The sequence below is a fragment of the Hakea prostrata genome, chromosome 2, assembly GCF_041222555.1.
Source record: "Hakea prostrata isolate BN-2017 chromosome 2, UWA_Hpros_2, whole genome shotgun sequence".
NCBI classification, from domain to species: domain Eukaryota; kingdom Viridiplantae; phylum Streptophyta; class Magnoliopsida; order Proteales; family Proteaceae; genus Hakea; species Hakea prostrata.
The window spans coordinates 16434283-16505976 of record NC_142601.1 but is presented as its reverse complement, the minus strand read 5'-3'; the positions used below and the strand labels follow the sequence as shown (position 1 = coordinate 16505976).

Below are 71694 nucleotides of genomic sequence, written 5' to 3'. Positions count from 1 at the left end.
AGAATATAAACAGTATGGTTAGGGGATCACTAATAATGAAAGAGGATGCTTTTAAACTTTCACAGTTGGGAGGGTTGAGTTTTAGATCTACTTGGGTACAAAACCAAGCACTGTTGCTAAAACAATCTTGGAGGTTAATAACTGAGTCCACCTCTTGTTGGGCAAGGGTGATAAAGGGGAAATACTTCCCTTCAATCTCCCCATTTGATCCTCGTGTATGGAAAAAAAAAGAGTCAAGGGTTTGGAATGGCATTGCCTCCTCTTTACTAATACTAAAAAGTATGGTAATTAAAAAAACTTGGCAACGGAAAAAAAACCCATTTTTGGGCAGATCCTTGGATTCTATCGGTCCCCTCACACTCATTGCCCAAAAAATGGGTTTCTAATCCTAGACTAACCTGGGTTAATCAAGCAATAGTTAATGGAAACTAGGATGTTAATTTTATCATCTTTGATTCCCTCTCACTTTGTTTATGAGATTATTGGAACCAAGATCACAATCGATGAGGACTATTGGAAATGTTTGTTATCTTGGACCAACAAATTCACTACGAGGAGTGCTTCTCTATGTCTTACTTCTAATCCTAATCATCAAGGAGTTAAGTTTATGAAGTGGTGGAATTTCTTTCAGAAACTCCGCCTGCACCCTAGGTATAAATGCTTCTTTTGGAGACTTGTTCATGGTGCACTAGCAGTAAAAACCAAGGTAGCTAAATGGAATCCTACTTAAATTTCAATTTGCTATAACTCGAATGAGACTATTTGGCATTTGTTTCTCTCATGTCCTGTGATGAAACATATCCATTTTTTTGGACCTTCGAGCTTAGGGACAGAATAATGCAACGCTTATCATTACTTGATTTATGTGTACAATGGTGCATACAGTCAAAAGGCTGACATATATTAGCTATTTTCTATGTTTTGCTGTCACTTGCTACTATGTGTGGGAAGGCACGAATTGTCACATGAAAAAAGGTGAACACTTTGATTCAGGTAAGGTATTGGGTAATATCTCTTTCTAGCTGTTCGAAATGAGCATCACGCCACCGATTAAACAAGGAAATTGAGGCTGTTGAATTCGCAAGATGTTACGACACCACAGCCCTTAATAGTCTTCATTGATTGGAATTGCTTCTAAAAAACACTTTGGTGGTTGCAAGAGTTCAAGATGCATCAATAAATGCTTGGAGATGGGGTTTCTTTTTGATAAGCCAAGGTTTTTGTGTAAATATGCATGTGGGAAAGCATGGACACGACATAAATAGAAGCCATTTTGGATGGGATGCATTAGCGCTAGCTGTGGAAGAAAAAAATGGAGTCAGAATTCAAGAGGTGTGGTCAAATTTTGTCAAAGTTAAAGACTTACTCCCATCACCTGGTGACACTGCTTGGCCATATTATTTATGACAGCTATTGCTTGAGCTATCTCAGAAGTTGAGTCATGTAATATTTGTAGGCATGTCTTGTTCTAGGATGCTAGAATCCCTAAAATCCTTTGTCCTCTGGGATATTCAACGGGTATCTCAGGATCCTGTTGTACACTAAGAGGGTGTGTAAATATGGTGTGCGACTAAGGAGATGGTAGGTATGACATAAAAAAAAAAGTCTGTAAGCATAATCCTGTAAACTTTGCTACTCTGAAATACAATATCTTTGTGCTGTTCCCACAAAAAAAAAATGTGAGATCCGAGGAGTACCTGAAAGAGAGAGTTCATGGAAACCAGTAGGATGAGCTTTGACTTCTGAAGTCCAGCAGATTTGGAATGCTTCCGATCGGAGAAGCTACATGAACCCGATCGCCTGAATCTTCATAATGTCGATCGCAGGAGCACTCAAATGCAACTCTGCTAAAGAACACATTATCTGTTGGAATCGAAAAAAAATGACAATAAGCATCAATAGCCATCACTATAGAAACTTGATCCAACCAATTGATTGATTGTTATTGTTCAAAAGCTTTCTCTCTCATGCTGCTCCATCATCTAGCATTTTAGGGCTTCAAATTCTGCAGTCTTATCTGGCTTGTTTCATAGGAATGCTCTGAAAATTGGAATTCAGGGCCTTTCAGAAGGTGAGAGCCCTCCAGGCCCTTTTCATAGTAATGACCTCAAAAAGTTCTAGAATTTACACAACAATACACTTTTAGAAAATTATGTTAAATCATGATTTCTTTACCCAAAAAAAAGATGTTAAATTATGATTAAATGAAAGCATAATTCTTCATGTAAGCTTAATTTTTGTGACTTTATAGTGTTGAAGTTAGTTAAATGGGATTCTAAATTCCATCTTCTTTCATCCTCCATTTGTTTCTTCTCCTTCTTCCTTTGTACGTCATTTTATAATACAAGACATAAGCTAATACAATTAAGGATATATTCATCCTCTATCAAAGTTTGATTCATATGGTGTGCCACAAGAACTTCCACCTTCAAACCAGCTTCTTTGACAATCATGATAAAGACTCCCCTTCTAAGACGGGTTGACCTGTTAAAACATATTTATCATTTTGTTAGAGATAAAAAAAATTCAGCGGAAGATTGCAAGCAGCAAAGAATGAACTTAACAAGAGTTGCAGTGTATCAAACAACCATTGCATCAAAGAAATTAGCAATGATTGCAGTATGTGATAAGTAATGACAGTATAACAACAATCCATGGATCCATGCATGGTTGACTTCATCTCACTTGATCAATTGTCATGTTAGATTCTTGCAGAGGGTAGTGGCAGTTGGGTGTGGTAGGAGGGGGTGGAGGAAGAATATAGTATGAATAAGGCTTACCTGAGTGAAGGGTGGATTCAGCTTCATTAACTTCAGTGGGCTTTGAGTTCTCATTATCCTCCACCCCATCCTGGCAAACTACTTGCTTGTTCATACTTGCTGTGATATTGGCTTTTTCGGTGGGGTTCACCAAAATTGTAGATTGGTCCTGTTTATATATATAAAGAAACCATTATTGGCAAATTCACAAATAAGGAAGTAGCAATGATTCTTAAACGTTTTTTTTTACTTTGAAACATACCAACCTGAGATTCTTCACCGATAATAGATGATTCCTCTATCAAGAAAGGTGTCTGAAGCTCTTCATGAACTCCTCTTGTGAGTGGCTCTTTGGTTGGCTCCATCATGAGGAGTGCTAGTTTCTCTCTTTCTTCATCAACGGGGATCGCTTTAGGTTTTTCAACATTTTGAGATGGTTCCCCAATCAAGAACTGCATTTGAGGTTCTTGATGAACTACTTTGTGGCATGGCTTCTCCATCAATGGTAGTAGTTTCTCATCCTCCTTGTCAGTAGGGATCTCCTGAGGTTCTTTGTCATTGAGAGATGATTCCTCCATCAATGATTGCATTTGAGCTTCTTTATAAACTCCTTTGTGTGGATGCTCCTCCATTGAGGGTTCTGGTTCCTCTTTCTCCTCATTCATAAGAATCTTCTGACGTTCTTCATTGTTAGCAGGTGGTTCCTCCATCAAAACCTGAGTTTGAGGTTCTTCATGAACTCCTTTGTAGGGTGGTACTTCCATCAAGGGCATCAATGCCTTATTCTCCTCATCAATATGGATCTCCTGAGGTTCTTCATCAGTAAAAGATGATTCCTCCATCAAAAATTGTATTTGGCATTCTTCATGAACTCCTTTGCAGGGTGGTTGTTTCATTGAAGCTATCAATTTCTCATTCTCATCAACAGCAATCTCCCAAGGTTCTTCATAATTAAGAGATGGTTCCTTCATCAAGAACTGTCTTTGAGGTTCTTCATCAACTCCTCTACATGGCAGCTCATCAATTGGCTTCTCCATTGAGGGTACTAGTTTTTCTTTCTCCTCATCAACAAGGATCTCTTGAGGTTCTTCACCATTGAGAGATGGCTCCTCCAAGGATTGCATATGAGGTTCTTCAAGTACCTCTTTTGAGGGTGATTGGACAATTGGCGCTTTTGTGAACGGTAACAATCTTTCTTTCTCCTCATCAACAAAGATCACCTGAGGCTTCTCTCCATCGACAGATGGTTCCTCCATCAAGAATTGCATCTGAGGTTCTTCATGAATTCCCTTTTGGAGTGGCTGATTTGTCGGTTCCTCATCAACAGCGATATCTTGAGGTCCTTCACCATTACTAGATGTTTCGTCCATGAAGAACTGTGTCTGAGGTTCTTCATAAGCTCCCCTGGGGTGTGGTGGTTGAACAATTGGCTTTTCAATCAAGATTACCGAGTTCTCTTTCTCCTCATTGACAGGGATCTGCTGGGGTTCTTCACCATTGAGAGATGGGTTCTCCAACAAGAAGTGTGGCTGGGGTTCTTCATGAACTCTTTTGGTGGGTAATTGAACAATCAGCTCCTCAATCAATGGTGCTGAATTCTCTTTCTCCTCTTCAATCAGGATCTCTGGGTCAGAAATATGTAAAAGAACTTGATCATTAGAAGGATGAGGAGATGGGAACATGTTCGCTGGAGTATTCTCAACAACTGTCAATTCTGGGAATGAGTGGCAGGAGATTTGCTCAACCACCATTGACTCTGACATTGGATGTGGTGTAACTAGATCGTCATTGTTCCTTGAAAGTCCAGTTTCTGTATTTACCTCATTGCTCCAAAGAATGTTGGTTCCACTTGATTCAATTTCATCACCACCATGATGGGAGCAGGCATCATATGGTACTTCGTTGCTATAACTCATCCCTTTATTGAAAGGGAGAGCCAAAGTTTCATGTGATAAAGCATCTGAATCACTACAAGCCACAATGTCTACTTTCTCTTTCTCATCAAGAAACAATTTTAGATTAGATGTTGCTGAAGGAACTTGAACCAGTGATGAGTCAGATGAGACTTGATCATCACTTGTTTCCGCAGTTTGATCATCATTGTCTACTAAATGTCTAGCTCCAGTAGTTTCGGTTCCTCGATTGTTGGTTAGTTTGGATCTTGATTCATTTCCTTCATCACTTGGATGACAGGAAGCATCACAGGGAACTTCACTGCCACAAATTAATTCCTCTTTAATGCTCTCTTCCTGCTCAGTATCCTCAGAACTGGAAATCACCACTTCATTGGAGGCTTGGCTTTCTTGTTCAATCTTCTCAAGAACAAAACCATTGTGAAAGATCACTGTGCCTTCTTGGGACAAATCCTGCTCAATGAACTTTTCTTGATCATCCAAACCTGTAGCAGTAGAGGTTGCTGCATAATCACCCTTCTCAACACAAGTTGCTTCAGGGGGAAAAGGATAGCCACCACCCATCACTTTGTTGGATGTAACCTGTTCAACTCCTATAAATGGAGTCAATTTGCTATTATAAACATCTTTCTTAGGATCTTCCATGAATGAAGGCCCCAAACAAAAGCTCTCATGCCTGCATAAGTGGGCATCCTTCTGTAAAACTGCAAAAAACTCCTCTTGGAAGCTACCTTCTATAAGATTTGGTTTTTCTTCTAGTGGGTCATAAGGAATATCAAAAGGGTTCCTTGATGTCAAGAGAACAGGAGCTGAACAAGGAATTGGTGGTAACTCACCTGCATCACTAGGATTGTAGGAGATCTCAAGAGAAGGTTCATTTCTCCTTGTTGTGATGGGTGGAATTTGAAGGAACCTATTGTCCAAATCCTTCTCTGCCACTAGTCTTGAGAATGTCCTTGCTCTCCTCTTTATGATTAGGTTCTCTAGTCTTCTGCTCCTCTCTACTTCGGAAGTCCCAAGATCCATGAGTTTCTTCTCATCTTCTGTCCATTCCGCAGGTTGAACTTCATCTTCAAGCCTCTCAGCCTCGTCCTCCATTTCACAACTACCATCATTGGATGCAATTGAGCAGTCAGAGACAGCACAAGAGTCATTCAGGCATTCAAGGGAACACTTGACGAACTCGTCTATAATGTCATCTCCCCTAATGCCCAGATGAGTTTTTGTAGAGAAGTCATCTTTTTTCTCATCTTTGTGGACATTGATGCCCAGATGAGTTTTTGTAGAGGTGTCATCTTTTTTCTCATCTTTGTGGACATTGTTGCCCAGATGAGTTTTTGTAGAGATGTCATCTTTTTTCTCATCTTTGTGGACATTGTTGCCCAGATGAGTTTTTGTAGAGATGTCATCTTTTTTCTCATCTTTGTGGAAATTGGGACGTCGGAACTTCAAAAATGCATAAACAAGAACACCAGTGCATATAATAATGGGAGATGATGAGAGTAGAAAACCAAAATAAGAAGGAAGAAATTTGTAAAAGAGGATGAAGAAAAAAGCCAGACCCAGCATCAAGAACAATCTGACAACCCATCTGTAAAAACTTCTAATGGATTCACTGGTCTTAATTAAATTAAAAGCCATATTATCACACTGCTATCTTTCTTGATCTAAGGGGAACCAAAAAAGAAAGAATTTTGTGAACAGAAGAATTGGAAAGTAAAACTAGAGTAAGTAAAAAAAAAAGAATCTCCCTAACATAAAACAAAAGAAATTCATAATCTCATGGTTTAACTATTCCCTAACGAACATAAACAGGAGATGCATCAAGACTAGCATATTGGATCAACAAGCCTCGAAAAACCAAAATCATTTAAAATTGTAGCAGAAACAAAATGACAAAAAGGTTCTTAATGATTAAAGTATTGTGAAGAGAATATTGTTGTGGGAGTTTTAAGAAAGAATTTTGTGAACAGAAAATCTAACACCTCTATTCTTTTAACGAAATATTTCATAATTGGGATTTTCTTTTCTCTAACTATAATTATCTGGGATGACTAGATCCCCTAATATAAAGACTGTCATTCCCAATTTTCCTCTCAACCATTGACTTCTATTCTAACAAGGAACAACCAACAAAATTTGCTAATAAGAGCAGACCAGATGTTGTAATTTTTTTCTCTGAGGTGCAAATCTGTTGAAGCCTTAATAGACATAGCAAACGGATTATTGGAACATGCCAGATTACCCAAAAAAAATAACAACATGCCAGATCAAACAATTAATCTAATAATTTCCAACTATCTATGAAATGAAGTCTATCAAAATGTTGCAATAACTTCCACACTACCATCAACATAACTTCGCATTGAATTTAATTATTATCTTTGCTCTCCTTCCTCTCCCACAAAAGCACTGTTTCTTTAAGTACACTTATTTGTTATTCGTTCGTTGTTTCTTACCCCTAGAAAAATATATAGATTGACTCTGTGTGTAATCTATAGCAACATACTGAGAATTCAATGTAGTCCTGTCACAAATCATAAGGGTCCTTTGCACTATTGAGCAACCCCGATGACGAAGGCTTATGCACTAGTAGAGTCCAGGGGAGGGCGCAATGTTTTTACACAGCCTTACCCCAACTATTTCGGTTGAGAGACTATTGTCATAGAGCCAATCACTAATATGAAGTTCTTCAAGAGTTGAAGATCACTCTAAAGATGGATAAAATGGGGGTGTGAGACAAGGATTGATGATGTGAAATTCAAAATTTGAGGACCTTTGGCTTTGGATCTCATTGGATTTCAATCTTCAGTTGTGATTTACTCTTGAAATAGCTAAGAGTGCATGGTGTTGTTGCAAAATTCCAACTTACGGAGGCAAATCATCCATTGAGTAATTGGAGTAACTTTGCATCTTTCCTAGGAAAGCAGGGCACGATTCATGGGTCCTAACTCTATTTTAGGTGGTGACTCACATTTCTCTTTTCTCTCTTTCTTCTTCTTCTCTCTCTTTTTTTTTTTTTTTTTTTTTTTGACCAAGTTGATTATGGGAGGGAAAAAGTGTGAAGGGAATGGAGGCTCGAACCAAAGACCGCCCAAGACTTTAGGCCTTTAACAAGAGGCTGCCTCCCAATGTGCTAGAAGCATACCCACAATGACACCCATTTTCAATTTCAAACATTTGGGGTCAATGTGCAATTTGTTCTCCATGACTTTCAGTCAAGGCAAGGGTAAGAATGGAAATTAAAAAAATGCCCCAGTCAAGGCAAGGGTAAGAGAGGAAACTAGAAAAATGCCCCCCACATGCCAAAAACATGTACCAAGACATGAAATCACATTTAAATTATGAAAAAAAGTTGAAAATCACTGAATAACACTATCAAGATGCATAAAGATGCATATTCATAACATTCATATTGATAAATAAAACATGATAGCGGAATTACCAGGATGCAAAAGATATACGGATAAAATGTTATATTCATCTAGTCAGAATCACATAGATTGATCAAAACACCCTAAGATAATAATAATACAAGATGACGAAACATACCTTATTTAGGACAATTGAAGATGGAATGCAGTGGAATCTTTTCATTAGTCTTCATGAAAAACAAACCTAAAGTTGATTCTATGATCAATTTGATACTAGATCTTCTCCTCTGGATTCATCCCTATTCACTAGCTCGATGGAACAACCTCTCTGAACTAATACTTCATGTGCAGAGGATAATGTAATGCATTAGGGTTTAAAGGAGGGACTAAGCATCTTTATATAGACAAACTCATTAGATCATCCATCAAGATCTAATGGTCCCTATTAGCCCGCACTAGTCAATCCATATAAGACTTTTAATAATGCCAATGGTGGGTTAGTTGAAAAGTTAAAAGCCCAAACTCCCATGGGGAGTTATTGGGTTTACACCCATCCGGCAGCACCTATATTAGTAATATTCTCCCCCCCCCCCTCCATAAACTTGCCGGCTACTAAAAATATAAAAAATAAATAAGACTTTTAATAACCATAGTTACCCATATCAGACCAATAAGAAAACCAAATCAAAGTGTAACACAATCAATGAAGTCCATTTTATGTGAAATATTTTATTAATATTCTAATAGTCTCTCACTTGGGCTATATTGATTGTGATAGAGTCAAGCAAAAAACAAAACATTTCTTTGGTTTTAAGAAAATATGTTGAAAACGTTTTGATCTTTATGTGCACAATTTTATATTGGTCTGAGGATAATCCTAAAACTCAATCCCTTCACATAAAGCCTTAAGTACCAAATCATGACAGTGACTACATCTTTCAATCAACATAAGACTATCCATGGTCACAATTGTTTCTAATATTATGTGCAAAGTCATAAGTATACCCAATTTGTTTAACATCAAAATTGAGCATTTAGATACCTCCACTTTAGGTTTTGCAATAAAAAAAATCTCACGTCAATGCACCGCTAACAAAAGCTTCAACATTATCTTACTAGTCGATTTTCCTACTCCTCTAAATATTCAAGAAAGACAACCTTCATGGAGAATAAATTACAGAGTGTTTTTGTCAGTCCAAATGAATTGACTTGGTCATATGGATGTTTCCTTCAACAACATTACTTCCCTTTTGCATCGAGAACCCCTTGTGCAACACCTTCATTCACTTCGAATTCTTCTTTGGTCACCCTGGTTTACGATGAATTCAAACTCCTTCGACCTGACATTGATCTTCTAACGTCAGTAGAGCAAGAATCACTTTCCGTTGACCCATTGGCTCCACGTCTGCCAAGACCGCGTCACTGTTGTAAATATGTACAGGGACATATCTGTCTTTTCTATAGTGTTAGGACAAGGTTGTCTTATTGATTTGTTCGAGGGGGCATTTAGGTCCATTCAAGGTTTTATGCATTTGTATTTTGGGGCTTAGGGTTTACACACGATTCACACTCTCTCATTCTCATTTTCTGTTTCTGGAGCGTGGTGGTGAGCTCTGGTTTTGGTGTGCCCTTGTTTCTCTTGCTTCTTCTTGGTTGGATCTTATATGGAGGCTTAGAAATCTTGGCTTGGATGCATTGAAGACACTACTGCTGTTGGTGTTCTTGGTCTGCGCATGAAGAGAGGAGCTGATATGGTTCTTGGTTACAGGTGTAGTTGTTCTACGCTATAGTTACTCTCTTGGTCCATGTATACAGTCTATTTCTTATGAAGCATTAGGGCTATAACTTGTTCTTGCTATTTGATTAGTGCATGACTTGATAAGTTCACTAACTCATCCTTGGATGTAGGTCCTAGTGACTGAACCAAGTAAATCCTTGTGTTCTTGTTTGTCTTTTAATTTATGTTATTATTTCGCTGTGTTATTATTTCGCTACGTTAGATGTAATATATATATATATATATATAATTGAAGTTGTTTGCATGTGAAATCCCCTGTTTATTGCTTGAAATTGAGACTCAATTTCTCTGTCTAAGTCAACATCTGCAACATTACCAGATGGATCAACATCAGCAGTATCATTGGCAGCAGTCTCTTTATCATCTTGAACAGGTGAGTTACTATCACCATTATTATCTGAATCACTGGCAGAATGGTCTTGGCCAGAATTGGAAGACTTACTGATATCATTGTCAGAATCATCTTCTGATGAGCAATCAGAGTTGGGGTATCTCAAGTTCCTAAGGTCAAAAAAGGTTTTAGATGGGAGAAATTCTGGAGATAACAATTTGAAATCTATATCAAGATGAATCTTGAGGATTTCTGAAAAGATTTGATCAGAGCAATCCTTCACCATATCCTTGCAAAATCCGAGGAATGTTGGATTATCTCCAACTTCCTTCACTGAGGAGGTGACCGAATTTAAGACAATCTGATTTTCACTTTGTATTATTTTCTTCTCTACTTCAAATTGTCTTCTCTCTGCTTCTAAATCTTCATGCAGTAAAGTTTTGAATTTTAAAGTTTCATCCAAAAGAACATGAAGACTTTCCTTTTCTTTAGAAACAAAACCAAGGGAAACCTCAAGATTATCTCTTTTTGCTGTCACCTCACTAAGTCTCAATCCCAAACCATCATTTTTATCCTCTAAAGCAGACTTTTCCTATAAAATTGAGCTGAAAGCTTTCCCATGATATTCTTGGGCCAACTCTAAAGTTGTGTTCAGCTTTTCAATCTCATTGAACTTTTCCTGAAGTTCATTCTTTTCTTTCTCAATACTTTGTGACCAGACCAAAGCTCTGGTTAGCTTTTCCTTAAAATCCTCTCTTTCATCTGTGGCAATTCTGGCCCTGTCAAGGGCATCATTCTTTAACATTTCGAGCTGGAGGAGCTCATTTCTATAATTCAAAATAGCATCTCTCAATATAGAAATCTCTTCCTGCAATTCAGCACAATGGTCAGAGCAAAGTTCATAATCAGTGTGCAAACTATCAAGATCATTCATCAAATCAATCTCTCTGAACTCATCATCTGTTAATTTTCTCTCTGAAGAGTCCAATTTTCTCCGAAGATCTTGTACCTCATTGACCAGCTCGAAATTCCTTTTGATCAGATCATCATTTTCCTGGGATAAAGTTTTTTTCCCTCTCCAACACTTCAGAAAATGCATTGAAGGCAGCTCCAAAACATCTGTAGATCAGTCAACATATATTAAACAATATAAATACTTAGATCAAAAGTAAACCAATTCTAAATAGAAGAATGAGAAAAAGGTCTATTTCTTACCCCCACCCGTGTGAGTAAAGTTCAGAGTCAGACATTCGAGCAGTTTGTCTCTTGTCACGAGGGATTTTGCCTTTTGTGCCCCACTGTGAAACCCAGCCCTGACTCTAATCCGGAAACTTTGTTTATTGTAGGTCCAGTGACCCGAAGTAAGGCAAGAAGTCATCTTTGGGCCATTTCTGTTGAAGACTTGATGGCTGGATTGGAATCCATGAGTGTTGATGCTAGTGTCCCAATGGTGGAAACTGCACCCGGATGAAGATTGGATTAGTTGATGGTCTTGGAGTGGTCTCTGTATTGATTCAAAGGCATTTCTAACTCCTAGGTATGTCACTCTAGAGGTGTGCAAAACCCCTTGATGTTTGGACTTGATCTGAGCCTTCAATTCCCTGTTTTGAAGTTGCTGTCTTGATTGGTCAACTCATTGGTCGATTGGACCAATCGACCAATCAATCGACCAATTGATTCTGTTTTTGAAATTTGAATCCTGTCTCTTCTATTTAAGTCTAATCTCGGGAATACTCCGCCTCCTCTGCCTCCTAAGCCTCTGGAACGAGTTAGAACCCCAATCTAACCCATTCCCTTGCATTATTTGGTGATCTCTTACAAAGACTTCAAGAATTCTTCATCTTTCTACGGCAAAGGTATGATCTCACTCACTCTCTCTTCTATCTCTGATTTTCTTTCTTTTATTCTGTTTTTCATTGAGATCAGAAAGATGATGAAGCATTCTTGTAATCATCAATTCTCTGATCTCACCATATTCTTTAAGACTCATGATCATCATCATGTTCTTAAACCCTACCTATTGAATTCTTGGAAACCTAACCCTAATCCTTTGAAAACCCTAACCTGTGTGATTGTCTGGAGAACTTTTGGTAACCTACCTTGTGAAAGGGAAATCCTTTTTGGGTGACCTTGTGTTAACCTAAAACTTAATCATCTATATTTTTCCTGTTTTGATTTGTCTTTGTTCATCCAGATCTCACAATTATTGTCCAGGGAGCCAAAAGGGTGAAACCCTAATTTTCTTGGATCAAACCCAGGAATCCCCTTGTTGATCATGTTAACCCAATTATTATGTTTTCTTTACTAGATCTAAATTCTTTCATATCCTAGTTCATTATCTTTAATCTTTCTATTTTTCCCTCCTAACCTATGTTCAACCCAATTAGGTTAACCTCATGATTTCTAGGTTGTAACTTGAGAACTTGTTTTGAGTTATGATTTGATATCCTCTATTAGGGCTGCAACTGGGCCGGGCTGGGCCGGGCTTTTGCAATCCCAAGCCCAGCCCTATATGGTATAATTTGAGCCCATTCCCGCCCTGGCCCTAGTTCAGGGCCAATGATTATTGTCCCTGGCCCTAAGCCCTACAAGGCCAAGCCAAGCCCATTCCCGCCCTAATTGGCCCTAATTGGGCCGGGTCGAGATGGGTTGGCCCTGATTGGCCCTAATTAGCCCTAATTGGCCCTGTCCCTGACCCTAATTGGCCCTAACCCTGATTGGCCCTGTCCCTGGCCCTGATTGGCCCTGTCCCTGGCCCTGATTGGCCCTGTCCCTGACCCTGATTGGCCCTGTCCTTGGCCCTAATTGGCCCTGTCCCTAGCCCTGATTGGCCCTGGCCCTGGCCCTGGCCCCAGTCCCTAATTGGCCCAGGCCCTAATTGGCCTTGTCCCTAGCTTTAATTGGCCATATCTTTGGTCGTAAATATCAAATGTAAGATAGTAGTAATTAAAATACATATTAAAGTAATTAAATTCTTAAATTCCAAACTCAGTTCTGGAAAATAAAATAGTAAAGATGTCAACAAATAATCCAAAACTTATATTCAATATGTATTTAACTATTTATACCCATTTAGATTTTAGAGAAATAGAGAAATCCAAATTTCTAGGGTTTTTTAATTTGCTATTCGATGAAAATTATGGTTATTATATTATGTAAGCTCGAAGGGAAAAAGAAAAAGATTTATCTCAATTCTCAATTAATTTCTAACTTCTAAGACAATGGTCAAACTTCATTCCAAATTTCCAATTTGTCTTTCACTCAAGTTTCTCTCTCTCTTTTATTCTGTTTTTTACTTTGGTTTTTCTCCAGCAGCAAAGAGTTAAAATTATTCGTGAAATAGAATAAGTAGAGAGAAGAATTGTAATTAAATTTAGGCATATTTGAAAGTCAAGTAAATTATAGAGAATGTCACACAAACTCTTTTTGTAAACTTAGAAACATCAGAGATTCAGAATTCAAAAGGAACCTGATAAATGAAAATTTTATCTTCAAAGTGAAGAACTTAAGCCGTAGGTAAGTATGTTTTCATTCACAACTGTTCAATAAATTGATATATTTATTCAATACAAAAAAATTCATATTCAAAACCTTGTTAACAAGTAAATCGACGATAATTTAGTATTAAAAAAAAGTATTTTTTTCATAGTTAAAGAAAATGATGTTTTAGTTACAAACATAGCTATATGTTTTTAATAAATTTTTTTGAAATATCACAGTAGATTTGTTAGATATTCATGATGAGAAGTTGGGTTATAGATTTGTTAGATATTAATTCCTTATTTAATAGTTTTTATTATTTATAATATATGATCTCGCCTTAGTCAAAAAGCAAAATCAATATTTTATTGAACTAAAAATGACTTTGTTGGAAAAATAAAAATTACCTTAAAATAATATAAAAAGTGAATTATTAGTCTAATATGATCAAAGTGACTAAATGTCAAAATCAAGATTCATATCAATGTTAGTATGAAGATCAGGGTAAAAATCTAGTACTGTAGTACATGATCATCGTCAAATTAATATTAAGATTAGAACCAAAATTAAGGTCAGGATCAGGGCCAAAATCAAATAGATGCTTATTACATTGGTAATGAGGTTATAATTTATTTTTATTAATTTTCTACAAAACATGATCATGTTTCTAAAATTTGACACGTGTCAAGTATCCACCCATATGTATTACAATTAATTCCTCTCCATGTGGGTGGAGGGTCCAGAGTCTTTAGACTCAAATCAGGGCCAGGATCAGGGCCAAGATCAGGGCCAGGATCAGGGCTAAGATCAGGGCCAAAATCAGGGCCAAGATTACGGCCAAGATCAAGGCCAAGATCAGGGCTAGGATCAGGGCCTGGGTCAGGGCCAAAAATCAGGGACGGGCCGGGATGGGCTGGGCGAGCCAGCAGAGTAATCCCGAGCCCGCCCTTGGCCCTAGTTCAGGGCCAGAATATTTTGGCCCTAACTCGCCCTTAGGGCCAAAATCTTTAGCCCAAGCCCTATTCGGGCTCAGGGCGGGCCAAAATCAGGGCCTGGGTCAGGGCCAAAAATCAGGGACGGGCCGGGATGGGCTGGGCGGGCCAGAGAGTAATCCCAGGCCCGCCCTTGGCCCTAGTTCAGGGCCATAATATTTTGGCCCTAACCCGCCCTTAGGGCCAAAATCTTTAGCCCAAGCCCTATTCGGGCTCAGGGCGGGCTTAGGGCGGGTCAGGGCCGCCAGGGCCAAACTTGCACCCCTATCCTTTATACCCTAGAATACTACCATGATAATTCCCCTCTTAATTGTACCCTTTTGAACCATCGAATTCGGTTCTGGATTCTCAAAATTCGGATTCTTGCAGGCCACTGTCTGCATTGGTCGACTGGTCCAGCAGACCAATCAATCGACCAATGAGTACAACAACCTCAATCTTGGTCTGTTTCGATTGATTTATGATCTTTTCCTTTATGCATCTTTCCTAACATGTTGTGTGCACTTGTTTAGGATTGTCTTCTCAGGTTTAGTCAAGATCATACTTGATTCTTTAAGATTCCATTCAAGTTAGAAGGTAAGGACAGTTGATTCCTTAACTACATAGATTGCTTGTTCTCTGGTTTCTACTTTGTGGAACTATGAGATTACTTACTGTTATTATAATTTAATTCGATCTCCTACTTGTGGGAACAATAGCACTTGTTTATATCATCTTTTTCATTATTTATGTTATATGAATTACTTATTATCGCTTAATCCGATGTTGCTTTTACATTCTCTTTTATATGATGAACTACCTGGTTGTGTATGTCATGACCGATCCGAGAATGTGTTTGCTTAAGTTTGGTTTGGGATTGGGAAGTGTCCTTTTGACACTTCTGTCCTTGGACATTATCGGAAATAGTATGGGATGTTTCCGGGGTTGCCCATCGACACTTTCCCGGATCAGTGGTTGTCATACCTAGGGATGTCTAGTAGTGTTTGGCTAGGATACACCCTTGTTATATCAGACCCGATTCGGAAGGGTATTGAGACCGAACGACCTGTGGTAGTAATGGGGATTCACAGGGGCTCAAGACCGGTGAAATGATCCGTGAGAGGACGGGAATCACATTGTGGGGGCCATTTATTGGAGGGTTGCATATGGCTAGACTTGGGCTCATGGGCGCTCAAGACAGGTGAAATGATCCGTGAGGGGACATGAGAGCTTCCCGTTTACCATATGTGGATAACCAATAGGGTTGATGAGTCCGGTGAGTAATATCCGTGACTCTAGTGGAAAGGATACCGAAAAGGATCGCCCGGGGCGAGGAATGGAAGTATCTGGACTCGAGTTGATGTAATCGAGTAGATGACTTGCATTGGGCTAGGCTTTTCCTTGACATGCGCCAAGACTTATGCCAAATGGTTGTGAGAGAGTGTGTTGACTTAACCCCCTGCCATGGTTTGTCCTGAGGGATGAAGGACCCATTACCAACTGGCTGCCCAAGATACCTTAAATGGGTGAGGGAACCCAAGATATCTTATATGGTTGAGGGTGTGAGCGGACTTTCCTTAAGAAGTACGGTGCTATGACTTAAAGCATGTCTGCCATAGAGACTAGCATACATAGAGTTAGATGCATACATACATTACTTGTTTCATACTGCATTGCATCATGTTATGTTTTGCCACATGTTATCTATGATGTTATGGATTAACTACCTTACTGAGTTTCTTCGAAACTCATTCCTGTTGTATATTTCTTTTTGTTAGATTATCCTGCAGGTACATAATATTATGACGAGCAGTACAGTGAAGCACAAGCTGATGAAGCGTATTACACGCAAAACAGTGGCAACGATCAAGATTACTTTGATGATCCCCCGGCGGATCAAGCTGCGTACTACTTTTGAGAACGGCATAGAGTTAGAACGGATTCATTGGATTGATGAAGTCCATAATTATGAAGACGTTATCTATAAACTTGAAGACGCTTGATCTTAGTTTATTTCTTAGTACATTTGTTTCAGTTGTAATCCCTTTTGATTTTCATACTATGTTCCGCTATTTTGGTAAAGTGAGTTTCCCCCTCACTTCACTCCTTTTTGATATCATTGGATATCTGGTATCTTTCCGCACTCTGATTATACTGATTGTTTATTTATTGTTTTGAACCTTGTTTATAATATTAAACCTTTATTTATTTCTGTTTATGATTATGTTATTGTATATGTGGGAGGATGATTTCCTCGATACTTGATCTTCAAGGCTGTGGATCACACTCTCGGGTATGCCAGTTAGGGTACCGGCTGGGAGGATGTGACACCCACTCTCTGGCAGCCTCCCAGTTGCGGCTGGCTGTATGATTTTCTTTCAAAAACCACTCAAGGTGGAAAGGATTTCCAGAGTCAGCAATACTCATGGTATCATCAGGCTGGTCAGGGACTGGTTGGAGATCAGCTACCTCAAGAATATTCTCAACATTTACATTTACAGCAGCATCATTTGAACCAGTATGCATGATAATATTTTCTTGGTCTTCATGACCATTCTGAGGATCAATTACCATAAGAGCTTCAAGTGGGGCAGCATTATTTTCTGGCAAAACAACTTCATGAATTTCCTCAGGAAGAAGAATATTCTGATTAATTTCCTCCAAGGGAGGAGCATCTTGATCATTTTCTTCAAAAGGGGGGACATTGGTATTTGGAGCAACAACATCCAACATAGGGATGGATACAGGTAAAACAGAAATAGAGGGTTCATTCACATGGTCCTTGGCAGCAACATCCAAGGGAGAGGCAGGCATATCAACATTTACATCACACAATTGGTCAGCAATTTCCTCAATAATATCACCTGCAGCATGTATTAATATGTCTTCAGCAATTCTCTTCAGATGATCAGGAGAATATTCAAAAAAGTCCTTACCTCGATCTTCATCCTCAACCATCTTTTCTGGGAAGATAGAAGTATCGTGGGGTAAATCAGCTGGTGTGTGTGACAGTAAGCTTTCTCTATTTTCTTCAGCATTAACCTCGGAGGCAGCGGGAATTTCTTCATTGGTGGTAGCAGAAATTTCTTCATGTGGATTATTTTCTTCAGTGGGGACTTCTGTAAGAGCAGTATGGAATTCTTTTCTTTTCTTCTTCTTCTTCGAGCCAGACGAACCCTGGTCAGAAACTGGACCTGTAGACCTAAGTCTGCATCTCAGTGTATTGGAAGTTCTGGAGGTCCTCGCCTTGGGACCAAGGGTCTTGCTTGCAACAGTTTTCACAATTTGAACATCGATATTTTCTTTGGCAAAATCTTCTGGCACCTGGTCGGTTTTTTCTTGATCAGGGGAAGTTTCCTTCTCAGCAGGTTTTCTTTTTGAAGGGTGACAGGCAGTGTGTTTCCTTTTCTTGGAGGATTTAGTAAACTTGGGGTCAGATTTCTTTTCTTCTAAAACAATTCTTCGGAGATCAGCAACACTAGGGACCAGACGAGCAACTATTTCTGATGATAAAAAATATATATGATGATGAATAAAGATTACAAGGAAAAAAGATATACTATTGTTACTATCTTTACCTGGAAAGAGGCCATGACTGATAAGACCTGCATCCGTTTTCAACTTGGCTGCATCTATTGGAGTTCCGGTGGGAATCAAACTCCAAGTTTCTCGGTCGTACTCGGTGAGTTCGGGACGCACTTTCAGAGGGGATAAGGATTCCAAGGAATGTAAACACCATCGATACCGAAAGTTTGGATTTGGAATGGCACAGAAGAAATATTTTTCCCGCCATTGCTTGTTGTCATGGGGAATGGAGGAATCAATGAAAATTTGGGAGTCTCTTCCCAGTTCATTCAAAATGCAGGTTCTTCTGGCAAAATGAAGGTATCAGCGTTCGCGGGATACTTTCAGGGTGTAGTAATTTCTGAAGAGATCAACAGAGGGGATACGATTCATCTTAAGGATAAAAGCAAAAAAACAGTAAACTAGTCTCCAACTGTTTGGAGTAAGTTGAGAAGGGCAGACATGATAGTAGTCCAATAAAGATTGAACTATGGGGATCAAGGGGATTCTAAAACCTGAGTCAAGATGATCAAGGTAAATGGTGATAACTCTTGGATCAACTGAGTAGGGACGGTCAGAAGATTCGGGAACCCATATTCTGGCATCAGAAAGGAAATGGTAACTTTCCAAATAGGAGTCCAGGTGAGACTTCTTTATTTTGGTGGGATACCACTCGGGACCAGCATATTTTGGGTCCATCTTCTCTCTGGACGTATTTACAGGAGTGTAAATAACGATGGCTTCATCGTGAGCATATGGAATAGGTTTCCAGACAGAAGGATTCTGATGAGAGGAGGAAGCACCAGATACGTCTTTCATTCACTCGTCGTTTGGAGGTATAGCAGATTGAGCAGAGGTACTGGGTATTGAAGGGTTGGAAGCAGGATCCATGGCGGAGACAAAAAAGGGAGAAGAAGAAAACCTGGAAGATAAAATCTGAAAATGAGTGATAAGTAAAATGGCGGATAAGTATGTTTGATATTCTTGAAGGAGGAGAGCAGAGTACGGAAGGGAACAGGTGACAGTTGACAGATATATATATATAAAGAATGAAGGAGGATTTCTTGAAAAGAGGGGGAAATACACGATGGTCCAAAATCAATGGTCATTACTTTTCGTAACCGACGCGTGGGATCAATCGGTGAACGTATGAAAATTGCAATTGAAAAGAATGAGGATGATGTGTGAGAAGGTAAGGGAACAGTATGATGGTCGTACATGGGAAAAAGACGAAATTTATGATCAAGCGGCGGTAACGTTAAGGAAGATGGAAAGTTATATTTGAAAAATTATAAAAAGCCTGACAGGAAAGCGATTTCAGCTGGTTTCAAGATAATTTGGGGGCTGAGTGCAGTAATATAATGATTACGCAAGGCAATTCAAATAATATATTCAACTATTGCAGAAGACATAATTTTATAAGAGACATGGTCATAAATCGACTTTCAAGTTAATGATGATATGGTGACTTGGCATCAAAGTTTTGAAGAAATCAAGAACTATCTTGGGAAAAGGCGTAATGACTGAGCAGAGAATACTGGATGATTTTGACAGGAAGGATTAAAACCTATTGATCAGCGTCTCCTGTAAGTTCAACCTGATCAGTAGGCTTGGGGGCTTGTGTTGTGACTAAAGTATCCACTTCCGGTTTACACCGGGCTGAGTGCAATAATATAATGATTACGCAAGGCAATTCAAATATTATATTCAACTATTGTAGAAGACATAATTTTATAAGAGACATGGTCATAAATCGACTTTCAAGTTAATGATGATATGGTGACTTGGCATCAAAGTTTTGAAGAAATCAAGAACTATCTAGGGAAAAGGTGTAATCACTGAGCAGAGAATACTGGATGATTTTGACAGGAAGGATTAAAACCTATTGATCAGCGTCTCATGTAAGTTCAACTTGATCAGTAGGCTTGGGGGCTTGTGTTGTGACTAAAGTATCCACTTCCGGTTTACACCGGTCAAACCAATCTTAGCCGGGTTCGATTGAGAGGATAAGGAAGGATGATCAGCGACGTCCAAAGAGGAGCAATGATCCGACGACTATGATTGAAAAAGTATTATAAGCGGGAAAGCTAGTATAAAAGGGAGGGAAGATTCGTAAGAAGGTAAGTCTCTAGAATCAACCAAACTCTAAACTCACTCTGATTGAACTCCATTAAAGGCACTTTAGAAGCTCCAGTGAGCTCTGAAGCATCAACTTCACCATATTGACTAGATCGTCGGAGACGAGACGCCGATCAAGACGATCGGCTCTGTTTCTTACTAGTATTCTGTTTCTTTCAGGAGTGAGGGGTTGATTGATGGAGGAACAAACCACATCGAATCAGATCTGAGGAGTTCGGTGCAGAAAACTACGGTTCAAGGCGATCGGCAGAAATAGCACCAACAATATTGAGGGTATTATATTTGTCATTCTTATAAGGAAAGAGATGTTCTCGGCTTGGAGTGTACACTCCACATCAAGGCATAAAGTCGATGCATACATACATCTTCCCATGGTTCCGCATGAATGGATAGCAATTTTATAATATACATAACTAATAAAATAAATATATGCATTTTTCTATAATTAAATACTAAAATGAACTTTTAGTTAATTATATTTCACAGTTTCAAAAAGTATAGTTGCATATATCAAATGAAGCTTAAGCTTCAAGTTGAACATTAATAGTTAATTATATTTCACAGTTTCAAAAAGTATAGTTGCATATATCAAATGAAGCTTAAGCTTCAAGTTGAACATTAATAGGGTAGTTGCATATAAATTAACAACAATAAATCTTATCCAACCCAAATAGAGACTTCACACATGTTAAAATATTTAAAACATAATATAGTTAACGGTTACAACTAAATAACGTTTCCTTATTATCATCAAACCAGTCACAAGGACTATGGGCTTATAGGCTTAAGGGATGGAAATGTCTGGAGGGACAAAATATTTTAACCTAAGACTCTATATTGGAGGCTACTACTACTATAGCATAAACATATAACTAAATAACAATTTCGAGTCAAAGTAATCGGATCATACGGTCAAAAAATATTAAATCAGAGCTTTGTTTAAAGTTGGCTCATTCATGTTTTAAATATTTTTACAAAAAACATTTCTTTTATTTATTTAGTTAGATATGTTGCTCTAGGTGTTGTGTTTCTTGCGTACTCCATGTTGTGTTTCTTGCGTATGTTCCTACCCACAGGTGTAGGGGATTGGAAGGTGTGGAGGGACAAAGCGTTCGAATTTAGGACATCTACATTGGAGGCTGCTAGTACTATATCAGAAGCATATAATTAGACAACAATTTCGAGTCCATGTAATTGGATCAAATGGTTGAAATATGGATCAGGGCTCTGCTCAAAGCTGGCTAATTTATGTTTTTTTTATATATATATATATTTTTAAATGTGATTTATTTATTCATTTATATATACGTCGCTCTAGATGTTGAGTTTCTTGAGAACGTTCTTTCCCACATGTCTAAGGAATAGGAAAGTGTGGAAGGACAAAATGTTCGAATCTGAGACCTCTACATTAGAGTCTGCCACTACTGTGTCAGAAACATATAACTGGATGAAAATTTAAGTCAACATTTTCGGATCAAATGGTCAAAATATTGAGTCAGAGCTGTGCTTGAAGCTGGCTCATTTGTGTTTGATATTTTTCTATCAAGTTATCTTAGAGCAAATTGCACTAGCACCCCAAAATGGAGGCCTTAAAATATTGAGACCTCACTTTATGTTTAAAAAGAACATAGACCCAGGGGTGAAACTAGGATTTAATAGTGGGGGGGAGGGGGGGCGAATAATAAAAGTTCAGATTGGGGAAACACCAATGCTTTTCCTACATATATTTTGTGGGGCCCACATATATTTGACAAAAATAAGTAAATTATTAATAATGGTATTTTTTTTTCTTTCAACAAGGTAAATTAAAACATCAGTTAAAAAAAATACACGTGACTTTAACCCTAAAAATTTTGTAAACAAAAAAAAATAAAATTAGGTAAGAAATGCAAACCAATGGTAGTTAGTTACCTTACAATTATAGACATTTTATTTACAATATAAAATCAAATAATAAAAATTGCAAAAGAAATACAAAAACAAAGAATATAAAATCAAATAAAGAATAACATAAAAAATAAGTAAAAGAAAAAAAAAATTTGAAAAAGAGAAAGAGAATTTAATTGTGTTGAAGATTTTTTCTCAAATTTTCCTTAATACGCACTTATAGAATAAATAAAAAGAAAGAAACGGAAGAGAATAAATAGGAAGAAAAGAAGAGATATGAGAGAATAAATAGGGATTAAGGAGTTAATTTCATTAGAAATGACATTTTGAATTTTTAATAATATATTTTTTTTCAAAAATTTCCCTTAACCCACGTTTATAGAATTATAGAAGGAGAATATATAGGAAGAAAAGATGTGAGAGAGAAGAGAGGAGAATTAATAGGAATTAAGGAGTTAGTTTCCATTAAAAATGACATTTTAAATATTTGATAATAAATTTTTTTCAAAAATTTCCCTTAACCCACGTTTATAGAAGAAGAATAAATAGGAAGAAAAGATGTGAGAGAGAAGAGATGGAAGAATAAATAGGGATTGATGATTTATTTTTTAAATAGAGATAACATTTATACCCATTATTTTACCTTTAAAATTTGTTTTCAAATTTGGGGGGTCAAATAGTGATATTTCACATGTGAGAAGAGAAAAAAGTTGGAAAAATGAAAAATGAAAAAAACTATGGAAATAGTAAAAAAAAATTAAAAATCCGGGGGCCATGGCCCCTGGCCACTTAGTGGGTCCGTCCCTCCATAGACCATAAAATTGGATTTTTATTGAATATATTTGTCAAGTTTATCACTGAAAATCTTTCAGACACTGTTTATTAGAGGGATATTTTTGAAAATAAACATTGATTTAACTGTTTTCAGTGATAAACTTGACAAATATATTTAACAAAAATCTATTTTTGGGGTCTTTATGCTTTTTAAAGATAAAGTGGAGTCTCAGTGCTTTAAGACTTCCATTTTGGAGTACCAGTGCAATTTGTTCAATTTTCAATTTATATACGTCGCTTCCGGTGTTGCGTTTATGGGGGCGTTCTACTTCTACCCACAAGTTCGGGGCTGGAAAGGCGTAGAGGGACAAAATATTTAACCTAAGAGGCTAAGACTTCTCCTTTGAGGTTGCTACCACTGTGCCATAAAAAGCAAATAATGGATAACAATTTCTGGTCAGCGTATTCGGATCAAACGGTCGAAATTGGCTCATTCGTAATCTTTTATTTAATTATTTATTAATTATTTTATATTTATATATGTCACTCCATGTGTTGCGTTTCTTGCGTACGTTCCTACCCGCAGTGACCGATCATAAACCAGAGGTATATATTTTTCTGGGTTTGACAAAATTTCTCTCCATTCTATCACAAACCAGTTCAACGAAATGCCGGTGATTGAATGGCTGAAACCCGCAACCAGTCGGAAAATCTCTGCAAGTTCGAATTTTTATGTAAAAGAAACTGCAAGATTGAACTTTTGGTGCGGTCGATCGAGGGTTCTTCCTGTGAAACAGCCTTGTTTTGGTGGGAAGTCGATATCATTCTCTGGGATTAGTGTCTGCCGGAAAGCTAGGGTTTCGAGAAATATTGGAATACATGATTCTTGTGGTGGTTTTTTGGACATCCAGAGATGTAGGGGGAGGAGGTTTCAGGTGAATAGCTCTTGTGAGCAAGACAGCGATTCGAAGACTACTAGTTCGAGTGAGAAGAGCGAAGGGCAGACGGGTGACAAGGAAGGAGCTAGTAAGCCATCTACGTCTTCGTCTTCTGCATCGTCGCCTCGTCGTGAGAAGCAAGGTAAAAGCAGATGGTGGAAGGGAGGGAAATGGCAATGGCAACCCATAATTCCGGCTCAGGAGATTGGGATATTGCTCTTACAACTGGGGATTGTCATGTTTGTCATGAGATTGCTTCGCCCAGGAATTCCTTTACCGGGTTCAGAGCCAAGGACACCGACGTCCTTTGTGAGCGTCCCTTACAGTGATTTCTTGAGTAAAATCAATAGCAATCAGGTTCAGAAAGTTGAGGTTGATGGAGTTCATATCATGTTTAGATTGAAATCTGATCCTGGAAGTTTGGAGAATGAAGTGAGCGCTACTAGTAAATTACAGGAAACAGAGGCTCTGATACGAAGTGTAGCTCCTACTAAGCGAATTGTCTATACAACCACACGGCCGAGCGACATAAAGGCTCCGTACGAGAAAATGCTAGAAAACGACGTAGAGTTTGGCTCTCCAGATAAGCGCTCTGGGGGATTTTTCAACTCTGCCTTGGTAAGATCTAATGTTATCTTCGTCACGTTTTGCAACTCACGAAATTTTGATGCTAGGAAGAAAGTCAAGATGCAAAATACATGCAAAATACCAATGAGGAAACAACGGCCCAACATATTAAAGTATACGAAAGTGTTCTAAACTAACTTCCCATCAACCATGCAAGCCGGTCCCGATTTATGAACGGGGGCAGGTCTAGGTTAACCCTTGGTTTTTTTTTTTTAAAGTTTTTTATAGGTTTTTGTTGATTCAGAAGGGGCGTGCCACTTCTCAAACTTCTATATTTGATTTATGAGTGGTATTTATGTGATTGTGTTTTAACGATTGTTCTTTCCACGTAAATGCATGTTGGAGACTGCTGTTTTTCATACTTTGCGCAAGAAAATAAGTTTTTCGCAGTGAAAAAATTTGTCATCGCACAGCTTGGACAATTGCAATTAGGATATTGAGCCTGGAATTTTGCTTACATACCCCAATTCCTTGAGGCTATATTGCATGTATTACAATTTGCACATCTAGATAGTTTTGTAACAAGGGTTTTGGATGAATCAGAAAACCTATTTTGGATAAATCAGCAAAGTATAGAATTGTTCACCAGATTGTGGAACTCTACATTTTCCCATTAACAAAGGCTCTGGAGAATGCTTTGCAAATTCTTATTAACGAATGCTCCTGGAGAATATCGTAGAAGGTTATTGGTTGGTACTGTAAATTGCTTATGGTGAGTGTTAGCATCGGAAGTCCAAACGATACCCTACTTAATGTGTGGTCTTCTGTTTCTATCAGCAATTCCATATTTAATCATCTTGACACAAATATGATATGGTCTCCAACATGGATACAAGGAGCTTTGCAACCTAAAATTTCAGTAACATGATAAAGTATAGGAATTTTTTGTTGTGGTGCTATTTCTTGATGTGAATTAGTATGCTTAATTGAATTAGGCTTTTTATTTATCCATCTTCCTGGTTAATCTCCTTTGTTTTGGAAGGTCTTTCTACTTCTACATCTGTTCTTCCTCATTTTGCTTCCTTTCTTCTGGTTTTGAGGCTTTTGTCCCCAGTTTCTTAGTAACAATAGCTGATGGGCATTCTGCCTAACTAGTAGATATAGGTGATGAATAAGAAAATACTAAGTCTCAGCCATAGAATTTCTCAATTCTGACACTAAGGTTCATCTTAGATTGAGTAAGTACATTCTGTCAGCCTATTGATACTTCATGAGTTTCATAGATGTATGTTTATTGCTTTGATGTTTTAGAGAATTGCTTATGTTATATCCTATGATTTGTTTACTATTATATCATATTGCATTTATATGGTGTCGAGTCATGTATAAACATAATTGTGTAAAACTATTGTTGCTTAGGCAATGCCTGGGCTGGTGTATTGTTGCTGAAGTACTCCTCCAACGCCTAAGTCACCTAGTCATGTTACAACTATGTTTCCAACTTTTCCTCTCTGTGTTGGGTGATTTGGTCTGAGGGAGAGGGTAATAACTTCACTTTGACTTACTTCTGTTGATTCATGTGGCTTAGCTTGAATAGGTTGCTCAAGCTCAGACCAAAGTAACGTAGAGCTAAAATTGAGGGTAATTTAGATCCAACATGCCCACAAAATCAAATTAGAAAATCAGAACAGAAAATAAAAACTGAGGTTCCTAGGAAAACCAACTCGTAGAGTTTGTAACTTGCCTAAAATGGTGGTAGGATTATTGGAAGACAAGCCAAAAATTTGCAGCAATTCCAGTGGCTGAATTGGGATTTATGACATAAAACATCAAATTAGTAGCTAGGTGCATAGTTGTTAAAGCATCCGCCTAGGAGGCTTTTCAACCGCTTTGTTTTGAACCGCTTAATTGACGCACAATCTGCAAAGGAACTCCAAGGCCCAAAGTGACATAGAACCTATTTTTTTGCTTCGTGAGCGGGACCCCGTGCTTGTTGGCAATAGAATGTGAAGCATAAGCCATACTCAACATCATGAATCAATGAATCAGTAAATGCCTAAACGAACGCTTTGACAACCATTGTTGATGAGATGAACTTATGTTTGTGTTCTTTTTCTGAATAATGTTTCATAATTATGATTCTTGAATGCTTTTTTTTTGGATGAATGTGACTATTGAATATTTATTTAGTTTATTATAGAAAGTAGTTATATTGAAAATTTTTGAGCCAACCGCTTTGGTCGCCTTATTGCCGCTTAGGTGCCGCTTTGTCGCCTACTTGCCTTGACGAATCCCCAATCGGTTTGGTCGCCGTGCTGCTTTGACAACCATGGTTAGGTGGCTGTAGGTGAGCCTGAACTTCGTTTGAGTTTGATTTGTAAGATACTGCAAATTTTGGAGAAGTTTGATGGTTGGCAGTTCAGTTATGAAGGTGGGTTGATTTTTTAGAAACTTTCTGTTTATGGAAGACACAAGTTTTGAACGGAATGAAGGAGTGCATGAGTGGGTCAACTGAAGGCAAGATGAGATAAAATAAAAGGCCTAAAAACACAGCCAGGTTTGAACATGCAGAGAAAGCTGCAGCAAGGGACAGCAATAAAATAAAACCTCAGTCACACACCTGTTCAAATGATAGGGTAGCAGCAGTTCAACGCAGCAGCTTGATGAAGAGAAGATCAGAACTCGAAGGCTTTCTTTCAATCAATAGAGACAGAAGAAATTCAACTCTAGTAGGACTCAAGCAAGAGAAGACCAACACAGATAGAAAAATAGAAAGAAGAAAGGATAAAGTTATTCGGGTCTTTCTCATGAAAGACAGCAAGAGTTGAAAGGTTTACTCAAAATTATTGAGTTTATTCATCCCTGTTGATGCGGCTGTCTATTTATGGATTCATATTTCAAAGTCCTCAAAACCAATTTTAAATACCAACTGAAACTATGTACCCCCCCCCCCCAAAAAAAAAATAATAATAATAAAATAAAAATTCCAACTGAAATTAGTAGGGACTTAGACCTTGAACTTCTAAAAGATAATGATGAATTCTAAATTGTCGCTTGGCTTCCATTTAGGTCCTCAGACCTGCACCATCCCATTAGGCTTATGTAGACTCCATGAATTCTTCTTGCGGCTTCTTAATAAATTATAGTCAAGTAACATAACTTCCCTTCACTTAGGAGACTTAAGACAAACAAAGACCAAAATTCCCCCACAATCTGGGTTTAGGAGAGTCAGAAACTCCCAGCCCTATTAGACTGTCCCAACTCAGAGTTGGTTGACCTTGACCCTATGACCCAAGCAATTGCTTTCCCAATTGAAGAAGTGAACTAGCCCTGGTTTTATTTGCTTCTCTAACTGATGCAGGACCAGCACCAAATTAGACTATATACCTTTGGAATCAACCGTAGGTTGATTGATACGGGTGTTGGGGTCTTTTTCCCATAGATATGGATGTCAAGGCTTTCATGAGTACATGGTACATGCTGTACTGTAGAAGTAAAATTTAAGAAAACAGAATCAAATTTATTATCTGCTTGGTTACAAACAGACGAGCCCTTTAAGGTTGACCTGTGACTGTATTTGGTTTATTTGATCTTCCAATATTTCGGTTGAAATTCAAATCCACAGCTTCAGTAGTGTGGTCTTGGGCTTCTTCAATGATGAACTTGATTTATGATATATTAGAAATTGAAATTTGTTTGTCACTGCTTCATCTTCCTGATATAGACAAAACTCCATTAATGAATTACTGAGTACTTTCTGCTGACATTTCCGTGTGAAAGAAGTACTTTATTCTTTTCAAGATTTTAGTTTCAATGATTGAGATTCTCTTCTTATCGTTTCGTGGATGTTCCTGCAGTGTAACTGACTATAGGCTCTATCTTGCAGATTGCAATATTTTACGTTGCTGTACTTGCGGGGCTTATTCATAGATTCCCTGTAAACTTTTCCCAGGTTTGGTTTGAGGCTCTCTGCTCTCTTTTCATACTCTGAAAATTCTGATTTTACAGGCACTCTAATTGTGTTTGGGATTCTGAGGTGTCGGTTTGTATGAATTTATAATAGCACACAGCTGGTCAGCTGAGGAGCCGCAAATCTGGGGGTTCAGGTGGTGTAAAAGTGTCTGAACAAGGGGAATCAATCACCTTTGCTGATGTTGCAGGGGTTGATGAGGCTAAGGAGGAGCTTGAAGAAATTGTGGTATGCTAGACTTTGTCCTTAAATTCTAATACTTGGTCCTACTTTTTTATTATTGTTCACAAAGGACCATAGTATTTGTTACCACATTACTGGAAATGTTTTCTTTATTTTTATTCTTTATCTGGATATTTGCTGGTCAGGAATTTCTTAGGAATCCAGACAAGTATGTACGACTTGGTGCTCGTCCTCCTCGGGGGGTTCTCCTGGTGAGTTTTCCTTTGCCATTCTGCATGAGAAATTTAATTTACCCATAAGGTAGACTTTTAGGTGGCTCATTACATCATATTAGTTTACCATGTGTAAGAGAAATTGTTGAGTTTTGGTTTACATCCTAATGGTCTACAAGAGAAAACTTTAATTTTTGAATTTGAAGTTTTGGAATGTGATTTTTAATGATATATTACAGGTGGGTCTTCCTGGGACAGGTAAGACTCTTTTGGCAAAGGCGGTAGCTGGGGAAGCTGAGGTCCCCTTCATAAGTTGTTCTGCAAGTGAGTTTGTGGAATTGTATGTTGGCATGGGAGCATCTCGTGTCAGGGATCTCTTTGCAAGGGCAAAGAAGGAGGCACCATCAATAATATTCATTGATGAGGTTTGTCTTTTGTAACTATGCAAGTATTCAACAACTTCTTTGTGATGGGAATTCATATTTTCCCTGGATCTCCTTGATGCATGGTTCACTTCGTTTGCTACATTTTGTTCTCTACAGATAGATGCTGTTGCAAAAAGTCGTGATGGTCGATTCCGCATCGTCAGCAATGATGAGCGAGAGCAGACACTGAATCAGTTGCTTACTGTGAGATACTTGGGAGATCCAATCTCTTGATTCTGAATGCTTCTGGCCAATTACGAGCCTCATATTTTCTGATATTGAAATTGTGCTGCAGGAGATGGATGGGTTTGACAGCAGCTCTGCCGTGATTGTTCTTGGGGCAACCAATCGATCTGATGTCTTGGACCCTGCACTTCGTCGTCCTGGTAGATTTGATCGTGTTGTCATGGTCTGTTTTCTGCTGGGTGTTTTCTTTTGTTTGTATTGTTTACGGTCGACTGTGTGTTTAGTTTAGCATTCTTTTGCAGAATAGCTTGTATTAATTATATTTCATTTTTAGGTGGAAACCCCTGATAGGCTTGGAAGGGAAGCTATTCTAAGAGTTCATGTTTCCAAGAAAGAACTTCCTTTAGGGGAAGATGTTGACCTTAGTGACATTGCCTCTATGACAACTGGTTTCACTGGGTATGATGCTATCTAATTGTCTGTGTTCAGGAATTTTCCTTTTTCCCCATGCAACTGATTTGTTGATTTTAAAATTGCACAGGGCAGACCTTGCGAATTTGGTGAATGAAGCTGCTCTGTTGGCTGGTAGATTAAGTAAAGTCGTGGTTGAGAAAGTTGATTTTATACAAGCAGTGGAGCGTTCTATAGCTGTAACTATCTTTTTTCTTTTCCTCTTTCATGCCATTAATTTGCGTCACTAAATTCTGATTCTGTTCTTATTAAATATTTCATTGCTACCTTGTTCAGCTGGTTCAGCTAACCACCTACTTGTAACATGTGCTGTACTGCCTGTACATGGTTTGTGGGCTTTTGTTCCCATGAAATTGTCATATATGGGTGATCTTGTTATTAGAAGTTCCAAACACTAGGTAGAGTTTTTGAACCTAGGTGAAACTGAAACTTTCCACGATTCAAGCCTAGAAATCGTCTTTTTGACAATTTTTTCTGTGCTGCCTATTTTTTCCATTGTACACCAGTTCAATGAATTAGCTACCAAGAACCAACCTAAAATGATACTTGCATTTTGGACCCAAGTTTGCTATTATATGCTGAATGCTGCTGTTCACCTAACTTGGTCTTAGACACTGGCTATAGTTGATTTAACTACTTGAAATGTAAATGTGAAATACAAATGATGTAACCTGGATTTTAGGGTTTTGAGATGTGCAATTGTCTCCCTAAAATTAGGGTTATTCCAGGATCCTCTCCTTTGTGAACCAGCAAATAAAGAATCAATGTTTAGCAATATAAGGCTTTAACAAATCTAGATGGATGAGTCATGGTGAAATTTTGGAAGGTTAGGGTTTTGGGTTAACAAAACCTAGATGGGTTGAAAGAGTGGGAAGAAAGTAAAATTAGGGTTTTGAAAAATCAACATGGAATGGGTTTGAGAGGCTTAGGCTTACCCTAGATGGAAGGGAAGCCCGCGGTTGAGCCTACGGAGGGGTTAGGGCTGAATTGGGAAAAGATGTGAGCTGCTATGGGGTTTTGCATTGATCTTGGTTAGGTTTCTTGGAAGGATCTTGGGCTCTTTTCTCTCTTTCTTGATATTTCTTTTCTTTTCTTTTCTTTTCTTTTCCTCTTGTCTTTCTTTTCTCTTTTCTTTCTGAAATTTCAGAACTTCCGCAAGATCAAGAAAGGGGGGAAAATAAGGGTGGAAGGGAGAGAAGGGGCTGAGGAGGGTTGCCGCAGGGTTGGGAGGGGTGGGGGTGGGTTCTTGGTGATGCTGCAAGGTAGGGGAGTTGGCTGGGTGTTCTGCGATGGAAGGAGGAAGGGTGTCGGAGGGAGCTGTGGGCTAGGGGAATGGAGGCTGAAATGGGGAGGGGAGGGGCTGAACTTACTGGTTTAAGGTTAGGATGTTGCTGTAGTGTTGAATTGCTTCTGGAAGATGGAAGAGCCTTGCTGAGATTGGAGAAGAAGACCTTTAACAACCACTGTGGCCCTCCCAAGAAGACCAAGACTTGATTTCCTTCAAGATTCTGATTTTGTTTTTTCAATTCAACATTTTTTACTACAGAGGTGGGGGCTTTAAATAGCCTTACACTTGGAGGGAAAAGACTCAGACTCAAACTTGGGAACCTAACTTGACTCAGCTAGGGAATTCTTTATAGACTAGGATCCCCTTTACAACTCAATAAATAAAAATCATTTAAAAGAATCTTAAAGAAAAACAACTTGCAAGAGTATCAAATAATTATCCAAAAGGAATCTCACTTGAAATTGATCCAACTAAGATTCCATCTCTAACTAGGACTCTCAATACTAAGTACTAACTCTATTGAAAAAATAAAATTAGACATGGACTCACGAAAATAGAACAACAATTACTGGAGTAAATTAGTAACCCAAAGAAGTGAAAAAATGACCAAACTACCCCTGGTAGGGTTTGACCAGTCCTCTTAGTGCGCCAATGGCATTGGTTCTAGGGCCCAAGTTTCTGGTTCAGAGCCCCCGGGGGGGGGGGGGAGGCTTGCTTACATCAACAAACAAGCAAAAATATAGTAGTCTTGGAAAATACAAGTATACAACATTCTCCAATAAGAAAATAACACAAAGTTTCTTGGTGGGCCTAATCCACAAGCTGCATGTGACTGTAGATGTTGCTGATGCTTCGTTGGAGTATCCGATGGCATAGTTTGTGTTCAGTTGTTCTGACAGTCCATGACAGATTGACAGCCCACCTACAAGCGTCATCATCAACATTCCTGAGATATCAATCTAGGGATTGCCGCACTGAGACTGGGATTGGGCGGGAGCTGGTAGGAGATGTTATACCACATACTCAGTGTTAGTAATCTAAAGAGGCAAAACTAAAAACCATTATATGGTAGGATTGATAGTAGTTGTAGCTGAATATCAGTAATAGCACAAGGCCACGGATTCAGGTTAGAAGGTTAAAGAATTTAAATTAAACCGGCGTGTAGAAGATCACCAAACCCTTATTGATTGTAACTGATTTTCAGAAGAAACTTCGCTTAAAGTTTCATATACTTTTGATGATTCAATCAATAGATCAGGCAGCTACTCCAGAAATACTTATGGGGAGGTGGAAAATGATGGTCGGGTCAGGTGGGTTTGGCTGGATTGTCATCTGATTGGTTCCTTGCATCAAACTGGCCCGAGTCGGTTCTTGGTCCATCTGCATTAGTTGGGCTGAGGATAATAATGCACTGGGTTGGACCTGGAGTTAATGGAATGGGTTTGGCCTACGGGGGGGTTCCTTATGATATTTAATGGTCTAGCTTTCACGTGGACAAAGCCCTTCATCTAGCCTAGTGTAGTGGGCCAAATTTTATTATATCAACCCTTAGGCCATCTTCTAACTCAACCCTAACCATCCTCCTAAACCACCTTTCTTCCCGAGCTCTGGCAGCCTTACAAGCTTTCCAGGCCTCTTGCTGCAGGTTTCGGGTGTGCCAATTTGCGTCTACCAGAGTCCTTAAGGTCCTCTCTGCTATTCCTCTCCGGCACGATGAGGAATCCCTTGCTGTCTCTTTTCGGTGAGCTGTGGTGCTTGAGCATCTATCATGGTGCTCTTCCACTTCATCAGGTGAAGTCCTCCACTCCTCCCTGATCTTCTGGTTGTCCTTGTCTCCTCGCTTTATTAACTGCACAGGGGATCCTAACTTGGAATTCATTGTCGACATCGGTATTTGTAGGCCCTTCACGATGGTTTCCAAGTTCTTTACCCTACTCTCCATTCGTAGGGATCAAACTGCTCTGATACCAGTTGATAAGAACCTGATGCAGGTCTGGCACCAAATTGGCCAATTCTGCTTTGAATCAACTTAAGGGTTGATAGATATGGGTGTTGGGCCTTTGTTTTGCAGTTTATATGGTCATGGGCCTACTCTATGGGCCCATAAGTTTAATGCTTAGGCCAAGTACGAAATAGGTAATGTAAATCATGTATAGGGTTAGAGGGTAATTTAGTAATTTCCTTACACTTTGGGTTTGCCTAGGAAATTCTGGCAGAAGGGGAAGGCGGAAACAGGAGGCTATGGGTTATCCTAAGGCTCAAACTACTGTTGTACTTGGTGATTCAAGTCTGAAATTGATCAATTTAGGGTTTTAAAACTTCTGCAGAAAATCTCAACGAAGAAAATGAATTGCAGAATTTTCCAGGTTGGGGTAAATAGGGCTGATTGGGCAATAACTGTAGGAATAGTTCTACAGCTTGGGACGATCCTAGGGAAGGTCGAAAGGGGTCCAAAGGGGCTGGGAATCAAGGTGTAACAGGGGGAGGGGTGTGCTAAAGGAAGGGAGAGGGCTATGGTTGCTAGGGGGATGAGTAGTACCTGGCTAAAATTGAAGGTGAAGGGGCAGGGATAGCTTTCTAGGTCAAGGCAATAGGGGGAGGGACTGGACTGTACTCATAAATCTGAGCTAACTTGCTGCTTGATGTTGAAGAGGTAGATGAAGAGCTTAGAATTGCAGAAACAATGGGAAAACCCAGCTGCAGGTCACCCCTAAGGATCCCGACGACTCTCACAGTCAATTTCTTCAATCAAATTTTACTCATCAAATCAAGCTACTGACTACGTCAACTCTGGGCTATTTAGAGCCTTCAAAACAAAACTAGTGACTACATCGACTCTGGGCTATTTAGAGCCTTCAAAACGAAAACTAACTCAGCTTAGGATTCCTTAACTGATAGGGATCCAACTACTTTGATACTTGGGACTTACTAATTAAGGACTCAAGCAACTAACTTCAAAATAAAAAAACATACTCCAAAAGATAAAAACCCTTTGGATAAGGAATCTTATCTCAACCAACTAATTTCCACTCAAACTGAAACTCTCAAATAACTGTCACACAAGGACTTCAAATAACAAAATAAAAACAGCAAACAACTCCATAAAATTAACCGGACTCATTCCAACTAGGTAGGACTCGATCTAGGGGGTAGATAATGTCCAAATTGCCCGTCCCCCTGGTTTTGCTTCTATTTTCAAATGGGCTTGGGCCCCCTTGGCTCTTTATGGGCTGTCTGGGGCAGGTTATATCAATAAATTTTTTTTTAGTTTAAATGGTTTAATTATGTAAATTTTGCCAACTTAACTTATAAGGGCAGAATAGTGTTTTTTATGTTTCATTTTGTTTTAAGTTATGTTTGATTCAGTCTATGTATGATAAGGTTCTTCTTAAGATTAGTTATAAGAGTCCTATTTGAATTTTGATTAGTATGTCAAGCACAACTAGGAAAGTCAGTTCCTAGTCCTAATTTCACTGGGGCTTCTTGTGTAAGGCTATAAATAAAGCCCTGGGCATGTAACAGAGAAGAGGTCTGAGGATACATTTAGGAGAGAGTGTGTTGCTGCTTAAGAGCAAGGTCTTAGTAGAGCTTCTCATCAATGGTAAGGGACTTCCATGTGATTGAGTAAGCAACCTAGAGTTTTCTATTTTAAGGGTTCTTTTTCAGTAGTGTTTGCAGCCTGCCTCCACTATTCCATCTCTATATTAACCCATTACTGGACTTGAGTTGCAGTTAACTGGTCAGTACTTAATTCCATTCCCTTTCTCATATCATCTTTCTTTTTTTTTTTTTCTTCAGTTTTTGGACTTTTCAAGAGACCCAAAATTCAAGTTCAGATCTACGCCAATCTACGTGTTAGATATGTCCCAAACTTTAGGTACATCATTCCCACAGCCCTAGTGAACTTAGATCCCAATTTGACCTCATTCTGATTGCCCGATTTCAAGATATACATTTTTCTTGAATTTTCCTACTCCTGGAAACCATAAGAATCCTTATATATATATATTATAATTAGCCATCGAAACCCAACAAAACTTTGGGGATCATTTCCTATACCATTACCTACATTCCCTCCAAAGTTTTGCTCCATTCTCATAACTTTTCATCCCATATCTCAAGAACTTGCCCCATCCCACCATATATTCCTCCTTTTTAAATTTCTTAAAAAACTAACACCTGAATCCTTGATATTCCTCCATACCAATTAATCCTACCAGGGAGATAAAGTCACTAGTTAAATCCAATTGAGGTCATACCATTAATCTACCCTATATCCCATAACCAATACTTCAAGAATCCCTTTTTTGGTCCCATGTGAGTTGGTTCTCTTAAACGATCTTGGAAGAACTGGCACTTATTCACTTGAGGCTACATCAGAACCCCTACTGATACAGTGAAGGCTTCTCCATGTGTGATTTACCTGCAACATTGGATCCTACCACATGCACACTGCAAATTTTTTTTTTTTTTTGGGGGGGTGGGGGGGAGGGAGGGTACAACGCACACTGCAATTTAATGATAAAACAGTACTGAAATGGAAAAACTCTGTTAACATTAAAATTATTAACAGAAGACCGAAATACAAAGGTATTTCTCAACCCTGAATTGTCACTTGAATTGCCCCCAAAAACCTGAGTCTCTTCCTCTTTCTTGTGAGTATAGCTGAATCGCTGATCTTTCTTTTACTCACTTCTTGCCTGCCTCCTACCCCAGCCCTTCCCTCTAATATAACCAAAATTCTAAGCAACTACTTCGCACCAAAGCCATACCCTCTAAAAGGTGCCAACATTAAATGTGGCTGCTCCCCTATGAACCCCTGCCTCTTGTCCTTGTTTTCCACATGGTCATTTGGGTTTGATACCCTACATCCCTGTATTTGTCTTAACAAAATACAAACCATGAGTTAGTTGCATATTTATTATAAATATTCTTTGGTGGTGCAATTGCAAGGAGACATGCTGGATTTCTGTATCAATGCACATAGGCCCTTATGAAGTAAAGGACTATGGTAGACTGTGAGAAAGCAATATAGTAGACCAGAGGAAAGAATAAAAAAGAAGCAAATAACAGATTGTACACTATTTGATGTTTTAATGCCACATGTGAAGGTCTATGGCCAGACTATGCCCTTATCAATACCAATAATTAGGACCATTACTTTCATGAATTTTGTGATATCTTAAAGGAGTAACTTGTAGCAATACAATGACACCCTAGCTCCTTCTGTGGTACCAAAGCAGTTGCCCAGCCCCTTGCCTCATCTTGGTGCCATAAGATGCTCTAAAGCAGCTTCTTGTTCTATGAAATCACTATTTTTGAAATCAGGCTGCCTCTATCATGCAGATGGTCATATTCATCCTGATGTTGTATGTTTGGATAATAAAGTACATTTGGTAAGGTTCCTCAGAACTTCTATTCTTTCCCTTGGACTGTTTATGAGGATGTGCATAACAAGTTCATGTCATGGTGAGAAGGGAAGAGAAAGATTTTGACTGTTCGTTATGTATATTTGGTTTTCACCGAGTTTATTATCCTTTTACATGTATAGATGTATTCGGTTCTGTCTCGCTACCAATTTTTAATATCAGTGGTTTGTCCTCACTACATGAATTATTTACAAGGAACTAAAAGGGAAATTTTTTCTTTAGGGCATCGAGAAGAAACATGCTAAGTTGCAAGGATGTGAGAAGGCTGTAGTTGCACGGCATGAAGCTGGTCATGCAGTTGTTGGAACAGCTATAGCAAATCTTCTTCCTGGTCAGCCACGTGTTGAGGTAACAGTTGGATCATGTTTCCTGGGGATTACTTTTCCCTTGTCCCAACAGGATTCCAAACTGGATAATTTAGAAATCTTAATCTCATGGTTTGCAATTATGGGTAGCATGGATGGGCTTTTGTGAGGCTATGAGGTAATGACGGTACACCACCTCCAATTCTAACCAACCAAACTAGTTGAAGACTTAACTCTCACCCAGCCCATCAGAAAAACTGTCCTGAAGTTTAAAATAAAAAGGATAATCTATCTTCTTCCAAAGAAGAAAAAGAGGGAGAAAAAAAAATGTGGGGGTTGGGAGGTGGACTGCTAATCATAACTACTACCATTGTGTGTATGCAGTTGCTCTTTTATATATTACTGGACCTTCTTTACTGGTTTTTAGTGATATATTTTATCTAATGAAAGGAAGGAGAACCCTCTTTGCTCAAATAGCTAAGTCAACTTTAGTTTAACTTGCTTGACTCTGAATCAATCCAAACCAGTTCTTGATATTTTAGGCTTGGTTGATTAGGCCGAACACCTGGGTTTGAATAAACTGACATTGGTCTGGTAATTGCTAAGCATGATAGTGGTGCACTTGAAGAATCCAAATCTATCAGATATTGCTGTACTATCATGGTGCCCAACCACATGGAGTATGCAAGTATCTGGTTTACCAAGGGAACATGTTTAGTGCTTGTGACCAGATTAGGTCCTCGCTTCACTATCTTGTTGTAGTGCATTGCAGAACACAACCCTAGCAGGTCATACAAAACAAACCAGCAGTGGGGAAAGGGTGCATGGTGTCCTGTCAGATTTCATCTTTATTAAAGACTTAATAGGATCATCGATTAAAGCAGAGCATGATCTGTCTCATGTCTTGTGTATATTTTTAGAAAACCTTCTGGCTAAGAAGGTATTGGTTTCGTGGTAAATGTGTTGCCTGGGTTGAACAAGATCTTTACACTCTCATAGACAACACTTTCAAGGGTTTTGACTCCATATAATCCTTGGGTTGATCTGAGCTATAATCTGATCTAACTAACTGATCTTACAGATAAGATTGGTTTGGTATTGAGTTAATACAGTGTGAGGTTGGCTTGGGTGGGTCTATGGTTTGTTCTTGTGTTCGGCTATAGGTTGACCAGAACCCCACCCAAATTGTATTTATATATGTAGGTATAAACGTAGATTGGTTTACAACATTGATCTGGATTCAGAAAATGAAGAAAAACAACTAGTTGAGGCCATAAGAAAATCACTGGTTTGGGCAGTCATTCTGTATCCAAACTTTTAAACAGCGGCACTAAATCAACCCGGACCCTACCCTGGGGAATCCTTTGTTGTTTAGTTTTGCTGGTTCAATTGACTCCTGCTGCCACTAAATGACATCTACTAATGTTTAAGATATGCCAGGGGAAGTGGAGGAGAAGTGCTATTGTTCTCAACCACAATCTAGTGCATCTTTGGATGGAAATTGCTATTAAATCGCATTTCATGTTGAAACTTTTGGAAACCTTCATTTGATTTGTTCAATTAAGGATATAATTTTACCAGATTATCAATCATGATCATTCAATTCCAAAGGCATTTGCCATGTTCACTGGAGAGGGATTCTGGACCGAATTGAGATTTAGGCCATGTGTGATGTGTTTGACAACTTCATGCTTTTGGATTAAAGGCATAACATAAAGTAATGTTTTAGTCTGCTGGAATAGGAACTTGATCCAGGATTGATTACTTATTTTTTATTTTATTAGAAATTAAGTATATTGCCAAGGTCAGGAGGGGCTTTGGGCTTCACATACTCTCCACCGACAAATGAAGACAGATATTTGCTCTTCATTGATGAATTACGTGGTCGCTTAGTCACTCTGCTTGGAGGACGTGCAGCAGAAGAAGTAGTTTATTCTGGTCGCGTATCAACAGGTGCATTGGATGATATCAGACGTGCGACCGACATGGCATATAAAGCAGTAGCTGAATATGGTCTTAACCAGACCATAGGCCCTGTGTCAGTGGCAACCCTAGCTGGTGGAGGGCTTGATGATTCTGGGGGATCTTCACCTTGGGGAAGGGATCAGGTCCTCTTTTTACTTGTTGTCACTTCGTTCTACATAATTTTGTGGCAGAGACTGATTCAAGAGTTAATCTTACAGGGTCACCTTGTCGATCTAGTTCAGAGAGAGGTGAAAGCACTATTGCAATCTTCACTTGATGTAGCACTTTCTGTTGTGCGTGCAAATCCTACTGTGGTGGAAGGCCTTGGTGCTCATCTAGAAGGTAAGTAATCAATGGATCCTTTCATTTTTTGCCATCTTTTATTTCCTTAAAAATTTTCAATTGGAAAATTTTCTGATCACGTTTCTATAGTTTAAACTTTAAAGTACTTCGGCAAGCATATTAGAGGATAAAAAATTCCACCAAGTTTGGGAACTAACTTAGCAAAGAAACTCAGCTAGGAACTGAAATAAGATTCCTATTTGGGGAACCATGGTTTCCTGAGGGTGTTGTGTTGAGAATACTGTTCACCTATGGGAAGGAAAAAATGAAACTTTCTTCCCATATGATCCATGGTTAATCCACGGGAAGGGAAAACAATTTCTCCCCATAGGATCAACGGATCACCTATAGTCTCCTTTTGGTTTTTAAATTAACTTGCCCACTTCCCACTACCTGAATGCTAATGATCATATAATAGGAAACACATGCATTCTTAGTTTAATGAAGAATTGCTTCTCCTCAGGATAGTGGTTCTTCCTGTACTTTGAATCACTGTAGTTCTCTTGAATCCAAAATATATGGCTGGTTCTTTGATGAAACCAGGTTGCACATGCAAGGGTTGTTCCTATAAATACCATAAGAGACGAAGAGTGAATCTAAATGTATAAGTAATAATTAAATGAATTAGTTAGGTGCACAAGATTAACTAATTGATTTTCTATTTGCAAATCCCATAGAATTCCTATTTAATTTAAAATGTAATTATTAATTAATTGCCTGTTTGCAAATCCCATAAAACTCTCTATTTTTTATTTCATAATTACATGCAAGAACCTTCACTTTCTAGTATTTGCTAATAGGACCCTAGGCACATAAGTAGTTGCTACCAGTCTCTTGGTCCTATTATGGGCCAAAACAAGTGCATAAACTGGAGCAAGAAAAGAAAAAGCCATTGATAATTAAAATATAATTGTAGACTGATACTTTACTAGAAAGTAATTTATTGCAAATATCATTTCAAAACCACTGATCTAAAAAATTTCGCTTGTTTGTCGAAGAGTACAAATTGAACAAAATTACGTGTCAATAGTAAAATAAATAAAGTTTAAACAAAAATAGGAGAGAGAATGATGAGAAATAGTTAGTTGAGGGATAATTTAGGTATCTTGAAACATCAGGGGGAGAAACAGTGGTAAAAGTTTTCTTTTTGGGGGACTCAAATGAAGTTTGAATAGGGGAGTTTTGAGTAAATTAGACGGTAGAGGGGACAGAGAGAAATTCTCCTTGTAAGATATTTACCTGAATTCATTTCTACTCCTGTCGCTGGAAGTTCTAAATAGAGTAAAATGTAGGAATTATTGGATTTATGTATCCATCTAATCCTCTGTTAACCTGCCTAGCCTCGTTCTTTACTCATACCAATTTTCAGTTCAGCATGGTAAGTTGAGGCATGGTCGTTTGCCCCTTGGGGGTTTGGTTGGCTATTTCCATGACTAGTACCCATGGAGAAATTTTCCTACCTGCAGAATAACAGATTGGTGATATAACATTTAATTTGGAGTGAAATTGTGGGAGGATAATAATAGGATTTACGTTGTGGCCAATTAAAGGGAGACAATCATGATATAGCGTCATTTTGTTTTGAAGCAAGACTCATGGTCAGATAAAGGAGACATAAATGACCAGTGTGTAAATAGCTTAGCTATTGTGGAGATGAACCTGATTCAAACATTCTACTGCTCCTAAAAAACCTAGCTTTTCTAGGCTCTCTTTTTTTTTGTTGGGGAGGGGGGGGGCTTCATCCAGGACATGGATGACTCCTATGAGGTCTTATGAGTCTTCATATTCAGAAGTGCATTTGATATTTGTTTGATTTTGCTTTTCGAGCTCAATTCATTCAAATCAGATCACTCCTTTGATTGGGCAGACTACAGTTTTTAAACTTGTTGGATATTTGGAGAACTAAATCATGGACAAAATTTAGATTACGATAGTAGCCACTGGAAGAGATAAGTACAAGACCGGAGGGATGTCCATGTGCTTATAGGTGAGAGTGGGGCTAGGTGGGGTTGCAGGGCAGCGGCAAGGTGAGCACTTAGGGGGCAGGGTCAATTTTGCTCCTAAAAGAAGAAGAAGATGATGATGGAGGGGATCACTCATGTGAAAATAAATTAAAATTTTTCTTTAGAATGGTAAAAATAATGTTGAATTAAATGCTACACAAATATTAATTAGTGGACATAATATTAGAAATAAAAAAAAGAAAGATGATGAAGACTATTAGTTGATGGGTAAGAGGGGTAACTTAGGTATTCTAAAATATCAGGGGGAAGCAATGATTGAAGTTTTAATTTTTGGGGCAATCGGATGTAGAGGTTTGTGGAGGGGTTTTTTCGGTAAATAGAAGGAAAGTAGAGGGGAGTCATAGATTCTTTTCCCTATCTTATAATCCTAGCAGACCATCACAAAATTGGGACTTGCTCATCTTGGTCCAAATGGCCAGATTGGTCAAGCTGGTTCAGCCACAAATCTGCATCTTATAATCTTTGGACTTGTTTTAAGTTTGTATGACTACCTTTGTTTAATTTTACTATTCTATTCCTGGTGGTATGTCTTTAATCATCTGAACTATTCTTGCTGTGGGCCATATAAAAGATAGCCAGGCCAACAGTTAAGAGTACTTTAAGAACATCAATGGAGTTACTTATCCTTGTAGGACGGTTTGCAGACAGACTAAAGCCTGATGAATATGGTTCTCTTTTGATTGAAGTTCTTCTCGGTTATGTGGTATTAGAGGTTTTCCACTTTCCATTGGCTGGATGATTCAGATAGAAAAGACCTGTAACATAGACTGGGTGTTCCTATACTCGAGGTAGCAAAGACTAGCCAATGGTGCACATTATGTGCTACCTACTTAGGAGCTGTAATGCAGTAACGTTGGTGGTACTTAATATTATAGGTATTTGTAATGACATAGTTTCCTGAATTAGGTGGTACTTCTACAGTCATGCCTATGATAGCAGCATCTTCATCATAATATAGTTTTGTAGTTACCATCCATGCTTTTAATGTATCGTAATTGCTTTTATAAAGCTATGCTTTATTTCAAAGTAAAGTAGCCCCTGGAGAATTTTTCTGATTCTTTTGTGATCTATTGTTATTCTAATGACTACCCATACAAAGATAAAGAGAAAGTGGAAGGTGAAGAGCTACAAGAGTGGTTGAAACTGGTTGTTGCACCAGCGGAGCTAACTATCTTCATTAGTGGCAAGCAGGAGTCTTTTCTCCCACTGCAGGTGAGCTCTGGTTAAGTACATCTACTCTTCCTCAGTGGTGTTTTTAAGTGTCTGACATATTGAAGTGTTCCTACCAGTCGTTAGCTTGACTAGCTGCGCTATCACACCTTCACCAATGACTGCAAACTTCTCTGATTGGTCAGTGCGATCCATCTTACGACTGTGTAAATCTGAAACATGTATTTTTGGGTCCCTCTGGCAGTGCACAGATTGTTCTCTCTCTCTCTCTCTCTCTCTCTCTCTCTCTCTCTCTCTCTCTCTCTCTCTCTCTCTATATGTCTATTTTCTTGGAAGACTTTCTCTTTCAATGTTCTTTAGAACAGCACCTAACTCATTTGCTCCAGGCTAGATGCAAGATGTCTACAGTCCAGGCAACCAGGCTAGTATCCAGCGGCCATCAAAGCGTGTTCACCACATTTGAACTTAAACAATAGTCTATTTTGTGCTGTTATTACACACAAGTTGGCTGTTGAAATCTGTTGTAAATCTAGCTATTGTTTTTGTAATTGGAAATGTATATTCAATTTATTGTACAAACTATGATTAGCCTAATATGTAAAATAAACTAAACTTCAGAAAATTTGTTTGGTGCATGAATTTCTCGTTTTTCAGCGAGGGCCTAAGGGAACTATAGTGTTAAATTCATTAACCTTTATAGAATTCATCCTGTTTCAAGGGCTACAGAATGAGTGATCCTTAATGTCCATATGATCCATGATTTTTTGAAGTGGACCGTTTGCCATCTCACCGCTGAAGCACTTGGTGCCCAAATTGCTACTCCATAGGACCATAACTCAAAAACACAGTAAAGCAATATTTCAACTTTATTTGTTGAAATTTTCCAATATATGAAATCATTCTTGTTTCAGTTTATCTATTTACTTAATTTTGGTGCATTTGTTCCTTTATTCTACAGACCCCGCTTCTGTATTACCAAGAATCATTCCCCAAAAAACACAAGGGAGCCACTAAGAATGTCAAACATAAAATAATCTAGGGAACTACAAAGAAGAGAATGCGTGAACGAACAATTATCATGGAACCAGATCTAAGCTACGCTAAGCATCCTTCTTCACCAGTAGACGAACCCCCTTAACAAGTTCTTCCTTGACCATGAACAGAACAGCAGCAGCAAACACACTCTGTACGATCTTTGTGCTCATTCCCTTATAAAACCCGTACAAACCTTCATATTGGATCATCTTCATGATTGCATCCAGTGTGCCTGCCATTTTGAAACAAAGAGGGCATAAAGGAAAGGGAGACTTGAGATGTACAAGTTCATGAGGACCAAGTTCAAGATCCGAAGGTTTTCACAATCTGGTGCTCTCAGTAATGAATCTAAATTGTCATCATCAATCTTCATCTATGTTAGAAACTGAGATTAAATGAAGGTATTTCTACATGTTGGATAGCTATCCAAGAAGGAAATTTTTGCAGCATCCTCCTGTTGTTTAGATGATGAACTCCTGTTGTTTAAATGATGAAATAGTTCTCATCATGTCAAACACATGATAAGTAATGAGCCATCAGATTGAGGTCTTCTTTAAAGGTAATCAAGGTAAGCCTCTAACTAATGTTTTCATGTAGTACGAGATAAACATGGTTTTGTTTCCGACCTTTATAGTGATGCCTTCTGTCTCCTCCAGTCACTTGTTTTGCCTGAAGCCTCGACTGCAAAAGCAATATAATGGTTGACGAATGAATACAACACAGAGCTGAGAATTTTAACTACATGCCACAAAATTCACAAATATACAACTACAAATACAGGTATAGGATTGGATCAGACTAATTCTGTTTAATTTCCCGACTGACATATGTACCTTTACCAATGCATTTAAGACTAGGGTGACGCTGGAAGCCATTAGCGACCCAGATGCACTCCCTTGCATCAGCCAACTTTTAAAGGGTTGTTTAAAATCTGATAGACAAACTATTAGCCAATTTCAATGTCTCAGGCGACAGAGTAGCTGGACCTAGATAAGTATGTCATCCAGTTGACTGTCCAACTGACTCATCAAGTGACCTGAACAAACCATTAACCTCAAACACAGCACTGGCTTACAGAAGCCAGTAACCTAAACAATGACATATCCAAATTTAAATAGATCGACCAACTTAAGTCAGTAGTTTAACAGCTCAGAGAGCGAAAATGAGTGGCTGAACCAATGCAACCCAATTGGTGGTCAAAGCAACCAAAGATGTGACATTGTTAAGCAACAGTGAAATGCTACACATCTTGTCTACCAAGTGCCCCTATAGCTCAGTAGTAGCACATTAATCTCAACAAGGAATGAATATGCTGTACGCCAAAATAAATTCACTGCAATAGTCAATGTTTATAAAATAATACTCAAGAAAAAGGCTTAATGATATTTTTAATTTGAATGATGAAAAGTTGCCCCAACAATAAGTGAACTCATGGAAACTTACTTAAGTTACTCAACATTTGATAGTGAACTCAACAAGTCACTCGATGCCAAGCAAACCATAGTATCTCTTTTTCCCTTTCTTTTGGGCCCCTTTTTTTTTTTTTGTTGTTGGGGGGGGGGGGTGTGGTTTAATTTGGGGGATTACTAAACTCATGAGTCACTAATCTCAATCATCAGCCCAAAACAGTGAGAAGTCAAGGGTTGTATTTGGGTTGCCTTGGGAGGGGATCTCTAACAAGAGCCTAGCTGAACAAGCTAAGTTACCTTCACAACAAGGAGTGGATAAGTCACAACAGTTGCTCCAAGTTTAGCAACAGCTCCAAGAAAAAAAATCTGGCAGTCATTCAACAAAAGTGAGCTGATATGGTCAGTGAAGTAAATAACAGAAAGGTGACACTGAAACTTCGAGTGAAATTCACCTCCAAAGCAGTCACCCCATCATTTCCCTTGCCCCTTGAAGCACGCCTAGCCTTTAGCCTCTTTAATAAGGTTTCATACAACATGAACTGTATGGAAGGATTGCTAACCTGTGATATCACCAGAAGTATTTCAGTGACCTTCTTTTCTTCAGTTTCAATAAGATATTTCTTACCATTATAAGTGTTGGAAGAACGCCTTTCCAGAATCCCAAAACCCCAGCTTCATCATAGACCTCTTGCACCTGTATGCATTAGAGCCATTTAGTCCTAAAGCTCCATACAGACAGCTAATGCATGATTCTTTCTCATTATTCATGCATTACTATAAGCTAACACATGAATTTGAAACTAAAATTTTTGGAGATGAAAGGGGGGGGGGGGGGGGGGAGCACTGCCAATGGAGGCCGCAAAGAAGACCTTGGGCAGCAGCCCTTCTTCCCACAGCCCCACTAAGGAGCTGCACCAGAAAGGCATTTTGGTCATTTTCCAGGGTGCCCCACCCATTTGACGCTCCCCAGGACTCTGGATCTACTCTTACTTTGCTGATTGAATCACTATTTGAAGAGATATGATAGAGTCCTAGTCCATGTAGGAGTCTTTAGTTTGAAGAGGACTCTTGTAGGCAAAGTCACAGTAGTAGTTAGCAATCCTTTTTATCTCTAATTGTGTTTATTTGAATTAAGTTGTGGTAAGTAGTTGATTAGTCTTTTTTGAGTTGAAGTCCCATTTGAGGTGGCACAGTCACGTTCAACAGAGGCCTGTAAATATCCCTGTACCAAAAAGCGATTTAGTTCAGATTGAAGAATTAGAAGATCTAGGGGCAGATCTAATAAACCTTAAGAGAAGTGGTGAGAAATGATGTGTAGCTTAAGCCTTCTATCTAGTATGGCATCAAACAGAGCTGATTGGAAGGCAAGAATCCATGTAGCTGACCCCATTTAGTTGGGACAAGGCTCGTTGTTCTTTTATTATAAGCTGGACAGACTATTGGAAACTAACTTTCGCGATGCACACGTCTCTTTCTATATTAGAATGGAATTGCCATGGAAGTTCAGAGCTCGGTCTCATATTTTGATGCCTTATACCTTTTAAGAAGGGTGACATGCATTTGTATCTCAGTATGAACAATTTTGCAGAAATGCAGAAAAAGTTAATCTATTGAATCAGCTCAGAATGCGGACCAAGATGATGGAATACCAGATTTGCATCCCAACATTGAAGAGGTTTGTTAGACCACAAATAATATAAACATTTGCAAAATTAACAACTTAGAATCACTTAATTACTCCTAGCTTTACAAGCAACAAAATCCAGTGTAGCTTCCAAGAGAAAACCCAGCGCTAAATTTGCCCACTAATGATCTTTTGGACAGTAAGAAAAATAAGTGTTTGATAAGTAATACATGGAACTTCAGTCATAGATAATAATTTCACAGAATACAAGAAGCAATGATATTCAAATCAATCAACAGGTTGTATACATACAGCATGGCCAGTTCCATAGGGAGGGGGTTCCACCCCAACCATACTTGCTTTTTCTGCTTCTGTAATAGGAGGACTCTCTGAAAGACTTTGTTTTAATGAGGATTTTCTGTGAGTCTACAAAAACACAAATAAAGTAAATAAATCAAATCAGGATGATATGATGGTAATAAAGACAAATGTTTCTGTTAACGAATCATTGGCCTTGAAGCAAGCAGTAACATTTGAAGCCACACCAAGGGCTGTTATGTAGGTTTCAGATCATTCAGAACACTGAGCACACCTCTGGATTAGCCATCTTTGCTCAACCTATGCGCAGTGCCTACTGTTTTGCCCTAGGCTCCAACATAATTCAGTTCTGGAATATTATTGGTTCTTGTTCAACAAAAATTCTTGAAACAGTAGCTTCTCACCTATGGTTATAAAATTCAAACATGCTGCATGTGACAGGGACTATTTAAAGAATGTATATTACATTTCAAAACAGCATAGTTGGATTCATTCACCTTGAAACAGCCTCTCAGAAAAAATTGCAGGGGTACGGCTGTGCAAGAATGTTGCCCCCAACACCCCAGGACAGCTTGTGCAGAATCCTTTGGCACTGGTTCTGCCCTTTCCTTTTATAGTTGTACTAGTTTATATTTTAGTATTTATACAGAAATTGTTTTTGGGAGGTCACCTCCATGCTTGGATTAAATGCTTTCCTGCACATAAGCCACTTTTTTAACCCCATGTACCAATTATCTGGTACGCTAACTACTGGTTCACTACAAGATCTCCTTATAGGAGAACCTGCCCATGCATCCCCTAAGTAATGACATGGGAAGTCAGATTCGTCTGAAATTTTAGCCATACATGGAAGATGATGAGGACAACCTATCCACAAAAATTTGGGCCTCAACCAAAGTGCCGTGTGGCACCAAATTAAATGACATACTTTAACTCTTTGTCATGTTAACATCAAAGTTCTTTTTAAATACAATCCATTGCTTGCAGAAAACGGAGACAGCACCGAGCTTCAGGTCATAAGATGGTTCTGAGACTAGCCTGAATTTTCAATTTTCAAAGGGAAGTGGTTCTTGAATATCAGGCAATTTTTTACCTGCATACGAGTAACAACTACCCATATTGGGTTCGTACAGAGCACATTCAGGCACCTACAAAAGGGTGACATCAAGCAATATCATAAGAACGAAACCATAAACGACATGAGGAGACTAGAAGCTGGTAGCTTTCAATTAAGTATTCTAGCATTTACAGGAATCATCAGAAACACTCCCAACAGGCAGTACATGAGGTGACAAAGTAATAGCAGAATCCTTAGTTACGGGGAATCTATTTGCCACTTTTTTATGTTTTCTTCACAAAATATATGGTCATAATAATGTCAGAGTAAAGTAATATTGAGAAGTTGCATGTCTTCTACAACATAAAAACATCAATCAGTAACTATATGACAATCTCCATTCCATTTCATCTCCTTTACCATTCAAGAATGATAGACCATAGGTGACTAAATGCTGGATAGACAGGGTCATCATTCACATTAATTGATTTAGGAGAATGTTGAGATGTTGGGAGTTATAGAGGTATACTGCTCACATCAGTCAAGTTCGATTCTTGGTGGTCTCATAGACTTGATGAGCTATTTCAAAACCACAATGTTATTCACCCTACAAATATGTGATGTAAATTATTTTCAGGGGTTCCACATGACCTAGGGTTGATTCCCCAAATCCTAGGACCCCTAATTCGAACCAGGGGCATTTTGAAAATTTTGGCAAAATTTGGGTGTCTCAGGTCTAGGTCTCAGTGAGTCCAGTTGTTGTCTAGACCCTAGATCTATTTTTTCTTTATTATTTGGTTTAGTATTTTGAAATTATTGCAGAACCCTAGTCTAGGTGAATGTCCCAGTTATGTCAGGATTAGGGGTGTAAACGGACCGGATTTGGATCGGATAGTGATAATACCATATCCACATCCTATTATGTTCGGACGGATTTGGATAATATCCTATCGGTTTTCAAACAGATTCAGTTGATTTGGATGATAATCAGATAGTTATTTTCTTAAGTAGATTCTTCTAAATGGGCATGAATACAGATTGAATACAAGTTTTGACTACCTATTTACATCTTACCCTTTTATTTGTAAGGGCTATGTTTGAAATTTAAGAATTTAGCAACTTTGATAGCTATTTTAGTAGAAAATCTAGAAAAATAGTCACATATCACAGGTAAAAATTTTATAAAAATAAATAAATAAATCTAAATAAGTAACTTAATCAAATAATTTTATCGGACGGATTCGAATACCCCTAAACGGATGCGGATGCGAATTAGGAAGCGAATTTCGGTTATCCATTACACCCCTAGTCAAGATCACTAATCTGAGTCCAGTTTGATTCTCCTTTTTATGAGGATTCCATATCTACTCTTAGAATTTGGATTGGAGTCCTCTAGAAAAAGTTATGGAGGTTTTTAGTGCAAGTTAAAGTCTCAGTCAATTTGTAGTTAAGAATTAGAATTGGTTAGCCAATTAGAGTTCTAATTGGTTTTCCAACTTTAAGTGCTTTCATGTTTTCTTATTTGAGGCTACAAATAAAGCCTCCTTTCTCAGTAGACAGGAAGTTGGAATTGAATAAAATTATTAGAGTTGGGAGACAAGCAAGTCATGGCGGATTTAGATTACCTTCTTCAATTCCAGCAAGAGTTCTTGAGTTCCAGCAGCAATCATCAACCTCCAAGTAAGTGCAAACCCACCCCAGCCCCTCCCTAAGCCCTTCCCCCTTCCCCTACCCTACCCACAAGCCCCTCCCACCCCTTACCTTCCTGCAGCAGCAGCAGCAGCTTCCCCTAGAACTTCTAGACCCCATTCCTTCCATCTCTCCTCCCTATAGGATCACATCCCTCCTCTTCCCAAATCCTAATCTTAGTTCCATCAAAAGTGCTTCCTTTACTTGGTTTCAAAATTCTGCAATTCATCTTCAACCTTGGAAAACCCTAAACCCTAATTGAATTAAAACTTATATATCTCTCCAACCCCAACTCCAATCACCTTCCCCCTTTAGGATTAGCATCCCCATCCCTTCTCTCACATTCAACCCAAACCCTAGTGCAATCCAAGAAGCCCCAACCCTTTAGGACTCTTCAAACACATCCTAATCCATCTAGGACTGACCTAAACTTATTAGACTTAACCTGAAATTACAAAACACTAACAACAGCTGCCTCCTAAGCCCAACCAAACCCTCAAACAGCATTCCCTAAAGCCTAACCTAATATGCAATTGAACAACAGCAGCAGCTGAACCCTCCTACCTCTCTTCCCAACCCTTTAAATTACATCCCAGATTTGAGACTTCAATCACAGCAAGGATACAAGCTTCTCAACCTACAATTCATTGTTTCTAAGCTTGGATGAACCCATTTTGGGTGCTGTTTGGTTAGTTGAAACCCTAATTCCTCCAAGAAATCTCCTACAGAATAGCTGGTTCTCTGCGAGAGGATCTTGGAGTGGACCCAATTCTAATATTAAAACTCAAAGCCCTAGAATTTGCTTTACATCAATATGGTATTAGATCCCGGGCCCGACTATTGCCCTCTCAACGTCATCTCTCCACATAAAGATCCAGGTATACCAATACGACACATGAAGAAGATTGTTGAGATGATTGGAATTATACATGTATAGGCTCCCATCGGTTAAGATCGGTCCTTGTACCTTCATTTCCATGAGAAACTATCTCCACTTAAACTAAGGTTTCAGGTTGACCTTTCTATATGGTATCACTGCCCAAGTCCATTTCTTGTCCTCCCTATTATAGATTTATGGTACCACATTGGTTAGATTTTATTCTTGGTGCCTTCATATACTTTAGAAGCTATCTCCACGCTAATGCTTTAAGTTCCAGGTTGGACCTTCTGATAGAGATGTTGAAGTTGGAAGTGAGAGCAATAAATGGTGTCCCCATATTTACAAGTGCACAGCTATTCCATTATATCTTAAGCATAGCAAATGAACAAACAAACAACAACTACAAGAAGCCTTATCCCAACTAAATGGGGAAGCCTTATCCCAATTAAATGGGGTCGGATACATGGATCTTTGCCTTCCAATCAGCTTTATTTGAGGCCATATTATATACAAGACCTATGTCATACATATCCTTTCACACCACTTCCTCAAAGATTATTTTAACTGCTCTAGTCCTTTCATCTAAACAAATCAATTCTCCGTATTGGGGTATATTCAAAGGCCTACATTCAATATGGTTGTGCCACCTCAATTGACTTTCTCATAGCTTATCATTCATCAGAGCTACTCCTAAACCAATTCTAATATGATCATTCATTATCTTTCCTACCTTAGTCTAATGTGAACACAAAAACCTCTTGGCTGAAAACCTAAGTGAGGACCCCAAGATGGCTCCAGGAAGCCACCAGAAGCTGGCCGAACCCTACAGGAGGGGCATTTTGGGCATTTTAACCCTCAATCTACTCCTAAAATTAAATAAGGATTTATTTTAGAATTTATTCGAGTCAGTCTCAATCAAACTTGAAGTTGTTTGAAGTCTTTTATTAAGAGTTGTAGTCATGTTTGAAAAGTCAAGAGTCATAGTTGAGGTAGGATAGGATTCCCTATCTTATTTGGTTGGGAGTTGTTTCTTTATGAAGAATCCAATTTGTTATGTAACGGAATCCTTACCTGATAAATATCTTCTAAGTGGAGTCTGAGTCTATTATTTTAAGCTATAAATAGCCTTTTCATTGTAAGTTAATTTTAGATTTGATGATTTACAACTTTGAATGTCTAATTGCCTGAGTGTGGCAGGGCTCCTTTGAGGGGGACCCTACGGTTATCTTTGAGAGTGATCTCAAGTTAATTCAAGCATTCATGCAATATTCCAGTCAAGTTTTAAAGCATCAAACAGCAAGTATAGCAGCCACCATCCCCACGTAAGTCTTAGCCTCATCCCCACCCACGCAAGTCTCCTCTCTACCTCCCCAACCCCACGCATCTTTCCCAGCCCTTTTCCCCTCAGTTTAACCTAGGAAACACCGCCAACCCCATCGCATCTAGTCCCTGACCCTTCCCCTTCAATCCCCTACATTCCCAGCCCCTCCATCAAACCCTAGAGCCCCTCCCCTTTCTCCCTTCTTCCCTATGGCACCAAATCCCAACCGCTTTAGGAAGCCATCAATTCCCAGCCCAAAAGCGCCCCCCCCCAAAAGAAATAAATAAATAAATAAAATAAAAAAAAAATTCTACCATCTCTAGAATAACATAAACCCCTAGGGTATATTCATAATCTTACTTTCCCAAAATCTGTCTATTTTCTGAATTTTGAAATTTTCTGCAATTCATCTTCTTCAAGTAGATTTGCAGAAGTTCTAAAAATTCCAGAAAACCCGAAGACCTCAAATTTCATCCCTACTTCTCTAAGATAGCTAAGATAGCTTCTAAATCACAGAAGAGAAGTATTCTCAGATCAGCCCAAGCTTTACAGCCAACCCTAGCCCTTCCCCAAATCCTAACCAAAACCCTAGAAGCTTTGAATTCAAAATTTAAAATCTTTGATTCCAAGTATAAGAGGATCCAGATCTGAAGATTTGTTTCAGAAGGTTCTAAACCCTCTCAGAAGGCCAGAATACCCCTTCCTACCTTAGCTGGAAATCCTGGGCAGCCACATTCTAGGGAGATTGCAACTTAAATCCTAACCCTAGATCTGTGGTTATATTATAGCCACTCATCCATCTTAGCATTCCCATTTCTATTACACTAAATTTATCTATACGACACTTCTTAATAGCCCAACACTCAACCATACATTATAGCTAGTCATATGACAATCCTATAAAATTTTCCTTTGAGCTTTACAGGAATACATTGATCATACAAGATTTCGAACGCACATCTTCAATTGATCCATCCTATGTTAATTCTTTGTGAAACACCATCGTCTATATCACCTTCTTTACTTATGATTGAACCATGGTACCTAAAATAATCTTTGGACTGAACATCGATAAATCAAAAAATTAATATGCATGCAGAATACAGATAACTAGATGGAAACATATTTTTACATGTGAGAAAATGAAGGACTCCAACACTAACTAATTCTATGAAGGTTGTGCATTGGCAAATCACCCAGACACTGCAGCCACCAAAAGCGACGATAACATTCCAACTGATCCATCACCACTCCCTAGCTTCAAGCGTTTAAGTGCAGTAGCTTCAGCCTTGTTCCTGAATATTTGATAGAAGTAGTAGTAAACACCCTGTAAATATAAGAAGTGATAAAATGAGCAAAATCATAATCAGAGTAAATAGCCTACAAAAATTATGCTCACTCACTATTAATCCTCAATTGTAAAGCCACTATCTTGTAGATCAAGCATTCAACTCAAGTTTTATTACAGGGCAATTCTAAGGAGTTGTATTGTGTGCCACGAGCAGGAAACAGACCAAGCAGCATTGATGCATTCGTGGATGTCTAAAACCAGCTTCAAGGGTAGGGATTCTTCTGTACAGTATACACCACAACTATTAGGTGTAAGGTAGGAGCAGAGATTCTCCATACATCAGCACCGAAATTGGTATTTCGGTTCTTTTTTCTTTAGTTAAGACTTTTATTCCAATCATATTTGGAGTTTTAATATTAATAAAATATGACAGTAATTCTAGTTTAACTTTGGATCCTATTTCTATTTTGCGTCCTAGTTTCTATCAGGTCATACTATTAATCGAGTACTATATCAGCCACCCAGGCTATAAATATAGATGCAATTACCACATAAGGTTTTTTATTTAAATAGCTCACCTCCCTCCAACACAGACCCCTCCAATCAAAATCTAGTTTCTATCAGGGCCTCGTACTAATTTGAGTACTGTATCAGTCCCTGAGGGTATGAATATAGATATAAGAGGTTTTTTATTTAAATAGCCCACCTCTCTCCTGTACAAACCCCCCGCCCCCCAATCAAAGTCTCCAAGCCCTAGTTCTCCCCCATTTAATTTTCTGTGCGACACTCTAGTTGTTGGAAGTAGACAGCAATTTCAAGGTTTCTTCAACCATTCAAACTGTTGTTCTACAGGGTGTTCTATAAAGAGTTGAATCATCCCCAACCCCAGTTCTTTTGATAATCCTTTCACCCCAACTGTAAGCTTCTTTTATTCTTTAATTTACAAAACACCATAATCCTGACCAGAGCTATCAAACGATAGATCATTTAATACCGAAGAGTACTGAAATGCGGTTACCTGTGATGCAGCCGTACCAATCAATGACGGCGCCAAACCTCCATATAAACGCCCCCATCCCTCTTGTTTAACAACCTGCGACCCATTAAAACCGAGAAGAACAAAACATATAAGTATCTAACAAAACATATGGAATCATTTTACATTTATTACAAAATTTGAAGACAACGAAGAACCTGACACATTTCTTCAATGGTTCCGAGTTTCCTCCTCGATTTTTGCATATCTCTTTCGGTCTGTTGACGAGTGTTGACCTAGATCGGAACGACCACAAAGAAGAGAAAATGCGACAATTTGCCATTCAGAAGAAACACAGAAAGCAACGTTGGATCACAAAATTCAGTAAAAGAGTGAAGAAGAATTACAGTTTGTAAAGGATATGTGAGGAGCTGAGCGATGATTCCCCCTCCAGCTCCAGCCAACCCATTGATCAAGGCGTCTGACATCTTTCTTTCAAAATTAAAACAAAAAACAAAGAAGAAGATCGAGCTAATAGATTGATAGGGAGAAGGAGAAGAGAGGGAAAGTGAATGAAAGAGAAAGGGGAAGAAGGTGGGTGAGAGAATTAAAGATCATGGGTGAAGAATATCTCTGGGTTTGGATATACTGAGCTAATTTCATGTCCTTCGCTATCAGAGTTTGTCCTTTTGGTGTTCCCTTCGAGGAAGAAGGAGCCATGTCATTTTATTTCTTCGGTGAGAAAAAGAAACAATGTTACTTGTCGCACGTGTTGGATATTTAGGGCGTGTGGTATGTATGCCACGTGTGGTTTCACCTTTGAGGCGTATGATATGTAAGCCCTTGGGGCGTGGTTATGTCTGCGTCGGTGTCCGCCTTTGTGATGTGTCTCCCCAGGCGACGGTGGTGGTTATGCTTATCGTATCCATTATGTTTTTCTAGCTCTGTAGTTGTCACAACCAGGTTTCTGAGGGTTTATTGGGTTCGGCTCATCCCTTAGTTCTTGTTTTTTTTCTTCCTTTTATTCGGTGTTTGTGTCTGTGTTTCATTTCAATTATGAATGAAATGTTTGAACTTTTGACCAAAAAAAAAAAATATTGGATATTTGGATCTCATATTCTGATTTGATCCGAATACCCTTAAGATTTCTTAAAATGTTGAAATTGTCCTCTCTGCAATGATCAACTCGGTGGCATAATCCATGGATCACGTTCAAATATGAATTAAGGTGGACGAGCCCATCCGTATGTGCCGGCACATGTATTGGCATCTTTGTATGTCATGCAACGGGCAAAATTTTTCGCCCAATTTCGGTTAAAAGTGGAAAAACATCATATACTATGTGCAGAGAGCAGTGCACATATATGTCAAATAACAAGTTGAGAAAGCAAATAAATTACAAGGATATTTTAGACTTTTCAAATTTGAAACCAAGCTTTAAATCACAATCCGTTATTTGGCAAATATGTGCACGGTTGAACACAACAGAGGATTTTTTTTTTTATTATTATTATTTTTTGTGTAAAAAATCACATTCCTATTTTGGGGAATATTTTAAGTCATTTTGGGCCAAAATTTGATGAGTAATATATTTTTATGCCAATAAACACACTGAAAGTGTTACTTTAGCCTAAAACATCACATAAATTAGTGTTCTTGATCGACATATGGTTTTATATGAGCAAAACTAGAACTCTAGGACAATATTGTAAACCAAAATAAATATGCAAAGATGTAAGAAACTCTAGAGATTTTCATTTATTTGCAATAAAAAAAGGTAGCTAAAATTCATTATATAAGTATAATACATGTATATAATTTAACTATGGTGGCTTCACTTCCATCATCTCAATACCAAGTAATGTACCTCAATGGATCCATCTCCTGTCTCATGCCAAGGTGTGTCGCTATGATCTTCTTATCCGACATATTTATAGATGCTTCTTGAGGTACTCATAAACTGCAACTCTATAACCGGCGTCATCCATCATTGCAAGAGTACTCTCATTAGGAGAGGAAATGAGAGTAGGGATACAAAAAAGCTCTGTTGGACATATGGTTGTGGAAAAACCATAACCACAACTTCGAATATCCTTGACCCACTGGGAAAAATAATCAGGACACCCTGTGTCACATCCCCCCAGTTGGTACCCTATCTAAATACCCAAATGTGTGATCCATAGTCCCGAAGATTGAGTCTCAAAAAATCATCTAACCATTCCATCCAATAGTATAATCATGAGCAAGAATCAATCACTGTATTAATATAATTGAAGAGTCAAATCAAAAGTAAGGATCTAAGAAGGATCTCAAAACAAATATCAGAGTGCGGAAGTGATGTAAAATAATTAGAGTAACAGAGTGCGGAAGTAATAGTAAACCTAACATATACAACTGAGAAAGAATAAGGAAACTAATTCAAGTGTTACATTAGGTAAATATCTTTAAACAAAATATAATTTCTAAACTAAAAAAATCTCAGTATTGAGTACGGGATAGACCAACTCATGAGTCGAGCTAATCTTGGTACGCACAGTCGAGACACAAACATTCTTCACGGTGAATATCATGGTCGCCAACACTTTGTACACCGTACGATTCACTCGCTGGGGTCTCGTATTCTTGGATCTCGGTATCATCTGTACCCGTAGCAAAGTCTAAAACAATATTGTCTTCGAAGGGTGAACTCAAAATAACTCAACAAGTAGTTCACATACAAATAAAGATTACACTCTAGTTCAAGAACATAGCATGGTGCAATATGATATGAGACAATATGCAAGAATGCAACTAACTCTAATGGATGCTGGTCTCTAATGGTAGACACACATTAAGATGGAACACCAACCTCCTCAAGGAAGTTATTGTCACTCTGATCTCTCACAGGTTGGTCACCAGTCTTGAGATCCCAGGTAAGGGGTCAAGACATCCCTCTCGGAGTATCACCATGGCTGGGGTTTAGGTCACCACTCTCTCACCACCATTGGTATGAGTACTGACATGTGTTAGGGTTATACTTAGCCCAATGCAAGTCATCTACTGAGTCACATCAACCTAGGGTTATATATTTTTCCTCATGTCTCTCACAATTGGTTCGATATCCTTTCCCACTAGATTCATCGTATCCTATGGCACCAACTAACTCTATCTACGGACTCTTAATCCTATTGGTCATCCACATATAATAGACGGGAAGCTCTCATGTCCTCTCATGGGTTGTCTACTGGTCTTGAGCGCCCATGAGCCCAAGTCTATTATGATGTGACTCTACCAATGAATGGCCCCCACAATGTGGTTGTGTCCTCTCACGGGTCGGCTATTGGTCTTGAGGGCCCACACCCCACATTATTGCCACGGGTCACTCAACATCAATACCCACGCAGATAGGGTGTGATATGACGGGTTTTCTAACCAAATACATCTAGACTTCCTAGTCATAACATCCAATGACCATGAAAAGTGCTAAGGGGCATCATAGGATTGGGTCTAATACCACCTCCATTGATGTCCCAACACAGAAACACCCGAATGGTATTCCCCAATTCACAATCACAACTTAACATTTGCATTACAATATTGTGAAATCCCCTAGATTTCTAACCCTTTAACCCATTGGTTCCAAGACGACGAACCCGAAGTACAAATAAGCAACAACTCTAGACCATATGAGTTGAGCCCGAGTGTTTGGAAATCGAACATATGGAGGTGGATGATCACGATGAAGACCCAATCACTCTTATGGATTTTAAAAGAAGAGAGAAGATCAATCGTGAAGACATAAAAAGGAGGTTTTGGCATGTTCGTAAACCAATGCTAGAGGACTCGGAATTTGAGGTAAACTATACCAATGATCAGCCCTTGAAATGACCTTTCTACCCTCCGAAGCCCTTGCAATCGGCCTTTTCATGAAAGAGATATAGGACCGGTTGGTCGGAGGTAGTTGATCGAATGGATCAACTGCCCCTGCCCAATTTCGGGGCAAATTTGGGATTTGGGGTTTTAAATCCTATTTTATGATCCTCTAACCCCCACAAACACATTCTTTATGCAAAAAGGAGGCTGAGAACGTGGGAGAAAAAGGGAGCTCGTGATTTAGAATTTCTTCTCTTGCTGGGTGGTGTCGAAGAGCGAGAATGAAAGAAAATTGTGCGATAAGGTAAAGATTCTCAATAACCTTTGCAATCTCTCTTCTGAATGCAATTAAGATAGGATCTCTTGCATTGATTGGGTTGTTTTTATTTTTGGGATTCATTGAATGCTTCATATTGTCCCATCAATGTTTCCCAACCTTTGTGAGAATTGGTTCATGCAATCCTTTGCATTCAAAACCTATTCGAACCTTTCTGTGATGCTCTCAAACATCTGCAAGAGCCAAAATTTGGGGGTTTTCATTTGGGAACCCATTGGGGTGTTTGAAATGTGGTTTGGGGACCCTAATACCATCAAATTGAAGACCCCAAAGTTCTGTTTCAAGCGGAGATTGAACTGGAGACGAATTTAGGGTTTTTGGCCGGAGCCCTATATTGGGCAATCGACCACGACCGGTTGACAGGCTCTGTATGGCCCAACCCCCTGCCCTATGTTTTGGGTGTGAGTTTTATCCCCTTTGATTCCGAACGATTCTTGATTATTGTTCATTGAGTTTCTATTGTTTCTAGGGTTACTTTAAGTTAATTGCACTCTCTTTTTGGTGGATTACTTTTGGAATTTGGAGAGAGTTATAAGCTTGAAAGGTGAGGAATATACTCAACCATGTCTTGTATGAATGATGTGTTACTTAAATCTTCAATATTTTGATATCTTGTAATCTTTTATAAACTGTGTGTGACTTTGCACGAATAGAAGGTAATGATTGTTTCTACTTGTTTCTATTTCAAATTTTATAAATTGTTGTATGTGAGAATGGTATGAATGTGTGGTTTTGATTTTAGGACTCTGTCTTCTTATACTTATATGTTGTTGCTAGGCAAGTTGTGAGGATGAAGATGAACGACCAAGTTCCCAAGTGCCACCAAGGGCGAGGGCTGTTAGGTCCCCCAAGAAAACCCGCTTCAATCACTCACCCTTTGAAATATCGTTAATCTCTCTCTCTCTCTCTCTCTCTCTCTCTCTCTCTCTCTCTCTCTCTCTCTCTCTCTCTCTCTCTCTCTCTCTCCAAAAATCATCTCCAAAAATCATCTCCAAAAAACAATGAAGAACTAACCCCTTTTAAGTTTTAACCCTTTTAATGTCGGCAATATTTAGCCGATACTTCAAGGTTTCAATGGTTTTGTCGGCCATTGACACCCGAATTTGGTCCTACTTTTCAAACCTCGATTGGAACTTGAATCAATGGTGGATGGTGATGTTGATGAAGCTGGAGAATTGTTGAAGTTTAGAAGAAGATCTCACTCAAACATTGACGGATATAGAAGTTGGATCAAGAGTTCATTGGCAGCAAGTCTTGAAGATCCCAGAGGTTAGGTAGGACCTCCCCTAAGTGTGGATTATGTGTTAGAGTAGAGCCAAGGGAAGAACTACCCTCAAAACTTCTCCTGGAACAATTCTAGGGGTCAAGGTCGATTGGGGTATGGGTCTCCCGGGCTGATCCTACTTGGGCGACCCATACTGGTGCCCGTGAGTGAAAAAGAGCAGTTTGGGGTTGTTGACGTTCTAAACCCCTATTTAGTGATTTCTTCGACCTAAAATGTGTATTTCACTCTTAAACCTTCATAGAACGTCAAAGAATGTCAGAGAATTCGTGGCAAAGAGGGAGTCTTGTGGAGATCATTCGAAGAGCTTTTTGTTCACCAATTGAGTTTTCTAAGGCTAGTATATTCTTTCTCCTTCTAGTTATCTTCTTTCGATTCTTCACCATTAGTGGATCCTTGTGGAGAGATCCTCAATTAAAAGAGACCTAAACCCTATCTCTTTTATTGTCTTAGAGTGATCCCACAATCACTTTATTCTACTCTTCCTTTCTAGACGGATTTTGGAGAAGACCTATTTGTGAATTCGTTAGGTTTTTGTTTTGAGTTTTTGATTACTTCCTATTGCTAGATCAAGTTTTTAGGTGTTTTTAGAACTTCCTTTTCATTTTGGAAGAGGTTTGGAATCAAATCCCATAGCCAACAGAGTGTTGAATCAAATTATGTCCGTACTCAAACATGGGTCTCCCCGCGCGACCATATAGGGTATTGTTCAAGCGACCCATATCCCTTACGGGTTTCTCGAAAAGGATCTCCCCAATCAACCCCTATCGGGCTTTGTTTAAGCAACCCGTACACCATGGGTTGATTGACCATGGGTCTCCCCGAGCAACCCGTACCCGCTGGGTTGATTGACCATGGGTCTCCTCGAGCAACCTGTTCCCCCATGGGTTGATTGACTATAGGTCTTTCTGGACAACCCATACCTGTTACTATTCAAGAAACCCATACCCAACAGTTTTGGCTTTTGTTTTCTTTTTGACATAGAACTTTTAGGGTTGTTTCTAACTTTTAACCAACATTTAAGTAGGATTATTGGGATGTGATAAAGCACTTTTTGTTTCCTTTTACGAGATACAACTCGCTCGCAAGGTGAGGGAATTCATTACATATGCTTATCTTTAATTCTTAATGCGATATTCAAATTTCGAGACGTTTATATTCTTGTAATGCTTTGAAATATAAGTCATGAACGTTTACATGAATTATTGGTGCTTTGTTGAGTTAGAATAGAAGTGGACTTGATCTAGGGTTATGGTTTAACCATTGCCCTAGGAACCTTAGAAGGAACATATAGATTAGGAAACATCTCTAGGTGATCTAGATGAAACATGGTTAGGCACCTTGTCATGTCATTACCCTATCAGAGGGGGTATTGATGCTGAGTGACCCAGGGTAGCAATGTGGGATGATGGGTGCTCAAGACCAATAACCAACTCATGAGAGGACACAATCACATTGTGGGGGTCATTCATTGGTAGGGTCGCATATAATAGGCTTGGGCTTATGGGTGCTCAAGACCAGTAACCAACCCTACCATTATATGTGGATGACTAATAGGGTTAAGAGAAGGCGTAGTCCTAGTTGGTTGGAGCCATAATAAATGCTGACTCTAGATAGGGAATGATACTAAACCAAGTTGGTTGGTGACATAGGGGAAATATCTAAACCTAGAATGATATAACAGAGTAGATGACTTGCATTGGGCTATGATTTTCCTTGACATGCGCCAGTACTCATACCAATGGTGTGGTGAGAGAGTGGTGACCTAAACCCTAGCTAAGGTGTGAAGTGATTGTACCCCTTATCTTGGATCCCAATAGAGGTAACCAGTCTGTGAGGGATAAAAGTGATGAGACCTACCTTGAGGAGAATGGTGTTATATCTTAATGCATATCTACCTAGATAGAGACCTGCATCGGTTAAAGTATAGGAGCATTCTTACATCGCATTGCATAATTATGACACTTTATACTAGTCTAGCATATTATTGTTATTACTTTTCGTATGAATGAAGTATATGCATTTTCATTTGAATTCTTCGGAGGTCATCCCTCATGACTATGGCTCAGGTGAAGAAGAGACCCCGAGCCCAAGTTCGAAGATATTTTCCCTTGATTATACAGCTGCGGAAGTAATAGGAACTGACTACGGCTCATGGTACAATCCAAGTACTGGTGTAGAGTACTATTAAGTTCCCGATCGACAATAATAGGAGACCCCTAGCACGCCATTGGAATTACGAGTTAGACATCGACTTGAAGATGCAAGTGTATAGACGCTTGGAGAAAGAAGGCAAAATATTAGAAGAAATAGATTTTGTTCTAGTTTATTCTTTTCAATTCATCTTCTTTTGAGGATTAGTTTTATTAGATTTGATTATGCTTCTGCTTGTTTGATTTGAGATCCTTTTAAGATCCTTGATTGCCTATGATATTTATTATTTAATATTAAACATTTGATTTATTCTTGCTCATGATTATCTTATTATGTGGAATGGTGTGTGATGAGACCTGGAACCGGATCTTGTGACTATGGATCACTCCCTTGAGTATTTGGGTAAATGGATACCGGCTGGGTGGATGTGACAAGTGGGAAATGGAGCTAACATTGATATTTATAAGGATATGTGGCTCCCATCCTTGCCATTCAAATGTATAAGTATCCCCCTAGGGTCATAGTCCTTTGTGGGTGCAAGATCTCAACTAGTGGGAGGATTCCCTACTGAATTTTTCACTGCTCCAATCTTTATTCTCACCCATTGAGGTTGAAGCTATACTTACTATTCCATTCTTGTCACCTCATGGATTTGGAATAAAGGAAAAATGGTAAATTTATTGTTATCTGGTTATCATCAATCCCTATCAATGGCAGATGCCCAAGGTAATGTAGCCTTTTCCTCTTATTCTCTATTTATTGAAGTCATATTTGGCAAATCTCCACCATTTCCAAAATTAAACATTTTTTTGTAGAGAACCTCACATGAGGCCATAGCCATTGGTAGCTCCTTCTTTCCTAGAAGTGCTACTTTAGCTCTTGTTTGTTTGATATGTGGCCATGGATTTGAGAATGTTTGTCATATTTTATTCTTTTGTTTTCATGCGCGTGAATGTTGGAAACTTTCCCCTTATGTGTGGATACAACATATTTCCAGGGATCACACTTTCATGGCTGGATGGAGTTCCTCAAAACTAAGTTTAAAGTTTGTAATTGTGTATGACCTATAGAAGACTTGACCACTCTATTAGAGTTTAAGACAAGAGAGAAGATTAGTCAAGAAGGCTTAAAAGAAGGTTTTGGCACTTATGGACCCAATGGAGGAAGGCTCAAATGTCAAGGTAAAATACACGCATTTCTTATTGCTAGAGTGGGGCTGAGGGCCTGGGTGTGAAATCCAGCCCTATCCTAACCTTGACCCGACCTGGGCCCCTTGTTGTTTGTAGGTCTGAGGACCCGAAGTAGTGGAAGAAGAGACTTGTGGGCCCTCATAGTTGAAGATTCAGTGTATGACTCAGAGCCTATGGATGTTGACAGTGATGCCCTTACTTGGATACATTGTCAATGTTTAATGAGAAACTGCAGCTAGAAAGGGGGAAGCTTAGTTGAAGTGCGTGATGTGCTCCCGATCTCGTTCCGAAGGTATTTCTCTAATCTAGACTTGTTGATTTACTTGTAGGAAAAAATCCAACTCAATTTGGATCAGTCTGGCCTTCCAATTCCCTGTCTGAAGTTGCTGTTCAGGATTGGTCGACTAGCCCAGTCGACCAGTCAGTCGACCAGCAGATTAATAAATGCGAAAACACAAAATTCTTGATTATTTTAAGCCTACTTATTGGGACCTCGTGAATAGAATCCTATTCTAATCATTGGGACTCCAGAGAACGAGGAGTGACCTTCCCAAAGCCCTTCCTTGAAGTTGGTGAAGATCCTTGGTCTCAATCATTGCATTCCATCTCCATTGCTTCCTCAAGGTATGATTTCTCTCTCTTATCCTCTATTTTATTCATTCCTCTACTCTTTCTTGCTATTGAGACCATGGCTAAAGTGCTGCAACCTTGCAAACACTTGGTCATGTGTTTCCTCTTTCATTTCCATTGTTTTCCTTCTATTCTTTCTATGCTATGCTTCCATTACAATGACTAGCATTGCATTTCCTTGATTCCTTTCATTTCAACTTATTCTTTGATCTAAACTGATGTGTAGATGTATGCTAGGTCTAATTTACTATTGGTTTATGATTCTAATCTAGTTCTTATCACTTCCTTAGCTAATTCCCCATCATTCCTTGCCATTGCAAAAAATTTCCAATTCAATTCTTGATGTTTAGCATATAGAGCACTAGGTTTCAATTTGGGTATTCCTAATTGGACCATTAGATCATGTTAATACTTGTTGTATAGTGTCCTTATACTGTTACAATCATTCCCTCCAAGCTTCTGATCGATCCGAGCCCCGGAAGATCGGTTTAGGGCAAAATTCACTATTCAGCCCGTTACTGTTCATCTTGGTCGACTGAGTCAGTCAACCAGACAGTCGACCAGATGAGGACAACAACTCTATACTTGCTCGTTTTGCTCCGTTTGATCTCCGATTTGATTGTTTCCTTCTTTAATGTTGCATATATGTTGTCTAGGGTTCAAGCACTAAGTTGGGGACTATTCTAAGTGGTACTTGCTATTATTTTCGATTCGATTAAGGTAAGGACGGTTATACCCATATGACATAGACTATGTGATTAATACACTGATGTTGACAACTTAGTAGGCTTAGCTTATTAGTTGTATTTAGACATCATATGATTGTGTGTTTCCGATCCCCTCACCTCGTATGGTAGTGAGGTTTATATAGAGTGTACATTCGAATCTCCTTCGTTGGATGCACTTGAGCCTTCTTTGGGTAGTCGTTGGATCTTAACAGTTAGATCCGTTGAGCAATAGACTTCTACTAGTTTGGACTAGTAAAGGACTCCTGAGATAACTTTTAGGTTATGTGATGATTATCCCTTCGATAATGATTAGCTGCAGCCGTCAATTCGAGTCTGCCATCATTAGGGTAATTAACCTAATCCATAAGTAGGATTAGGGCGTGCTTATAGCTGAATAAGTTTTCTTCCTCAACAAGCCATCTTCTAGATCCGGTTTGCTTGGGAGTGAGTCGGTTCCCTCTGTCTCGATCGGAGTCAAGGGTCGAACCAGGTATGAACCCGGTCTGATCATAATTTCTCCATATCAATATGCACGTAAGAGTAAAAATCTCTTATTAAGTAATTGAGGTGTACACAAGCTGGCCTGGATGAACCTCGAGACGGAAAAAAAAAAAAAAAAAAAAAATGAAAACACCTCTTATTAAATGAGAGAGATTCTATGTTGAGTAAAAACCTCTTATTAAATACGTTAAATTAACATTGATAAACAAAATTAATCATCTTAATTAAGAATATGTTTTTATATGTTTTTTGTGGAGAGAGAGAGAGTAAGTATTAATAACCTCAGTCCAATTCCTCTTTACCAGGAGGGAAAATAACCTCCGATTTCTTGGCATCAGGCTATCGCAGGTTGAATGTCCAATACTTGGTGGCTAAGTGTGCCACCCTTTATGTCTAATCCGGATGTAAATTTCTCTATGGTTCTCTCCTAATCTCTTTAGTTAATAAAGTCTTTTGAGGTTGCGACAAAAAAATAATAATTTAATAATTCAAAATTTAAATGAAAATTAGAGATGTAATATAAGTCTATTATTTTTTTGGTAGAACATAAGTATATTACTTGCACCATGAGAACGAGGGAAAACTGGTGCATTTATTGAACACGCTTAAAAATGTAGGTCAAACCCTAAAAGAAGCTCCATTTTGGTTTTGATCAAACCCTATGTCGGTTCTAAGATGGATTCTAAGTCTAATAATATGCATGAAATCAACTTATCAGTTGACTCTTTGTTATTTACCAAAAAAAGGAAGAAGAAGAACTCTTTGCTACAGAAGTAGAACTGAGAAATTGTATACTATGATTGCAGCTTCTTGCTTGTATAAGCCTCCAACCTTCTTAAAGCCCAATCTTTGAAATCAAGTATGAGCTTATATTCACAATTCTTTGAGTGAAATTGTGCTTAGCTTTACTTATTAATTTACATGTAACACGGAGAGTCTAATATGCACAATAGTTTGCTTAAATCACAACATCTTTACATATATCAAAATTTGTCAGACACGAATTTAGAAATTACCCAATGATAGAGGCCACCATTGATGTGGAGTATGAGCATGGTCTTTTAGGTCATTGTTTCGTTTGGTCTACAAATATAAACCAATGAAACAAACGAAGAAGCTCCATATGGAAACTGTCTTCATCTATCGAGAAGCAAATTATGTTATGTTTGGGAAGCAAACTGTCTTTCCCAAACAAATTCGAAGGCTAGCCTGTAAACCCAGGAAAAATGAACACGTTATGTTCTTACCTAGTGCTTAATTTACTTGTAATATTGACTGCATGCAATGCAAGAGACTTGATTAAAAGAACCTAGCTGCAGTTATTACCTAATTGGCCGTGTAAACCTAACAAAACCCTTGTACTTGTGTTGTGTTGGTGTTGTTTCTAGCAGTAGATTTCACTAAGCAAATACAGTAAGAACTTCAACATCTGAGAAATGCCACTCCAATTGATGCGGATCATTTATACTTCTGGATCCGACTGAGCCTCCTCTCGTATCCGGGACGATGAGTCCTGCAAGAAAGGTTAGATGCGGGCCGGCTTGTGTGCCGGGCAACCGCCTCCGATGGCAAAGTCAGATAATGAACAGAGTGAGGTATCGTGCAAAAGCTACACAAGACTATACTCAAGAGTGTATTGGATGCTTACCAAGAGAGGTGCGTCCCCCTATTATACTGATTATGTTACCTTATATGCATTTGGTAAGTTTACCTGGCAAGGATTGTCGAATTTCCTGAGATCACGCCTTCCTGCTATCGATTCCTGCTCAATCGTCGACGGAGTTGACTTTCTTAATAGAGAAAGACTACCTTATTTGTTGAGTGTGATTTGTGCCTCAATCGACTTAATCGGTTGTGTCCCGATTGGGTGTGAAGCCCCACTCGGTCGTAACCCGTTGATATGAGAAACATGTGTTAATGAGATGACCCGACTGGACTTGATGATCTGTTCGGGTTATACCCGATTGGATAAGAAACTTCGGTATCATAAGCCCCCTATCCCGGTTGTTGTTCGCAACGTACGGGATAGCTGGGAAGTTGAGCCATCCGGTGTCTGAGTTTTTAAGAGAGTACTGGCTATCCATGATTGAAGGAGCAATAGGGTATAATACCGAGTGTGCCTGTTTGTCAAGAGTGGAAGATATTTACTCTTGCTTGAGTTGAGGGCAATGTGGGAGTGCATCATGTACAGGCTTCGCTTCTTGTCCCGACGAATGTGCAAAAGAAGGATGCCCTTGTCCCGAGTATTGTTCCACTTGATTCGGGAGATGAGGAAATGTTTGATTAGGGAGCATTAAATGCCTGCCATGAAGTGACTAGCCATTTTCGTAACGGCTTTCTTGAGTCCCACGCCCAGTCTGTGCTTGACACGTCAGACGGTTATTCGTAGGTTCATAATGAGCGATTCGGGAAGTCAGACCGTCTACTTCCTCGAACCGTTGATCATTAATAGGCGTAACCGTTCGATCAAGAAATGAAGCGCCTCTTCCGGTAGTATAAATAGGAGCCTTCCTTCTTCGTTTTTGATTTACAGTTTTCCTTTGCTCTCGACCAAGAAACGTTCCCGATTAAATTCTCAAAGCCCTCCAAGTCTTCAAAAAGTAAGTTTCCTTTTCTTTCTTATGGCCCCGAGGAAGTATAAAGTTAAGAGGCCAAAAGTGAGTTTGAGGGGCTTTAGATTTAAGCCTAAAGTTCCCATTCCTGTTCACCGGGAAAAACATCGTAGGGCTAAGGGATATGCTAGTGAAGGTGATAGTGACCAGACCAAAAAGTATAATCTGACCGGGGAGTGTCTAAAAGACCTTCATGAGCAATCCTCAGATGAGGAACGATCTGGCTCTTGTCGTAGCTCCACCGAAGATGATGATCCTCGGCTTCTTGAAGAAATTCACGAGATGTTTCGTAAGGATAAGGATCAACAAGAAGCTCAGGCCCAGGTCATTCAATCTGCTCAAGATGAAGTAGAGGCCATTCCCAGCGTTGAATCTCGGGAGGGTCCCGATCAGGATTCAAATTTAAATCCTGTCACTGCCTCTGATTCTGCCACTCCTTCCGCTCAGAGTGTTTTGAAACCCGAGTCTACTGCCACATCTCGGGATCCTCCATTTTCATCTTCTCAAGCCTTCCTGCTAACAGACGTTCCCTCCACGTCCCGAGCGTCCAGTAGGAAAGCCCCACTATGTCCACCTTTTCAGCGTCCCAGTGGTTTTCGGGGAGCTATTCCCCGTAAGCCAGATCGTAAAACGTTGGATCCTGCTGCCTTGGCATTGGCTCAGTCCCATCCCTTGAGTCCTTGGCATGTTGATTTTGTTCAGAATTCCTCGGGACCAGAGTTTTTCCTTTGTTCCCTCTTTGTTGAGGATTTAGATAGGTTTATGTCCAGCTTTGGTATACCCGAGGGATACCAAGTTATTCTCCCGACTGATAGTCAGAGGGTGAACAGTCCACCGAGGGGATTTTATCCCTTGTATTACGATGCCTTCATCGGTGGGTTGTGTCTCCCTTTGAACTATCTTTTCGTTGATGTGCTAGATCACTACGGGCTTAGCCCGTCTAACTTGAGCCTGAACAGTTGGCGAATCATGATCGGGTTCGTCGACTTTTGTCATGCTTTGGGAGTCTTCCCAACCTTCCACTGTTTCATCATTTTTATTCTCTTCATCCCCACAGCCAACGTGGTTGGTTTTTTCTTTCGAAAAGAATTTCCTCCTCCTTTCAGGGAAACTTTCTTTTGAAAGATTCTCTCCCGTCCACCACCAAGAAGTGGAGGGAATTTTATCTTTTCTTCAAGCCACCTGCTCCTGAGCCTTTCCTTACTCAGTTCCAGGAAGTGCCCAAGGAAAAAATTGAACGTTTGAATACCCCAGTCGTCCTATATCCCGAGGAAGAGAAATATATCGAGATCATTAACCAGGTGGATGACGAAGAATGTGCGATCCATGGGTATTCCATGGAATATGAGTCGGTCCTTTTCATGTGGGGTTTTTCCCTGGGTGAGTTTTTGTTTCTATTGTTTTTCCTTTGCATTCTTTGTGCTGACCTGATTATATCTCTTTGTTTTTCAGTGGTTCAAAATATTTCCAGTGATGACCTAGTGAATGCTGCTCTCGGGGGAATGGACGAGGCCAAAAGGAGGAAACTGTAGGAAACTGCTAAGGCATCATCCTCGGGGGTTCTGAAAACGAAGACTCTTGGCCAGAGTTTAGTTCCTGCCCCGGTGAAGCTTCTGTGGTGTGGAGCCATCCTTCTGCAGCTGCTGGCCCGACCGGTATTGATAAAAGTCCCAAGAAGAAGGTTTCTACTTCGGGAGGTGAAAAAGGGAAAGGGGAGATGGTTCCTCGTTACCCGAAGAAGGTTTGCATCCATGAACCCGAGCATGAGGTTGCGCCTTCGACATCAATCAGGAATCTTGATCACAACTCGGTCTTTTTCGATTCAGTTTTCGCCGAGCAGTGGTTGAATAAAGCTACTGAAAATGAAGACCGGGAATACTTGCAGAATCTTCCCAACCTCCCATTTTTTTATGAAGGATACAGGTAATCCCTTTTCCGATTCCCTTTCGTTCCTCTTCTCCTTCTATTCTTTCTTGTCTAATTTCCCCCCCTTTTTTAGGTATGTGGCCGGGGCGGTCCATATTTTTGCCGAGTCTCTTCGTAGAGCTCGGGATCAAGCTAACCAACTTGCGCTGGCCGAACAGCTTCACTAGCAAGCGAACGTTCGGGCGAGTCAAGCAGCAATGTAGGCTGATCAGGTAGGGAAAAAGTTAGAGGAGGCCGAGGGGAAAATGGCCAAGTTGAAAAAAGAAAGAGATGACTTTTCCAAAAGCAAAGGGAAATATAAGGGAAAAGTCAACGATCTTGAGAAGAAGCTCAGGAAAATGGCCAAAGATTTAAAGGCATCTGAAGCTCTTCTAGCTGATGAAAGGAATGCCAATGTGCAGTTGAGGGAGGACCTTGAGGAACTGAAAGCCTCGGGCGCTCAAGCTTTCAGGTGGGTGGTGTTAGAGGAATACTTTGCCACGGCCGAATTCAAAAGATTGTCTTTGGACATCGCCACTCCCGCCTTCAAAAGGGGATTGCACGTTGCGTTCAAGAAGACACTTGAACAGACAATGCTTCCTCGTCCCAAAGAGATGGAAAAACTTTTGGATCCTCAAGTGTATGATGAGCTCAAACTTCCCTGACCAGAGGGTCTTCCAGAACTCGAGTCGAAGCCCTTTCCCAATGCTACCGACTACATTGACCCTCTTCCTCAAACTCCTCCCATAGAGGAAGAGGAAGAGGAAGAGGAAGAGGAAGAAGAAGAACAAGGAGCAGAGGAAGAAGAGGTTGACGGGAGTTAGGAGAGGATGCTGAGGACGATGGTTCAGAGAAGTCCTTCGCCGAAGAAAATGTTAGAGGCTCCCTAAACCCAACTGACACAGTGGCCGATACTCGGGTGTCGAACGAAGATCTGGTTGAGCCTTCTACCGAAGAAAACCCTCCTGCGAGCCCCTCTGTGAAGATTGATTGAGAAGCTTAGGAAGAAAAGTTTTTTGTTTTCCCGAAGTTGTACTTTTGTTCCCGATTCATGTAATCTTTTTGCGAATGAATTTTCAACCAAGTGTTCAACTATTGCCAAGCTTAATCTTTTTGCAAATAATTACAGATTTCATGAATAATTGGGAAGGAATCGAATTGATTTCGTGATGCCAGTCCTTATCCAAGGCGCAAATGGATAAACGGGAAGGTCCCGATTTTAACTTTACAAAAAGTGTTAGTCCTTATAAAAGGTGCAAATAAACAGGAAGGACCTGATTTTAACTTTATAAAAAGTGCTAGTCCTTAAAAAAGGTGCAAATAAACGGGAAGGACCCGATTTTAACTTTATAAAAAGTGCTAGTCCTTAAAAAATGTGCAAATAAACGGGAAGGACCCGATTTTAACTTTATAAAAAGTGCTAGTCCTTAAAAAAGGTGCAAATAAACGGGAAGGACCCGATTTTAACTTTATAAAAAGTGCTAGTCCTTAAAAAAGATGCAAAATAGACCGGGATGAACCTGTGTGGATCTTAAAAAAGATAGTTATTGATAGAATTTTCTCAGATTGGTGGAGTTCCATGACCGATCAATCGGTTTTCCCGAAGCTGAGTCTTTCAACCGGTATGCTCCTGGTCTCGTTTCTTTGTCTACCAGGTAAGGTCCCTCCCACGTTGGAGTCAATTTCCCTTGATTCCTTGGATCATAAGCTCCAGTTCTTCTTAGTACCAGATCTCCCGATCGGTACCTTCGACTTTTGACCCGAGAGTTGTAGTGCTGAGCTACTCTTTTTTGGTACAACTGATTCCTTTGTTGTGCCCTTGTTCGGACCTCTTGCAAAAGGTCTAAGTTCTCCCTTAGCCCCTGGTCATTTTGACTTTCATCAAAAATGTCGTATTGTAACGACCCGGCCAACACTTCTACGGGAGCTAAGGCTTCAGTTCCATAAGCCAGGCAGAATGGAGTTTCTCCAGTCGGGGTTCGTATAGTGGTCCTGTATGACCACAGAACACTCGGGAGCTCCTCGACCCATTGTGCCCGATTATCCTCAAGTCTCTTCTTAATCCCGTCTAGAAGTGTTCTGTTGGTGACTTCTACTTGCCCATTGCTCTGAGGGTAGGCAACTAAGGTGAACCGATGTTCTATGTGGTACCGCTTACGGAAGGATTTAAATCCTGCTCCTTCAAACTGTTTTCCATTGTCTGTTACTAGGATCCGAGGTATCCCGAACCTGTATATAACTTTTTCTTCGAAAAACTTTTCCATCTGTTTTTCTGTAATGGAAGATAAAGGTTCAGCCTCGACCCATTTTGTGAAGTAGTCTATGGCAACCACCAGGTACTCCCGACTTCTCGAAGCCTTCGGTAATTTTCAGACTAAGTCCATTCCCCACATTGCGAATGGTGTCGGACTTGAGACGAGTATCATGGGAACTGCCGG

General features: G+C 39.2%; 3 protein-coding genes across 5 annotated transcripts; 1 reads left to right on the top strand and 2 right to left on the bottom strand.

The window, feature by feature from the left end:
• Positions 1-2321: 2321 nt before the first annotated feature.
• Positions 2322-3802, bottom strand: LOC149023884 (uncharacterized). Its single transcript, XM_089142859.1, has 3 exons — positions 3026-3802; positions 2781-2928; positions 2322-2484 (listed from the first exon to the last, which is right to left on the bottom strand). The coding sequence occupies exons 1-3, from the start codon at positions 3794-3796 to the stop codon at positions 2450-2452; spliced, it is 954 nt and encodes a 317-aa protein (XP_088998985.1). The 5' UTR covers positions 3797-3802; the 3' UTR covers positions 2322-2449.
• Positions 3803-23575: 19773 nt separating this feature from the next.
• Positions 23576-42964, top strand: LOC149023883 (ATP-dependent zinc metalloprotease FTSH 9, chloroplastic-like). 3 transcript variants are annotated; one of them, XM_089144347.1, is made up of 15 exons: positions 23576-24546; positions 28382-28447; positions 28559-28693; positions 28834-28899; positions 29100-29285; positions 29403-29489; positions 29581-29694; positions 29806-29930; positions 30013-30121; positions 36882-37007; positions 38749-39072; positions 39148-39271; positions 42395-42507; positions 42585-42645; positions 42852-42964. In XM_089144347.1, exons 1-14 carry the CDS (start codon positions 23659-23661, stop codon positions 42594-42596), a joined length of 2475 nt encoding a protein of 824 aa, XP_089000473.1. In that variant the 5' UTR covers positions 23576-23658; the 3' UTR covers positions 42597-42645; positions 42852-42964. The 3 variants fall into 3 exon arrangements, with proteins under 3 accessions (XP_089000473.1, XP_089000472.1, XP_089000471.1); XM_089144346.1 differs by having other exon boundaries at positions 42585-42964; XM_089144345.1 differs by lacking the exons at positions 42585-42645; positions 42852-42964 and having other exon boundaries at positions 42395-42522.
• Positions 42965-42990: 26 nt separating this feature from the next.
• Positions 42991-54810, bottom strand: LOC149023882 (peroxisomal nicotinamide adenine dinucleotide carrier-like). Its single transcript, XM_089144348.1, has 11 exons — positions 54473-54810; positions 54284-54361; positions 54108-54182; positions 52995-53125; positions 47945-47999; positions 46846-46959; positions 45535-45603; positions 45362-45469; positions 45207-45275; positions 44127-44181; positions 42991-43732 (listed from the first exon to the last, which is right to left on the bottom strand). The coding sequence occupies exons 1-11, from the start codon at positions 54551-54553 to the stop codon at positions 43566-43568; spliced, it is 1002 nt and encodes a 333-aa protein (XP_089000474.1). The 5' UTR covers positions 54554-54810; the 3' UTR covers positions 42991-43565.
• Between the last annotated feature and the right edge of the window lie 16884 nt (positions 54811-71694).

Bases quoted from the DNA above. Each gene is read 5' to 3' on its own strand.
- LOC149023884 (XM_089142859.1), bottom strand. From the start codon at position 3,796: ATGGAGAAGCCAATTGATGAGCTGCCATGTAGAGGAGTTGATGAAGAA. The intron at 2,929-3,025 runs GTTGGTATGTTT...ATATATAAACAG, and splicing joins TTATCGGTGAAGAATCTCAG to GACCAATCTACAATTTTGGT. The intron at 2,485-2,780 runs GTAAGCCTTATT...ATGTTTTAACAG, and splicing joins TGAATCCACCCTTCACTCAG to GTCAACCCGTCTTAGAAGGG.
- LOC149023883 (XM_089144345.1), top strand. From the start codon at position 23,659: ATGCCGGTGATTGAATGGCTGAAACCCGCAACCAGTCGGAAAATCTCT. The intron at 28,900-29,099 runs GTGAGTTTTCCT...GATATATTACAG, and splicing joins CTCCTCGGGGGGTTCTCCTG to GTGGGTCTTCCTGGGACAGG. The intron at 29,695-29,805 runs GTCTGTTTTCTG...TTTCATTTTTAG, and splicing joins GATTTGATCGTGTTGTCATG to GTGGAAACCCCTGATAGGCT.
- LOC149023882 (XM_089144348.1), bottom strand. From the start codon at position 54,553: ATGTCAGACGCCTTGATCAATGGGTTGGCTGGAGCTGGAGGGGGAATC. The intron at 45,604-46,845 runs GTATGTATACAA...TAATGCATACAG, and splicing joins CCTATGGAACTGGCCATGCT to GTGCAAGAGGTCTATGATGA. The intron at 45,276-45,361 runs GTGAATTTCACT...AATGACTGCCAG, and splicing joins ATGGGGTGACTGCTTTGGAG to ATTTTTTTTCTTGGAGCTGT.